The 64,706-nt window shown below is 35.3% G+C and overlaps 1 protein-coding gene across 1 annotated transcript; it reads right to left on the reverse strand.

Annotated features, from left to right (window-relative positions):
- Positions 1-31,115: 31,115 nt before the first annotated feature.
- LOC131148866 (potassium transporter 5) lies at positions 31,116-36,324 on the reverse strand. The gene is made up of 9 exons (XM_058098812.1): positions 36,118-36,324; positions 35,085-35,307; positions 33,793-34,041; positions 33,664-33,702; positions 33,304-33,564; positions 33,164-33,216; positions 32,886-33,000; positions 32,520-32,774; positions 31,116-32,298 (listed from the first exon to the last, which is right to left on the reverse strand). The coding sequence occupies exons 1-9, from the start codon at positions 36,310-36,312 to the stop codon at positions 31,265-31,267; spliced, it is 2,424 nt and encodes an 807-aa protein (XP_057954795.1). The 5' UTR covers positions 36,313-36,324; the 3' UTR covers positions 31,116-31,264.
- Positions 36,325-64,706: the final 28,382 nt, after the last annotated feature.

The following is a 64,706-nucleotide window of genomic DNA, read 5'->3' on the forward strand; positions in this document are numbered from 1 at the left end:
ATGAGGTCCCTATAACAGCAAGCAGCTTACATCAACAAATCAATCAAAATAATGTGCGGTATCAATACTGCAAGAAGTATAGTTATATGAAGAGAAAGTGCCGAAAATTGATGGGAAAGAATATGAATGCTCGCAGCATTCTAAACAATGATGGATGGGTTTTGGACTCTGCGAGTTCAGTTCATGTTTGTTTTAAGAAATATTTTTTTCATTCTTTCAAAGAAATTTGTGGTACAGTATCACTCGGTGATGGATCTTCATGCGATGTCAGAGGGATTGGATTTGTGAAGCTAAAGATGCCTTTTGGAGTGGTCTATATTTTGGATGGTGTAAAATTCATTCCAAAGATGCGAAGAAATTTGATCTTCCTTAGTCGGTTGCATTCTAAGGGTTGTCAAATCTCTACTGTAGGTGAGACTATGGAGGTGACTCGACGTGAGTTAATGGTTTTTACTGGGAAGGAGTCTCGTGGGCTGTATCAGTTGATGGGAATCATAGTGGTTGGGGGTTTGACGTCGGATGATGACAACTGCACGTCGCTAGGAAAGGAAAGATGAGTTCGATTTGCCGATGAAGAAGGCGGTGCTCTTTGCATGGTTCAGATGTTTGAACCAAGCTATGAAGATTTGCCTCGATCGAGTTCATATCAAGGTGGAGCTATGGACTTGGGAGTTGATACTTGCAAAGGTGGAGATTGTTAGGGTGTGGCTCTGTTGACCATATAGGTCACACTCGATTTTGATAATGACAAATACTTGTTGTATTTGATGGATGTTTGAGGATATGTTCAGATATACAATTGGAAAATCAAAATGATGGCACAAGAAGTAGAAGTTGAAGGCCCTGAAGATCTTACATATGTTGTATTTAAATTCATTATTCATTATGGGTCTGTAATAGTAAATAGGATATATGTTGTAATAATTATATGCATCACTTGCATTGCAGGGTATGATAGGTAAGCTCAAAACGAAAAAGACTTAGAATGATCCTAGGACACTCACACATGGACATATATACATATGATAATATGGAAAGGGTGATCACATAAGTAAATAAAACTTAAATGCACTTAAAATGCATGTTCGGTCGACCGTACTTCACAAGTATATATATGTCGATCAGCTAAACTGGTGATCGAGTCAATTGTTTGACCACTGCCTGGTCGACGAGCCATGCCTAGAATGATCTACCCATTTGACTGAACTTCCTCTAAGTCAACCATTTGACCATACGGTTGACCAAGCCCAAATTATAAGCCAACCACCTGGTCGATCGAGTTCCCACATATGTCTGGCCAACGGTCTGGTTGATCAAAATACCTAGTTCAAAACCTCATGGTCAACCGAACCACGTGGAAAAGAAAAATTGCCTTGCAACCCTGTTAACCGATCTACCGAACTTCTAGCTCAATTCTCACCCGGTCGACCGAACTTGCACACTCGATCAACCAAACCCTTCCTTCAGTTGACCGGTGCCCTCGGGTTGCCCTATTATTTTTACCGCGGTTAAAATATTTAAATAGTGTTAATTTGGTTAAAATTTTTAAAACCAATTATAATAATTCCTTATGTGTCATGGACGGCTTTAATCAAGGGGGTGTCTATATATACCCCCTCATTTGGAATGATTAGCATCAGATTAGCAAACTTGATTAGTGAAAATCCTCTGAATTTTAAAATCTTTCTTACTCACTTCCAAGCATCCCACACTCATACTTACCTTGACATATTGCCAAAAACTCATTTGTAAGTGTGAATTAAGTGTTCTTGTCTTATAGGTTTGTTCTCTCAAATTTGTGATTGATTGATATTATTTTTTTTGAGAGCAAGACCTCAAAATTTCTTAGGAGACTTTATTAATAAGACTTTCCTACGAAGACTTCACTTAAGCTTCTGATTATTGCACTATCATTGCAATATCTTAAGAAGTTCTCATTCGATTTTGGTTGCTAAAAATATTTTCAAATCATTTTCAAATATCTCGTATGTTTCATTTTGAGAAAAATTCTTGGAGAGATATTTGTTCATGTTCTAAAGATCTTTGTTGCAATATTCCTTAAGTAATATTATTTTTTGAACACAGAGATCAAATCCTTTTGCAAAAAATATATATACATCTCTTGAGGCTTATATGTTGAGAAAATTCATTTGTTGAGATATCTAAAGTGTGGAAGGTATCTTTGTTTGAGCATTGTGATAGAATATATTGTGTGATGCAAAGATCATATTATTTGCACTCTCACGCACTGATTGCAACGCTTGCATAAATATTTGAGAGTAAACATCTTAGACCACATTGAGCTTACTTTATTATATCATTTGGTGTTATATGTGATTGTTTATATTGGGTACATATATGTTTTACATGAAATCATAATCACTGTACCAATTTCATTATTGTGAACATAATGTTGTGTTTCCAGGCATGGCCTGAGGGGACGGTAATCCATTCCGGTAAGGATTGATTGTAAAGGTTGAGGTCAGCCCCATGCTAATTGACCTTTAGGTGTCACTCCACCCGTTTAAGTGAGTATTATAGTGGTAATCCTTGTACTTGTTAGCCAAGACAGGGACATAGGCAATTTTTTGAACCTCGATAACACTTCTATGTGTCACTTCTCTTTACTACTTTCTGGTGCATGCGTAGTTAATTAAATTGCGTTATTTAATTTCTGGTACATGTTATACTTGATTTACTTTACTTGCATTAGATTGACCATAGGGTTGTGAATATATTACTGTTAGGATACTTACCTAGGGGATTAATTTTAAAAGTAGTAATTCACCCCCCTCCATGGATCACGGTAAAGCTAAAAATTGGTATCAGAGCCACGTAGCATAGACTAGTAGTTATTTTGCAAAAGTTCTTATATGGCTCATAGTTCCGTGACCCCTTTCCCTAAGGGACCATCTTCCACACGACCTCTGGTTTTTAATGGTGTTAATTACACCTTCTAGAAATAAAGGATGCGCATCTATCTCCAAAATACTGATTAGAAGGTGTGAAGAATCATCTCTAAGGGAAATTATGTTCCTATGAAAAGAGAGGGTACAACTAGAGTTCCTAAAACTAAGGAAGAATATGATGATGAGGATATGAAAGCTGTTAGCTTGAATGCCGCTGCTATGAACATTCTGTATTGTAGTCTTGATGTAAATGAGTTTAATAGAATTATAGTATGTGCTATTGCAAAAGAAATCTGGGATAAGTTAGAAGTCACATATGAAGGTACTAGGGATGTGAAAGATAATAGGATAGATATGCTGACTAGTGAATATGAGGCCTTTAGGATGAATGTAGGTGAGTCCATTCAGAGCATGTACACTAGATTTACACACATCATAAATTCACTGCATGCATTAGGGAAGACCTATCCCACATATGAGATGATTAGGAAGATCCTTAGAGGCTTGCCTTATGTGTGGGAAGCCAAGGCTACGGCCATTTCCGAGGGTAAAGACCTTAAGGTCATGACTCTAGATAAATTGATAGGTTCCCTAATCACCTATGAATTAGTTATAAATGAGAGAGTTAATGAACACAATAGGGCGAAGAAAGTGATTGCATTGAAAACCTCCACTAACACATCTAGTGAATGCAGCGAACCTGACACTGATGATAATATAGTCATGCTAACTAAAAAATTTAGTAGATTCTTTAGGAAGAATAGAAAGTCGTACAAAAGATATAGGGAGTCTGCATCTGAGAAGGGAGAGTCTAGCAAAATAAAATAAAAATCAAATGCTCCCACATGTTACAATTGCAACAAAATTGGGCACATCAAGCCAGACTGCCCACTACCGAAAAAGGAGACTAAGAAAAAGAAGAAAGTCATGAAGGCAGGCACCTCATGGGATAAATTAAGCAGCAGTGACTCAGAATCAGACCACAGCGACTCAAAAATTGCTAATCTGTGCTTGATGGCACATTGTGATAAGGTATCGTCCTCTTGTTCATTATCTTCATATTATTCATTTGATGATTTTGATTTTGATTGCATGCCTACGTTTAGAGAACTACAATGTGAATATATTCATGTATCTAAATTGTTGAGTAAAATGACCAAAGAAAATGATGATTTGAAAAAGAAATGTAAAAATTGGTCAAAATTGTTTGGTATTGCAAAAACCTCTCATGGTTTGATTTTAAAAGAAAAAGATGTGACTATTGTTGAGTTTGAGAGGAAATTGGAGGATAACTCCAAAATTATTTTTAAATTCACCAAGGACAAACGTAATTTTGAAAAACTACTTGGTGCTCAAAGAAATTCTCTAAGTAAAAAGGGTCTAGGTTTTAATGGGGTTGAAAATGTTAGACGACCTAATCTTTACTTGGTACATTTTACATGTGAATCAAAATCTCAAGTCCCACCTAAAGATCCTAAGTGTAGAATGAAATGTTTTAAAAGCAAACAAATCAAACATATTCAATTTGATTGCCCACTTAGGAATAAGCATGTGAAAATTAGAAGAGTGTGGGTTGTTAAAGGTGATCCGGTTACTAACCCCTGTGGACCCAACAAAATTTGGGGACCGGCATCAATTACTTAGTCTATTTTGCATATATGTTTAAGATCGTCCTCCTCCGAGGACAGGTGGTACCTGAATAGCGGGTGCTCATGGCACATGACTGGCGACAAGGGAAAATTCGCGTCAATCATTCCCTAGGACGGAGGATATGTGACGTTTGGTGACAATGCAAAGGGGCGCATCATCGGTGTGGGTAAGGTTGGTAAGGATCCTTCCCTTGTTATTGATAATGTTTTATTAGTTGATGGGCTGAAGCATAATTTGTTGAGTATAAGTCAACTGTGTGATAAATGATATAAGGTATCATTTGAAAATGATAAACGCATAGTTGAAAATAAATCAGACCACAAAGTTCTTTTTACTGCAGATCATGAAAATGTTTACACTACCACTTTTGATCTTAGCTTCACAACAAGTAACTTGTTTTTCTGTAATAAATGAAACTAGTTGGTTATGGTATAGGTGCTTAGGACACGCTAGCATGGACTTATTGTCAAAACTAGTAAGAAAAGAATTAGTAAAAGGTTTGCCTAAAATGTCATTTGTGAAAGAAAAAATCTGTGATGCATGTCAAATGAGTAAGCAAGCAAAATCTAGCTTTAAGAAAAAGAAATTCATATCCACCACTAGACCACTTGAAATGCTTCACTTGGATTTGTTTGGTCCTAATTATGTACAAAGTCTTGGTGGTAAATCATATATTTTTTTCATTGTTGATGACTTTTCTAGATTCACATGGGTGCTATTTTTTTCACAAAAAAAATGAATCATGTGAACAGTTTACCAAGTTTGTAGAAGAATTCAAAATGAAAAAGGCTATAAGATAACTCATATAAGAAGTGATAGAGACACTGAATTTAAGAATGAATGCATAGAAAATTATTATGACCTAGAGGGCATATCACATAACTTCTTTGCACCTAGGATCCCTCAACAAAATGGTGTGGTAGAAAGAAAGAATAGGTCATTACAAGAAACGGGTACAACTATGCTGAATGAACATAACTTACCTAAATATTTTTGGGTCGAGATCATAAATACTGCTTGTTATGTCATGAATAGGATGCTGATTAGACCATCAATTAATAAAATCCCTTATGAACTGTGGAACAACCATAAGTCTAATATTTCATATTTTCATGTTTTTTGTTGTAAATGCTTTGTGTTTAGGGATAATGAACATCTAGGGAAATTTGACTCTAAATCTAATGAAGACATTTTCCTAGGCTATGCTCTTAATAGTAAAGCATATAGAGTTTTCAATAAAAAAAACATTGACTGTCATTGAATCTATCCATGTTGTGTTTGATGAATCTATTCCATTTTCTAAGAAAGATGATGAAGATGATATTGATATTAGAAAATGCTTAGATAAATTATCTATTGAAAACAACGCAAGTGAAAATTCAGAAGTAAATGATAAATCATCTGAAGATAATGAAAATGAAATTCTGGAGTTGCCTAGAGATTGGAAATTTATTAGGAACCATCTATAAATCAAATCATAGGTGAACCATCACGTGGTGTAGCCACAAGATCCTCCTTGAAGAACCTAGTGAGTCATTCTGCTTTCTTCTCCCAAGAACCTAAGAGTATTAAAGAAGCTATAAAAGATGAGTCTTGGGTGATGTCCATGCAAGAAGAACTTAATCAATTTGAAAGAAGCTGAGTGTGGACCCTAGTTCTAAGGCCTAATGATCATACAATTATTGGAACCAAATGGGTATATAGAAATAAGAAAGATGAGGCTACCATAGGGGCTGGAATAATAGTTTCAGTTCCAAGTGTCTTCAGTGGTTGATACTTACAACCTGCTTTCTCATTGGCTCAGCCTGCTTGCCTAATCTGCTGATTATTTTGATGTTTTATTTTCGTTGAGTTATGTTGATCTGAAATGCCTCTCCAAGCTACTATATCTCTGGGGTTGTGAAGAAGGATTCTTAAGATCTTAATCTCAAGATTAATACAATGTATCTGCTTGTCTGAATGTATTATCCTCTGTTGATGATTCTGTGTTGGGCTGCAGTCTTAATCTGGTTGTGCTGGAAGTTGTATCTGGTGTGTTTCATTTCTGGTGGATTAGGTTCAATCTGGAAGATCTGCTTTGAGCTGCTGGACTCTGGTGTGAGCAGTGAAGGTCAGATTGTTAGATGAAGTGCTGGGTTCTTATTCTATGTGAGGTGCTGCTATTGGATTCTTGGTTAAAGGGACTTGTTCTCTTCTAGATTGGCGTCTAATTTGCAGTTGGTTGTTAGCTCATATGGAGGTAACTTTGTTTTTATATATAAGAAAAAAAAAATGTGTGTTTCCTAATTTCCCCTTTCTATAATCCCATTTTCATTTCATTTCTTTTCTTTTTCTTTTTTATCTCTCATTGGGTTTTCGGAATATTCTGAGGAGGTTGGAGTTTCTTGATTTCTTGAAATATCCTATTGAAGTTCTCTCTGATGGCTTATCTTGGCTTTGATTGTTTTCTTATGGTACATCTACTGGAGATGGAATGATGCATCTTCATCTTGGGACTGGTCTTCTTTCTCATTGTGGATGGTGTACTGGCCAAGTTGATGATCCTCTTCAAGCTTGAGGGCTGCTCAAATATTTCGTGCCTCTCTTCGTCATATGGCTTTACTTGTTGGAGGGTGATGCACCTTGATTCCTCATGGATTGGATATCCATCATTTTTATGGCTTTCTGTCTGGTGATGATTTGAGTTCTAAGATATTTTATTATTGCATTTTTTATTTTTGGTTTTGGTTTATTTTTGGTTAGTTTTGATGGCTTTTTGCCCCTAGGAATACCCAGGTTTTGATGTAATAGTGTATATCTTGTCGATGGAAGTTTTGCTTCCTTCCTCTCGGGTATGCCAGAGTTTCTGTACATATCCATTTGATCAATATAATTTATCATTTACTGATCAAAAAAAAAAAAAGATGAGAATGGGGTAGTAACTAGAAATAAAGTTAGACTAGTTGCCCAAGGTTATAATCAGAAGGAGGGGATCGACTTTGATGAAACATATGCTCATGTTGCTAGGTTAGAAGCCATTCGTATGCTATTTGCTTATGTTGCTTTTAAAAATATTAAATTGTTTCAAATGGATATTAAAAGCGCTTTTCTAAATGGCTATATTAATAAGGAAGTATATGTAGAACAACCACTCAATTTTGAAAATCATAAATATCCAGATCATATTTACCGGTTGTCTAAGGCCTTGTATGGATTGAAACAAGCTCCTAGAGCTTGGTATGAGAGGCGTAGTGGTTTTTTGCTAGAAAATGGGTTTACCCGTGGCAAGATTGACACTACACTTTTCATCAAATCCAAAAATGATGATATGCTCCTTGTTCAAATTTATGTAGACAACATCATTTTTGGAGCCACTAATAATGAGTTGTGTAATGAGTTTGCCAAATGCATGCAAAGTGAATATGAAATGAGCATGATAGGTGAACTTAGTTTCTTCTTAGGGCTGCAAATTAAACAAGCTGAATATGGAATTTTCATATGCCAATCTAAATATGTGGGGGACTTGCTAAAGAAATTTAATATGGAAGATTGTAAAATTCTTGGTACCCCTATGAGTTCTTCCATTAAACTTGATAAAGATGAGCAAAGAATCCCTATTGATGTGAAATTGTATCGTGGCATGATTGGGAGTCTTCTATATCTCATTGCTAGAAGGCCTGAAATTATGTTGTGTGTGTGTGTGTGTGTGTGCGCGCGCGCTAGGTTTCAAGCTGCTTTTGAGGAATCTCATCTATTAGCTGTTAAACGAATCCTTAGGTATCTAAGTTTAACTATAGAGTTAGGCTTATGGTACTCTAAGCATACTACCTTTGAGATTGTGAGTTATACTGACGCTAACTTTTCCAGTAGTAAGGTTGATAGAAAGAGTACCAGCGGCACTTGTCACTATTTAGGACAATCTCTTGTTTCTTGGTTCTCCAAGAAACAAAACTCAGTTGCCTTGTCCACAGCTGAAACATAATATATTGCGGCTGGAAATTGTTGTGGTCAAACTCTTTACATGAAACAACAACTTATGAATTTTGCGTTGCACTATTATACAATACCGATTAAATGTGATAATACTAGTGCAATCAACATGTAACGCCCTGAACCCTTAAACTCGGGTCCGGCGCATTATATCTAATAAAATTCCTGATAATCCATAATTCATGATATACGTAGCGGAAAACATAAACATAATTTCCTTATAATATAAAAATCATAATCAATAATACCAGAGTTTACTACCCCCATATAACATCCTTATTGACCATCCAACACCTGCATTACCATAAATACATACATCTCCACATATTCCAGTATTTTCACAATCAATCCTTTCATAACTGACTTAAAACATAAAACATAAAATATTTACAGCACAAAATATAATCAAAATTATACCCTTTTTCTCAAAAATATTTACAGCTCTCTAAGCTCGATCTCGTGAAGGTCCTGAAAAAAATACATTATATATGGGTGAGACACATCCTAGTAAGGGAAAAAATAATATATTAAAACAGCGTGTGACTAACATGAGTTTATATAACAACATATTATTCATCATTTGAAAATCATTAACTTAATCTCTGAAATCATTTTTTTATCCTAATCAAACACATGCACGACAATTTACCCACGAGATTACCTAAGGATAGGGGTGATTACCCACCCAAACAAGTAGCATCCCTCTGCTCTGATACCTAGGCAACCCAAAGGTCACAGTTAAAGCATACCAGGGCACTCACCTTACTCAATAATTCCTCAAGTGATAAATTGATCTCATACTCACACAATTCATACAAAAGTTTACCGGCGAAGGCTCCCAAGAATAGGGAAATCTACCCGCATATACAAGTAGTTTCTCTCTGCCTTAGCACGCTATGTAGTCTACTGCTAAACCTGATACAACCAAGGCACTCGCCTTTCTTAGCAAGCCCTCAAGCGAAGAGTTTGCCTCACCCAAACATAACATGTTTTACTAGCATAAATACTGCTAATACCATAATACATTATTTTGTTTGCCATTATTCTGCATCTCTCAATTGTTCATGTTTTCATCTTTTATTTTTCATTTCATTTTACTTTATGTCACTCTTTCCCATTTTACATTGTTCACATTTTACATTTCATTTCTATGTCATTCATTTCCATTTTCATTTCATTTCATTTCATACCCAGCATCTTTCAGCTGTTTTACCTAACATCTTTCAGCTGTTTTATCCAGTATTTTTTAGCTGTCATATATTTACACAGTATCTTTCAGGTGTTTTATCGAGGATCTTTTAGTTGTTTTACCCAAAATCTTTTAACTGTTTTACCCTACATTTTTCGGTTGCCATACATTTACCCAGCATCTTTCAACTGTTTTACCCAGCATATTTCGGTTGTTTACATGGTTGCATTAACACACACAAGCAGCATAGTTCATAGGATATTTCATTCTCAATGCATTACTTAACCTGCATCTCATACATTTAACATATATTTGCACAAAACTTACATTTACTCATGCCACACAATTTAGCAATAAAATTCATACACTACCTGTAAATTAAGCCAACCAACATGTAATGTTTAAATACTGAAAATACCTTTCATTTCTTACATAATTATCCTGAAAATATTTTCCACTTTCATCAATTCATTTTCGCATATACATACCTAATAAACAGCCCTAAACTCGAAAAAATATAATTTAAATGGTTGGCTTTTTAAATCCATACCGAAACATATACATGTATATATAACACAATTTATTTTTCATTAAATTCATAAAAATTATGGTTTAATATATATTTTTCCCCTTACCTGATTTCTTGAATTACGCCAACAAGGAACCCGAAAAATACCTGCGGCGCTCACCCAGACCCTGAATCAAAAATTCTAATTTTATTAAATTAATCCTAAATAAAATACTATTTTAATTTTTTTTTTTTAGACCCTTAAATACCAAACAAACAGTTATACCCTCAAATATAATCAATTTTCCAAATTTCCTAAATCTCACTCTTACTTTGGAGTGGGGTTTAGAAAACCCCAATTAGAAATTTACTCCAGTTAAAATGACGACGATCACGACTAGGACCCCATGGTGGTGCCTGATCGTCAATTTAAGAAGATCTAAGGAGAAATTAAGAATTTAGAGGAAATATACCTTTCCTCAGGAGTGATGCCTATGTCACTCGCACGACAAATCTGCTCCAGTAAAAATGTTGGTGGCAAAACTAGGAGTCCAACGGTACATTCCGTTTTCCAATCGGCACTCATTAGGCTAACGAAATTGATGAGAGAGAGGAGGAGGATGAAGGAGTGACGAAGAGAGAAAAGGAACCTAAGAGAGGCGCAGGAGATGGCTAAGGATGAAGATGATGGATTGGATTTCAAGTTGAAATCCAATCCATCTTATTACATTTAATATATATTATTTTAATATTATATTATATATATATATATATATTTACTTTAACTTATATTATACAATAACCTTATATATATATATATATATATATATATTTATATTTATATATCTTTATTTCAATTTTTTTACTATTCCTTTTTATTTATTTATTTATTTATTTAATTCAATAATTAATTAATTAATAATTAGTTTTAATTTTTTTTTCATACTATTTATTTTTACTTGTTTATTTAATACATTAATTTAATAATGTTTAACTAATTAAATGATTAATAATTTTAATTAATTAATTTAAAAAAAAAAATCGATTCTTCCCTTCTTTAAAGAATTTCGTCCTCGAAATTTTTACTAATCCACCATCCATAGCCAAATTAAATCATTATTATCTTAATCATAAACCTATACATGTACCCCTGATATTATCTAACTCAATCGGGATCAACGAGTACTCATGCTAATCCACCTCTACCTAGAGGTACTTGCTGGTTTCCCCTGATACCATAACCTCATACCACACATTTTCATATACTCCAATTGAAATATCAAATACCCAAATTGACCACAAACCATTAAATCACATCACTTAAATTATTCTCCTTCAAAGATTTTCCTCTACAACTCAATCAACCTAACCTTCAAGTTCAAATTTCAAGTTCTTATTTCTCTACTTAGAAACATCACCATCGATGGATTTGCCATGATTTTCTAAAGTTAGCTATTTCTTCAGAAAAACACAGAATATCATCAAGAGACTTCTGCCTCCAAAATTAAGAAACACGACTCAGAATTCCTATTGGTATCTTAATCTACCCATTCCTATTCTTATCGCAACTCAATCCTATACTCTAGTATAAATAATTTCTAACCTAATATTCTAATTTTTTCATATCCAGATGATGTGAATCTAGTCACACTTTTGACTGGAAATTGCTCTAATACCATAATGTAACACCCTGAACCCTTAAACTCGGGTCCAGCGTGTTATACCTAATAAAATTTCTGATAATCCATAATCCATGATATACGTAGCGGAAAACATAAGTATAATCTCCTTATAATATAAAAATCATAATCAATAATACCAGAGTTTACTACCCCTATATAACATCCTTACTAGCCATCCAACACATGCATTACCATAAATACATACCTCTCCACACATTCTAGTATTTTCACATTTATTCCTTTCATAACTGACTTAAAACATAAAACATAAAATATTTACATCACAAAATATAATCAAAATTATACCCTTTTTTCTCAAAAATATTATAACAGCTCGAACTCTCTAAACTCGATCTCATGGAGGTCTTGAAAAAAAATACATTTATATTCGGGTGAGACACATCTCAGTAAAGGAAGAAACAATATATTAAAACAGTGTATGGCTAACATGAGTTTACATTTACTCATGCCACACAATTTAGAAATAAAATTCATACACTGCCCGTAAATTAAGCCAACCAACATTTAACGTTTATATACTGAAAATACCTTTCATTTCATACATAATTATCGTGAAAATATTTTCCACTTTCATCAATTCATTTTCGCATATACATACCTAATAAACAGCCCTAAACTCGGAAAAATATAATTTAAATGGTTGGCATTTTAAATCCATACCGAAACATATACACATATATATAACACAATTTATTTTTCATTAAATTTATTAAAATTATGGTTTAATATATATTTTTCCCCTTACCTGATTTCTTGAACTACGCCAACAGGAACCTCGAAAAATACCTGCGGCGCTCACCTGGACCCTAAATCAAAAATCCTAATTTCGTTAAATTAATCCTAAATAAAATACTATTTTAATATTTTCTAGGCCCTTATATACCAAATAAACAGTTATATCCTCAAATATAATCAATTCACCAAATTTCCCCTATCTCACTCTCGCTTTGGAGTAGGGCCTAGAAAACCCCAATTGGAAATTTACTCCAGCCAAAATGACGATGATTGCGACTAGGATCCCATGGTGGTGCCTGATCGTCGATTTGACTAAAAATCTAAGGAGAAATTAAGGATTTTGAGGAAATATATCTTTCCCCAGGAGGGATGCCTACGCCGCTCTCACGACAAATCTGCTCTTGTAGAAATATCAGTGGCGGAACTAGGAATCTAATGGTACCTTCTGTTTTCCGATCGGCGCTTGTTAGGCTGACGAAATTGAGGAGAGAGAGGAGGAGGATGAAGGATTGATAGAGAGAGAAAAGGAGCTTGAGAGAGGTGCGGGAGACGGCTGAGGATGAAGATGATGGATTGGATTTCAAATTGAAATTCAATTCATCTTATTACATTTAATATATATTATTTTAATATTATATATATATATATATATATAAATTCCATTCTTACGTTATCACGTATAAAAATGCATATCGAATTTTTACCTAGTTATTGTGTTGGGTTGGGCTCCTTTCCTAGTTGTGATTGATGACTAGAAAGTGGTTAGTTTCAGCAAAGCATCTCGAGAGAAGCAGTCGATTAGTGAGCATCACATCTCATAAGGAAAGCCTTAAGGCCCCAGCTTGGTTGTGGGCGAGAAGGACTAAGGATCAGTCTAATGGGACCTAGAGGAGAAAGAAGTTGTAGTTAGTGAGTTGCCTGCCCTCGAAATGAACTGCTGACTCTAGAAATGACTTATTAAGTTTATATATTTACTTTAACTTATATTATACAATAACCTTATATTTATATATATATATATATATATATATCTTTATTTCAATTTTTTACTATTCCTTTTTATTTATTTATTTATTTAATAATTAGTTTTAATTTTTTTTCATAGTATTTCTTTTTACATGTTTATTGAATACATTAATTTAATAATGTTTAACTAATTAATTGATTAATAATTTTAATTAATTAAATTTTTTTTAAAAATTTTGAGTTATTACACAACATCTCTAAAAATCCTATCTCACATTCACGAACTAAACACATTGAAATTAGACTTCACTTCCTTCGTAATCATGTGCGAAAAGGAGATATGGCTCTTGAGTTTGTATGCACTAATGAGCAGTGGACGGACATCTTCACTAAACCACTTCCTGAAGATGGGTTCATACAAATTAGACGTGAATTAGGGCTCATGCATAGTAGAGATGCTCCCTAGATATTTCATAGTTTGCATAAATTCAGGGGGAGCTTTCAAATAATTTTAAAAGTCTAACAACTAATATAGCTATTGATATTTTTATTAGTATAGACTTTGTGAAAATTGTTTATGGTTTGCGATGTATAATTCTCATATCTACCACATGATAATCATTGCACCTATGTATTATATCTTGTGCATACTGGAACTGTTTGAGTTGCATTGTTGTGGATAAATTGCTAGGTCTTATAAACTCAAAACAGGTCATTTTATATACAGGATTTTCTTTTTGGAATGTCCTAGTTACAAACGATATGCTCTTGAAATTTTTCATAATTTTCCAAACTTATTGTGTATAAAAATGATTTTTACCCATTACCTAAAGTTATAATTTTTATGGCCCATTTTGCAGTTGCAAAAAGGGGGAGATGAAGAGGCAAAAATTGGGTTGCATGTAAGAAAAATAATCTGCATTGACAAACTTACACATAATACATATTGTTAGGGGGAGCCATCTAAGGCTAAACCCATTTTTTGCATGATGTATTTGTCATCATCAAAAAGGGGGAGAATGTTGACCTTATAAGTCACACCCGATTTTAATAATGACAAATACTTGTTGTATTTGATGGATGTTTGAGGATATGTGCAGGTATACAATTGGCAAATCAAAATGATGGCACAAGAAATAAAAGTTGAAGGCCTTGAAGATCTTACTTATGTTGTATTTAAATTCATTATTCATTAGGGGTCTATAATAGTAAATAGGATCTGGGTTGTAATAATTATATGCATCACTTGCATGATATGATAGGTAAGCTCAAAACAAAAAAGACCTAGAATGACCCTAGGACACTCATACATGCACGCACGCGCGCGCGCGCACACACACACACACACACACACACACACATATATATATATAGGTTATATGGAAATGGTGATCACATAAGTAAATAGAACCGAAATGCACTTAAAATGCATATTCGGCCAACCGTACTTCACAAGTACATATATGTCGGTCGACCGAACCGGTTACCGGGTCAACTGCTTGACCATTACCCGGTCGACCGAGCCATGCCCAGTTCATTCTACCCGATCGATCGAACTTCCTCTGAGTCAACCATTTGACCATACGGTAGACCAAGCCCAAATCGTAAGCCAACCACTTGGTCGACTGAGTTCCACGTGTGTTTAGCCAACAGTTTGGTCGATCGAACTACCTAGTTCAAAACCGCACGGTCGACCGAACCACGCGGAAAAGAAAAATTGCATTGGAATCCTATTGACCAGTTGACCAAACTTCTAATTTAAATCTCACCCGGTCGACTGAATTTGTACACTCTGTCAACCGAACCTTGCCTTCGGTCGACCGATGCTCTTGGGTTGCCCTATTATTTTTACCGTGGTTAAAATATTTAAATAAGGTTAATTTGGTTAAAATGTTTTAAAAAATTATAATAATTCCTTATGTAGTAACCGGGAAAAATAAAATTTAAAAAAATAATAATAATAATTAAATAAATTAAATTAACAAGTAAAATGAATAGTATGATAAGGAAATATATATATATATATATATATGTGTGTGTGTGTGTGTGTGTGTGTGTGTGTGTGTATAAATAAGTTATTATGATATATATGTAACATATATAAGTTAAAGGTATATATATATATATATAAAGTTGTACAAGCTTTTCCAAGAAGCTTTGCTTTAATTAGTAGTTATTATGATATTAATATATATATATATATATATATATATATATATATATATATACATATAAAATTGTACAAGCATCTCCAAGAATTTTGCTTTAATTTTGGACAATCCAATTGGAATTGGATTTCCTGCGCCAATGCTCTCTCTCTCTCTCTCTCTCTCTCTCTCCTCTCTCTCTCTCTCTCTCTCTCTCTCTCTCTCTCTCTCTCTCTCTCTCTCTCTCTCTCTCTTCGATTCCGGGCCAGTTTTATGCCGGATTGACAAACTGAAGCCATCACGACGCTTCTGGCAAAGTTTTCTGCAAATCTACCGGAGCAAATCGTTGGAGAAAGCAATTTGGAAATCATCCCTAAGTTGAGGTAAGGCTTTTTAAGCCAAATTTGAAGTTGTGATAGTTGAAAAAAGTATTATACGCGTTGAAATATTAAAGTTTAATACTGGGAGTTTTTTGTTTCCAGGGTGTTGATTGGGAACGTTGGAAATCGTCCCTAAGTTGAGGTAAGGCTCTTTAAGCTAAATTTGACTTTGTGGCTATTATAGAAAATGTTGTACGTACGAAAATACTGAAGTTTAATACTCCAAATTTTTGGTTTCAGGGTATTGGTTAGGAAATCTTACGGGGGTTAGACTAGATTGTTTTGGGGACTTTCTCAGTAGTCAGGTAAGGGGATAAACTAAGCTAGTTTTGTTTTGAAAAAATACTTGTGTGTATATATATATACAAGTATTTTCTCAAAACAAAACTAGCTTAGTTTATCCCCTTACCTGACTACTGAGAAAGCCCCCCAAAACAATCTAGTCTAACGCCCATAAGATTTCCTAACCAATACCCTGAAACCAAAAATTTTCAGTATTAAATTTCAGTATTTTTGTATGCACAACATTTTCTATAACAACCACAAAGTCAAATTTGGCTTAAAAATTCTTACCTCAACTTAGGGATGATTTCCAACGTTCCCAATCAACACCCCTAGAAACGAAGACTTCTAGTATTAAACTTTAATATTTCAACACGGATAACACTTTTATCAATTGTCACAACTTCAAATTTGGCTTAAAAAGTGTTACCTCAACTTAGGGATGATTTCTAAATTACTTTCTTCAACGATCCGCTCCAGCAGATTTGCAAAGAACTTTGCTAGGAGCGTCATGGTGGCTTCGGTTTGTCAATCTGGCGTAAAACTGGCCCGAAATCGAAGAGAGAGAGAGAGAGAGAGAGAGAGAGAGAGAGAGAGAGAGAGAGAGAGAGCATTGGCGCAGGAAATCCAATTCAAATTGGATTGTCCAAAATTAAAGCAAGCTTCCTGGAGAAGCTTGTACAATTATATATATATATATATATATATATATATATATATTAATATCATAATAACTACTAATTAAAGCAAAGCTTCTTGGAGAAGCTTGTACAAATTTATATATATATATATATATATATATATATATATATATTTCCTTATCATACTATTCATTTTACTTGTTAATTTAACTAATTTATTTTATTTTATTATTTTATTATTTTATTATTATTATTATTATTATTTTAAAATTTTATTTTTCCCGGTTACTACATTCCTCCCCCCTTAAAAGAATTTCGTCCTCGAAATTTACTGTTTCCATAACTCGCCATCCTTTAACCAGGAGAAAGGGTCTACTCATTTTATTACCTACCCTTACTTATGGCGGAGGAATACCGTGGTTACATTTTGAGTCTTAGAAGATTGCATATACAAAAGAAAACCATTCTCCCAAAACTAAAATACTACACTAATTAAACCATTACATGTACCTGCAAAAGAAACTACCTAACTACTTGTATTTTATTCCATCAACTTTCTTGGAATAGATGCGGATATCTCTGTCTCATCTGCTCCTCGGATTCCCAAGAAGCTTCTTCTACCACATGATTCCTCCACAAAACCTTTACCTGAGAAATTTTCTTATTACGTAGCTCCTATACTTTGCTATCCAGAATCTGTTGGTACCTCCTCATATCCCAGTAAATCACTAAGCTCCAACTCATCATAACTGATGATATGAGAAGGATCTGGAACGTATTTCCTCAACATAGCCACATGAAATACGTCGTGGATACTCGACAACACCGGAGGTAAAGCTAGCCTATAAGCTACTGGTCCCACTTTATCTAGAATCTCAAATGGATCGATAAACCTAGGACTAAGTTTACTCTTCTTCCCAAAGCGTATAACCCCTTTCATCGTAACTATCTTCAAAAATATGTGATCACCCATATCAAACTCTAAATTCCTGCTGCGATGGTCAGCGTAACTTTTCTGTCGGCTCTGTGCTGCACTAATCCTGTCTCTGATAAGCCGAACCTTATCACGTGCTTACTGCACAAGTTCTGGCCCCACTACTCGCCGCTCACCCACTTCATCCCAAAATAAAGGAGAACGGCATCTCCTACCGTACAGAGCCTCAAATGGTGCCATGTCAATGCTAGACTGATAACTGTTATTATACGCGAACTCTACCAGCGGCATGAACTGAGTCCAACAATCCCCAAAGTCTAGTACACACGCTCTGAGCATGTCCTCTAATATCTGTATCGTCCTCTCAGTCTGCCCGTCTGACTAAGGATGGAATGTCGTACTAAACGATAACTGAGACCTCAGAGCCTCCTGCAAACTCCTCCAAAATCATGGTGTAAATCGCGGGTCTCTATCTGACACAATCGATACTGGCACCCCATGAGAACGTACTATCTCTTGAATGTAAATGTCTGCTAAACGGCTGAGGGAGTAGCTAATCGTGATAGGTATAAAGTGGGCAGTCTTAGTTAAACAGTCAACAATCACCCAGATGGCATTCTGGCCATGTAATGCCATCGGCAGTCCTAACACAAAGTCCATTGATATATGATCCCACTTCCACTCTAGGATAAATAATGGTTGCAACTGCCCTACCGACCTCTAGTGCTCAGCCTTTACCTGTTGGAACGTCAAACACTAGGCTACTAACCTCTGCTTCAGCTCTTGAAAACTCTGCTCACAGCAGTCGTCCCACTCAAATCTGACATTCTTCCTCGTCAGTCGTGTCAAGGGTCCTGACAAAGCTGAAAATTCCTTAACGAAACGACGGTAATATCCAGTTAGCCCCAAGAAACTCCTAATCTCCTGAACATTTCTCAGTCTAGCCCAATTCACTACTGCCTCAATCTTGCTAGGATCCATAGAAATACCGTATCTAGATATAACATGCCCCAAGAACACGACATTCTCAAGCCAAAATTCACATTTATTGAACTTGGCATACAACTTCTTTTCTCGAAGTATCTGCAAAACCTGCCTCAAGTGCGTCTCATGCTCCTCATAGTTCCTAGAATAGACCAGTATATCATCAATAAAAACAAAAACAAACTGGTCTAGGTATTGGTGGAAGACTCTGTTCATCAAGTCCATAAATACCGCTGGAACATTCGTCAATCCAAACGGCATAATGAGAAACTCGTAATGCCCGTACCGGGTCCTGAAGGCTGTCTTCAAAACATCTTCTGCTTTCACCTTTACTTGATGGTAGCCGGATTTGAGGTCAATCTTCGAATACACCCTTGTACCCTGGAGCTGGTCAAACAAATCGTCAATACGGGATAGAGGATACTTGTTCTTAATCGTTACTTTATTAATTTCACTGTAGTCTATACACATCCTCATAGTCCCATCTTTCTTCTTCACAAATAACACCGGAGCTCTCCACGGAGATACACTGGGTCGTATGAAGCCCTTATCAAGCAGATCTTGCAACTGATTTTTTAATTCTACCAACTCTACTGGCACCATTCAATAAGGTACTTTGGAAATAGGCGATGTACCTAGAAGTAGATCTATGGAAAAATCTACCTCTCGATCGGGTGGCAAGCCTATAGGACAAGAACACTTAATTCACACTTAATTAAATTGCTTTATTTAATTTATGGTACATGTTATACTTGATTTACTTTACTTGCACTAGATTGACCATAGGGTTGTGAATATATTGTTGTAGGATACTAACTTAGGGGATTAATCTTAAAAGTACTAATTCACCCCCTCTCTTGGGATCATGGTAAAGCTAACAGGCTCGTAATAAAGCAAGCAACCACACCACCCAATCGCAATCGTTGACATTGGGATTGGCGGCTGCCTACCCTGCCCACCTACATTGAAATTAAGCCACCTATTTTGCCTTCCACCCTCTGCAGTTATGCCTATATATGTGTGTGTAATATGTGCTATGAGGGCTGTTCAAAAACATTGTGAGTGCAGATGGAGTTGTGCACAGAACAGAGTGCATAGAGTGAGCAAAACTTGTGAGTATTGTCTGAGGCAGAGTGAATCTTTGTTGAGAGAGAGAGAGAGAGAGAGTGAGTGAGAGTTGATTTGAGGGTAGTAGTCTTCTTCTACTCCTTGTAATTCTCCCAGTATTTAGTGAAGTTGTGTGTGCTCCGTGGACGTAGGTCGATTTGGCCGAACCACGTAAATTCGGTGTTCCAATTTTTGGTTGTTTATTTTGCTCGAATGTGATTATTGCTCCGAGATCCATCCCAAAATACGCATGGTGGGCACCAACGCTTAACCCAAAAGTTTAAATCTATTAGATCTTGGGTCCAACCATGTATATAAACACTCATCTTCCACTCTATTTTTTTTCAATGTAGGACAAACTTACAAGTGAAATTCTCAATAGTTGTGATCAATATTACAGTAATCACAACAATTCCTATGCCAAAGACATTATGTTGACTCTATGAGTCCAATCCTATTTTGATGATGACAAATCACTTGGTATTTGACCTGTACAATTGAGTTTGTGAACAGGATCATGATTTAGAATGCACGAACAGTAAACTTAATATGGAAGTCACGGAGAACCTAAGGTACATATCACTTGACTCAATCCATAGAAATAGAGGAATAAAAGGATGAAGAAGCAAGCTTCAAGTTCAAGATCTTCAATGGGAATCGGTATTTAGAATTAAATGTTTTTACATATGTCATATGATATAATTCGAAACTCAAACATTCACTAGACTAACCTTAGGATTCATGCATTTCATGAAAGATTCATATACATTAGTTCTAGGTTGAAAGAATTATTAGAAGCAAATTTTAGAGGCCTTGTCGATGAACCCCATGGCCTCGTCGATGAATGCATGAAGGCCACCTGGCGATGAACAGTATTGTCTCATCGACAAAAAAATACTGATAGCCCAAATAGTTCATACAGTACTCTCATTGACGAACTCATAGCCTCGTCAATGAACGAGTGTTGTACACTCATCAACAAATGTACCCATTCGTCGATGAAGGTCACGACGCAAAACAATGTTCCAGCGCAAATACGGACAGATTAACGTTTAATCTCCATGATCTAATGGCCAGAAATTAATCTAACGGCAAGAACATTATTTAAACACTCTCAAAACCCTAAAAACACAAGAAGCAAGAGTTTTAGAGACATATTTTCACATCTTGTGCTAAATGTGCCTCCATTCCAAAGATTTTGCCAACACTCTACTACATTCATATTCTTTGGGCAAATCATCTCACCTTTTCAAAGGAATTTCATCTACACATCATGTAAGCAATGATTGGTGATTAAGGTTTGATAAATAAGTGATTTATTTTTGGATTCAATATATATATCAAAGGTTTTTCATCTCTCAAACTCTTATATCTAATATTTTTAGTGAGAAGAAAAATCCTTATTTTAGTACTTTAAAAGTTCATTTGAGAAAGACTTTTGCTCAAATTTGAATCTTTGAAGACATTCAAGTTTATATTTTATACAAAGACTTCATATTATGATATTATTGCAAAAACTTTTGATAAGCAAATCCTAAGGATTCTAAAATACATAGCCTTGAGAAATTTGGTTGAAAAATACTCACTTGTGTTCAGATCTTTGAAGATATTTTGTCATATACATATATATCTATATATATATATATATATATATATATATACAAAGATCATATATTTGTTGATGCACAAATATCATTGAAAACATCTTACACACTCATTGAGCTTCATGTACTCACTAACTTGTTTAAAAACATTTTGAGTTTTATAGAAATTGTAATCTTTATATTGTATTCACGGTTCGGGTTATGAACCGTGATTGAAGAGGAAGTTACGCCTCTTGTAAGCAGCAGATTATAAGGGAAGTTCCGTCCCATTTAAAGGAGCAATTTTTTAGTGGAATCCTTGAGTGGGTTACTCAAGGCAAGAACGTAAGCTGGGGTGGGTCGAACCTCGTAAAAATCAAGTTTGCATCTTTCTTCCCTTAAATCTTTTTAAATTTGTATTTGAATTATCGGCTTATTGTGTATATATTGAATATTTGGTACGTTTTTGAGTAATTGGGTAAAATTGTATGACATAAGTGAAGAGGTATATGTAAAACAACCTCTAGGCTTTGAAAACCATAAGTATCCAAAACATGTTTGTAGACTAACTAAAGCCTTGTACGGTTTAAAGCAAACTCCTAGAGCTTGGTATAAGAGACTAAGCAGCTTTGTACTAGACAATGGATTTATTAGAGGGAGGATAGACACAACTCCTTTCATAAAGTCTAAAAAAGATGACATGTAGATGATATCATATTTGGAGCTACAAATAAAGACTTGTGCAATGAGTTTGCAAACACTATGCAAAATGAATTTGAGATGAGCATGATGGGTGAACTAAATTTCTTCCTAGGACTTCAGATCAAACAAGCCAAACATGGCATTTTTATAAATCAATCGAAGTACATTAGAGATCTGCTCAAAAAGTTTAATATGGAAGATGAAAAAATACTAGGAACAGCTATGAGTTCTTCTTTGAAATCAGACAAAGATGAACAAGGTATACCAGTAGATGTCAATCTTTATCGTGGAATGATCGGTAGCTTACTATATCTAACTACCAGCAAACCTGACATAATGTTCAACATATGTTTGTGTGCAAGATTCAAGATTGCACCAAAAGAGTCGCATTTGTTAGCTGTCAAACAAATACTTAGATACTTGATAGGAACCATGGAACTTGGGCTATGGTATCCTAAGTATACATCTTTTGAGATTATTAGCTATTCAAATGCTGATTTTGTTGGTAGCAAAGTGGATAGGAAGAGCACAACTGGTACATGTCATTTCTTAGGGCATTCGTTAGTCTTTTGATTTTCCAAGAAGCAGAATTCAGTTGCTCTTTCCACAGCTAAGGCAGAATATATAACAACCCGGGTTCTTACATAGTGCCTCGTCGACGAACACAGAGGTTTCTTTGACGAGCGCATAGTCGACCTCATCGACGAAGCCACGCCTCGTCGATGAGAAAATACCGAGAAGGGTTTTTTGGATAGTCTGAAATTTGTCAATAAGGGAGGAAGTTCATCGACGAAATTATTGAAAGACCCGTCGATGAGGTAATGTGTCTTGTCAACGAATCCAACCCTACAAATAGCTGAAACTCAGATTTTTAACCAAAATTTCAGCGCAGAACCCTTCTCTCTCTCTCTCTCTCTCCTACGACTCCCTCCCCTTACCTCTTTGTTCCTGGCCCCATTTTTCGCTGGATTGAAGATCTGAGGCCATCACGACGCTCCTAGCGAAGTTCTCTGCAAGTCTGCCAGAGCAGATCGTGGGGAATGTTGATTTAAAATTCATCCCAAATCCAGGGTAAGCTATTTTATTCAGATTATGTCTTCCTTATAGTTATGAGAAATGTTGTAGGTAAGGAAATACTAATATTTTGTTCTGGGGGATATTGTTTTCAGGATGTTGAGTTAGGAACCCTGCAGGTATAGGGCCAAAATTTAATAGGGGCTTTTTAGAGTTAAGGTAATGGAAATATGCTATGCTAGCAATTTTTAATATGTATACATAATATTATGAATGAGTGTTTCAAGCATTTATATCAGATTATTTTCCAGAGAATTATGAATATTATCTTATAACAGAAAATTACAGAAATTGAGCATGAGACTTCGTTTATTCAAATGTGTGGCGTGAGTTTATTACAGTACCCTACATATATAGATTTTATAGTATTTTAGATATACATATATTCAGATGTTTCAAAACATTAGAAATGAATGAGACTTACAGCATTTTCAGAGAAAAACATGATTTCTAGACCATAACACTCAGACAGTCTATTCAGACAGATTATACAGTGATAGCATCAAGATGCTACAACAAATATACAGAGTATACAGATATTATATATAGAGCATACAGATATTATAAACGGAGCATTTAGATATCATATACAGAGTATACAAATATTATATACAGAGCACACAGATACTATATACAAAATATTCAGATATTATATACAGATATTTTATACAGATATTACAAATAGTTTAGACAGAAAACACAGATGTTACAGACAGATAATATATATATTTCAGTCAGATATCTCAGATAATATAGTTCAGAATTATAGTGTTATGATTTTTTTTGAAATCATGTTAAAAGCAGCAAGATGAGTATATATTTATATATATGTATACAGTATTATATGATATCAGATCCCTATGGAAATTATAGACAGATATAATTATAGCAGAGCACGTTACCGTTGCTAGTTTCAGATACGTTCAATCACATGACTCAGATAGCATGTGGATTCCGTCTAACTGTGTTAGGAGAGATTTGCAGTCTCCCCAGCATGCTGGGTTGAGGTAGTCGGTTAGACGATGACAGAGGTTTGAGATAGCCCAAAGTGATTGCAGTGGGTCGGGATCTACATTGATCATTACAGAGTGGTGGATGATAGAGATTGACTTACCACGAGGGCCGACCAGCGTAAGTCCAGCCTACGGACCGCACAACCCTATCATGAGAGGATATATCATGATATATAGATTCTAGGGTATAGCAAAAGTTCCTATGTACAGATATATCACATAGCAACAATTTATATTACTATACTAGAAGTACCTTCAGATAGTAAACTCAGATACACAGCCATATTTTAAAGATTTCATGATAGATAAATATATTCTGTACAGTTTATCAGTTTTCTTATATTACAATATTATTTCAGTATTTTAATTATTTAACTCAGCCACCACACACTAGTAATAGCATATTTCCACTTACTGAGTGTTGTCTCATCCTAATGACTTACCATTTTTCAGGAGATCTAGCTAGGCGAGCAGATCAGGCTCGCAAGTAGAAATTGACTGGAGCTGCCCTTATGGGAAGGGTAGGTATTTTTGAGATGATAGTATTTTTGGGATAGTCTTCAGATTGTAGTGACGTCATTGGGTATTTTGTATTGTGAATATGTTGCAGAGCAGTATAGTTTTCTGGTATATTATATTATATTGTGTTGTATAAAGCAATTCCCAGTTTTGTGTACTGCTATTTAGATATGTATGACAGACAAAGTTTCCTCAGTGCTCTTTGAGCTTGGGATGTTATTTTCAGTATTTCTGAGAGATGACATTTAATATATTCAAAAAAAAATGTTGAATAAATACCCGGTCGTCACAGAATACGTAGTAGCAGGAAGTTGTTGTGCTCAAATACTATACATGAAGCAACAACTGATGGATTTTGGATTAAACTATGACACAATTCCTATAAGATGCGACAATACGAGTGCAATAAACATCTCAAAGAATCCTATATTACATTCACGAACTAAACATATAAAAATAAGACATCATTTACTTTGTGATCATGGTACAAAAAGGGGATGTGACACTTGAGTTTGTGTGCACAGATGAACAATGGGCAGACATGTTCATGAAACCACTTGCGAAGGATAGGTTTATCCAAATTAGGCGTGAATTAGGCCTAATGCATAGTCGATAGGTTGCCTAAAATTATATTAGATGACATAATTCAGAACGTCACTTAATATTCACAATTGGTTAAAAATTTCAAATTCGGCTTACTTGTTCCCATTTGGTATCACATTTGTTCACATTTGGTATTAAACTCATATCATGATGAGAGCATGTTAACTTACACATAATCTTTGAACTTTAGTGACTGTGTTTGCTTATCAATGTCTATGAAATTTGCCACACTATGTATGTTCACATTGCAATTTAATTCAATAACATAGTTTTCTGCATTAGCAAGAGGGAGAAATAAATTGAATAACACAGGGAGACATATTTCACAGTACCATTTTTAAAATCTGACGGTGGAATAAGTTTAAAACTTTAAGATTTAAAGGGGGAGAAGAATATAAAGTTATGTCCGCTCATGTTTTATTATACACCTGTTTATTGATACCAAAAGAAGGAGAATAATATCAGGTTATAGCAAAAATAGTTGGCAAAACTAATTGTGTATGAGCATATTGCATTTGCTGAATATTTGATGCTGCATATTTGATTGTACATTATTTGCGGGGAGCCTTATTAGGCGTAACCCATTTTATATTTTTACTCGTATATTTGTCATCATCAAAAATGGGGAGATTGTTAACTCTATGAGTCCAATCCTGTTTTGATAATAATAAATCACTTGGTATTTGATATATGCATTGAGATTATGAATAAGAACAATATTTAGCATGCACAAAAGGCTAGAAAGTCATGGAAGTCATGAAAATTAAAGTATATACATCTTAGCACAATCCATGGAACTAAAAGAGTATAAGAATGAAGATGCAAGCGGCAAGTTTAAGATCGTCATAGGAATGAGTATTTAGAACTGAATGTATTTACATATTTCATATGATTTAATTCGAAACTCAAAATATATCCTAGACTGACCTTAGGGCTCATGCATCTCATGAAAATCTTTAGGGGATATTTATGGACTTAAAAAATTTTTTAAAACCCTAGAAAATATTTTATAAAAGAGCAAAGAAAGAGAACAACAAAAAAAAAAACCAGAAAGTGTTCTATTCAGAACACCGAAGTCCCTACCCAAAAGTCTAAAATGTCAACTTCAGAAGACTGAAGTTTACGCTCAGTCGTCTAAAGATTCAACTTTAGAAAACTGAAGTTTAAGCTCAGTCGTTTGAAGAATTTCTTCAGAAGACCGAAGATTAAGTTCAGTCGTCTGAAGATTTATTGAAGAAACATAGAAACAGACAGAAGCACATCAGAAGACTGAACCTTGACTTCAGTCGTCTGAACCCACAACTTTAGAAGTCTGAACCCCAACTTCATATGTCTTACCCTATGTCCAGTTTAATTTTTCGAAGTTTTAAAGAACTTCAGTCGTCTGAACCCTACTCCTCAATCGTCCAAACCTGCGGGGAGATTAAAAATTTAATCTTTAGTGAAAGAACACGCGAGCTATTTTTTTAATCAAGTTGATCCAATGGTTAGGACTTGTCGTAAGACCAAGTTTACTTATATAATCAACCTCTAAACCCTAGTGCCCCAACCTTTGGCATAAGATTGAGTGAATTGAATGTTTAGCACAACTAGGGAGAACATTGAACACACTGCTAAATTCTTGCTTGGGATTTCAAAACTTTTACATCAAATCTAAGTTAAGGCTACACTAATCTTTAAAATACATTCTAATGATTGTTGTGCATTTAACTTGGTAATGAGGTTTGGTAAATCAATCTATTTGTTACTACTTATTCTCAACGAGTTTTTCATCTCAAAATCTATTATTGAATATTATTTGAGAGATTGATCTTGAGTGTACTTATATACATATAGATTGTTTTGACAAGATCACTACTTGAGAAAAGTTTTGTCAATGGTTAAATACTTTTTATTCAAGTGTGTATTCATTTAAAGACTTGATATTTTCGATATTACAAAACCACTTGATTAAATATCCTTATAGCTCATAACTATATATATTATTGAGGGATATTTTTTGAAAAATATTATATATGGAACACATATCATATATATATATATATATATATATACTTATACATATACAAAGATCATATTGTGTTTTGGATATTTGGAATAAAACTTATCGATATAGATTGTTGGAGAAAAACTGAATTACATATTTGTATTGAGCTCATTTGGTTGGCTTCAATATTTGAAGCGGTATAGTCATATTCTTTTAAACCAAAGACTATTTAAAACCCTAACTTCTCCATAGAACTTACTTATATAATTATTTTGGGAGATTTGATCAAAGGGAAATTTTGTGAAGCATATCATTTATATAACGATTACATCGTTACATACATACTGAGCTTCAAGTTTTATCATATGGATATGTATTAGGTTTTCTATTGTACTCACTAGCTTTGTTAGAAGCAATATTAAGTTGTTTTGCATATTTGAAATTCTATATTGTAATCACCGTTCGGGTTGTGAACCGGGTGAGGAGGAATTTGTGCCTCTTGTAAGTAGCGGATGTAAGGGAAGTTTCGTCCTGGTTAAAGGAGTAGGGATTTAGTAGAATCCTTGAATGAGTTGTTCAAGGTGAGGTCGTAGGCCAGGTTGGCTGAACCTTGTAAAAATTATGTTTGCCTTCTCTCTTCCCTTAGTCTTTTTAATTTCCTCTTGCATTTCATTATCAGCTTTTGCATGATTGTATGTTGATCTATATTATACTCACTTGATAATTTATTGGGTAAAATAGAATTTATTAAGATAATAATTTGAATTAATTTCAAGTCCATGCAATTAATTTGTTAAATATAGAAATAGGGATTAAGTGGTAAATAATCTTAAAGGTTTTTAAAAATACTCAACTCACCTCCCCTCTTGGGATTACACCTGAATTAACAGTCCAAAAATCGCTTCTCATGAAATTTGCCTTCAGACTGCTCACTTCTAACAATCTATGGTTAGGTTTTTTTCAGGTCTAAATATTGCAGAAATGATAATTTATTAATAAGGAAAGGGAGGCCAAATGATTCTCGGTTTTGGAAATCAATGATGGTCATCATTACAGAAGTTATGGATAATGTTAAAGTTTTAGTGAGAGGTGAGAACTCTTCTTTTTGGTTCAATAGGTGGCTTACATCAGGCCCGTTAGCGGTGCGCACTGAAGATATTTCAAACAAGAAGCTGTGTATTAAGGACTGCTAGCTGAATAACAACTGGAACTCTGATTTATTAATCGAATTGGTTGGGGCCGACGGAACAAGAGAAATCTTGCATAATGTGTTAGCTGGTAAAAGTGGTCAGGATATATTCATCTGGAAGCCCGCCCCTAACAACAATTTCTTTACAAAAACAATATGGTAGACAATGAGGAGCAAAAGTGATAATTTTTAGTGGAATGACTGGTTTTAGCATTCCCTATTGCCTAGAAGAATCTCAATGTGTTTATGAAAAGTCTGGTTTAGATGTTTGGCAATAGATGATAGAATTCAGGCCAAAAAGAATATTGATGGCTTCGGCTTGTGATTACTGCGTGAAGGGAAACTAGGAAAACATTGATCACATTCTTTCTTTGTGCGAGGTGGCTTCAAAGGTTTGGTGTCAGGCTAGTGTGGTGTTGGGGATTCCTTTCCAACGGTTCCTTTTCTGGAAAAATAGAATTGTAAACTGGTTCACTATGCTCGAAAATCATCTATTAAAGGCATTTCAATCGGTCTAATTCCATCTTTGATTATGTGGTGCCTCTGGAATCAAAGATACAAAACGAGAATGGAAGGAGTTTATGAAAGTTCATATCAGAGGTGGAGAAGTGTTTGATACTGAGTTAGTTCTTTAGCTGATAGCTTTAATTCTTTTCGAAAATTGAAGATATCGGACATTACGATTTTGAAAGTGTTTCAAATTCAGCATCAGGGAGTTTGCGCTAGGCCTGGAAAAATTATTTCGTGGGTTAAACCTCCAGCAGGGTGGATAAAACTTAATTGTGATGGAAGCTGTAAGGGCAATCCGAGTACTTCAGGAGGTGGAGGTTTTATTCGGGACTATCATGGCATGGTGAAAGCTGCTCTTTCAAGCTATTTTGACAATGGTACGAACAAAAATGCGGAATTAAAAGCACTCCTAGAAGGAATTCGTTTACGCAAACGACTTCATTATTTTAATGTGATTATTGAAAGTAATTTGCGAGTTGTTGTTGATTGGCTTCGGAAAGGTAGATGTACCTTATGGTATCTTTGAGATTTTTAGGAGGACCTTGTGGCAGAATTAGAAGAGGAGAACTTCATGGTGATCTATCAATATAGGGAAGGCAATAGTGCAACTGATTTTCTCGCTAAAGAATGAGAAATGGAAAACAATGTCATCTACGAAAAACATATTTTACCTCGTTCTCTGAAAGATATCCTTTGGATGGATAGGTTGGGTCTCACTTCCTTTCATCATTAGTTCATCCTCTTGATTTTTATTTGGTTGGTTTAGATTTTTTTTATTTTAATTTTTTTCATTATTTTTATTTTTGATAGGTCTATTTAGATTTATTTCTTATTTAGCCGTGTTTGGATTTATAGTCCTATTTTGGTTGGTTGTTGGTGTTGTTTTTGGAAGGCTTTTAATTTTTTTATCTGTAATCTCCTAATGCTTATCTTGTAACTACGGTATTCCTCCACTAAAAGTGAGGGTATATCAATAAATAATTAGGAGGTGCCGCCCTTCTTTAGTTAAAAAAAAAATTATTTATATAAAATTATATGCATTCATATTTCCAAAACTTTAGTTTGTTTCACTATTTTGAATCTGAAGCGGAAAAAAGGAAATGGCAAAAACGAAGGCCAATTGACAAGATTAAAGAAAGATAATTTATCACTTTATAGGACATAAAACTAAAGCAATGGTTAGATTGATTAATTACTTCTTTCAAATTTGATCAAAATAAAAATGTTACAAATTTTAAAAAAAAAAATATTAAAAAAATGTTTCGAAAGCTTTAAAATTTGAATTTATCCTGAATTTGAATAAAATACAATACAAAATTATATTAAAATTTATTTAAATCCAAATCCAAATCTAAGGTCCAAAATCTATGCCCCAAGCACAACATAAGTGAAAGTAGAAGAAAGATTTTTTATATCATCAAGTGAAACATATTTTTTTTGAAATAAGAAAATCAAAATCAAAAAGGAAGAAGAAGAATAATAATAATAATTATTATTATTATTATTAACCTCATTGCCCAAGCAAATTTTGAATCAAACCGACAAAACCCCTCTTCCTGTAACAAATAAAACCCCCAACTCATTGGTTGAATTATGATAAATAATTGTTTCTGCCTCATGCAAATACAATCTTTTTAACTGCCGAGGACCATCATTTTTCATTCTCAAACCTTTTGAAAATTACAAAAATGTCACCTCATATTCCCCTTGGAAAACTTGAAAAATTCACATATATAAACTCTAAAATTTTAAAGACAAAAATGATTTTTTTTTTTTTTTAATCTTTAAAAGAGATGAAAATAGAGAATAAATTTACTATCCACAAGCATGTAAACAAACCAATACTCTTGTATAATCCACATAGAACATACACATATTTATGATTTATGCTTATCACATTTGTTTAATTTACATTTGTCAAACTAGTTAGTAAGTGAAGACACACTTACCTTATATATGGTTTTAGAAACAAGTGCCATCTCATATCTCATAAGTCATTCCAACCCTGAGAAGCTTGCTCTGGGGAATGGACATTACTTTCTCCCCCTGCCTGAAGTTTCTCCTTAAGAAACTGTAAACATGATTGACAACCATCTTCTTGACCAAGGATGACTTCTGTTCTGCCACAACTTCGGCTTCTCCCAGCAAGTAGACCACACCCTTCTCCATGGTTTTCTGCACAAACTGCATCTCCTCTTCAGCTCCCAGGATGGGTCCAGAATTTATCAACTTCGGAATACTAATAGATTGAATGGATCCCGACGAAACGTTAGGTCGGTCAGAGGGTTGTCGTGATTCCTCAGATTGAATTGTTGATGAGCTTGATCTTCTTACTTGTACAGTTGAATGTTCAACGCTCACCGGCTCAATTGTTTGTTCAGTTGGCCCTCCTTCAAGAATGTAGCGTTCATGGCGGATGAATTCTTTCAAGTGTTCCACTAATTGGTGCTCAAACACCCCCGATTCCTCAACCTTATCATTGTATCCATACCGCACAATGCAGCGGAACATTTGGGAGTCTCGTGGCTCTATCTGTCGAAATAGAAACCGCTCCTCCAATGCCACTTTGCTTATAGGAATGGACTTGATGGAGACAAAAACCAAAACTGAATGGATTGATGGTACATTGCTGATGAAGTGAGCAAATATAGGAGGAATGCCCTGAACAAGCTCAGAGTAGAGCAATCCCATTCCTGGAACCCGGTTCACACTCGGGTTCTTGGCTAGTTCTCTTATGTACTCACTAGAAACCTTGTTCCTAAGCTCGAACATGTATTTTTGTTTGTGAACATAATGCCAGATCCCCATGACCGTCATTAGGACGGCAGAAAATGCCATTGGAAGGAACCCACCATGAGTGAATTTGTATAGAACAGATGAGAAGTATGCCACCTCTATGAATCCAAATACCACAAAGAACAAAGAAATCCACCATATGCTTGTTTTCCATATGACAAGCATTATGAGAGCAACCATACTTGTTGTGATAAGCATCACAGCTACGACAGCAATCCCTGCACCAAAAGAAACTAGTTATGATTTTTCCTATTCTGTTCACTTGCAAGATCTAATGCAGGACCTATGGTTTCAGAATTCCAGTGTAGAACTGATCTCTGATGGGATGAAATTCTGCCATTGTTTAAAAAGGCAATTCCAAATTCTTTTTGGACGGAGGAACAGCCACTATGTCCAGGGTCAAAAGATTCTAGCAGTTTATAAATCTTTTTGAGCTTACCGTATGCATTACCAATCTTGTCTGTGGTCTTGAAGACCAAAGTGACTATAACACAAGCAATCATAAGCATGTAGTTGACCTCCGGTATGTAAACCTGACCCTCATGCTTGGTTGAAGTACGAACAACCTTAACCCTAGGAAAACAGCCCATGCTTAGAGATTGGGAAATTATTGCAAATGCTCCAGATATCATTGCTTGGCTGGCTATAATGGCGGCAGCAACAGCCACAACAAATGTTGGCCAGTACAACCGATCTGCACATACAAGTAAATATGATTACTTATTCTGATTATGTGAGTTTTTAATGACAATAAACTATTTTAAATGGGGATATTCTCGTCAATAATGCCTGTTAGAGGTCTTACGTGGGATCGACTTGTAAAAAGTATCTCGCACATCATCAGGGAATTTGGTGAGGTATGCTGCCTGCCCAATATATGCAGCTAGTATTGCAGGAAGCACAATGCCAGAAAAACTAATCTGCAATGTGCAGTAAAATAAGCAAAAAATTCAGAGAAAACCATGCTCATTCAAATGCTCTTAAGAACAAAGTTTAATAGACTTGTTTATGAGTGAGGTTATTTTATGCATCCGGCCTGCTAAGTCTGAGAAAATTGATAAGAAATATGAATATTCTCCTTACCTGTACTGCACGGACACTGAAGTGACCAAGATCAGCAAACATGGCCTCAGTCCCTGTTCCATGCAGTCATACAGTTAGCAGAATAGCCACAAGTGCAAAAGATTAAAATGAACCAAACTACTCTAGCTAGCAAAATTCACCTGTAATGCACAAGACAACTCCACCAAGGGATACCCATCCTTGTTTACCATTTCTTTGGAAGTAATCTATGATGTAATATGGATTGAAAGCACGCAAAACACCCACACCATGCTCGAATAAATTGTAAAGGCCAATGCTACTAATGAACAAAAACCACAAGCATACAATCGGAGCGAATGAGAACCCCACTTTATCAGTTCCGAATCGCTGAACAGAGAAAAGAATGATCAAGATTGCCACTGAAATCCCAACAACAGCATCTGTAGAATCAATCAGGCAAAACATTATAAACACATAGCCAATGCCTTTCTTTTGCTGCCTAGTAATTTAATAAAGAAAAATTCAAAAAACATCAGTACCTTTGCCTAGGGAATTGATGCCACTCACTGCAGAAAGAACTGCAAAACAGGACCACCTCAGTTAGAATTCATTTGTTTAAATTTAAAAATTATTCAAAAATAATAATTAAAAAAATTAAAAAAACTAGCCTGAAATGCAAGGAGTTAGTACTCCATCTCCAATAACCATGGAAGTCCCGAGAATGGTGACAAGAAAAAGCACTACTTGCGCAGTTCTGCTGTTCTCCAGCTTTTCTTTAATCTTTTCAGCCCGTCTCAGCTGGTTTGAAGGTATTTCTAGGCTGTAGTTGGACAGCTCCCTGTCCTCTGGCTCCTGATTTGGAATTAAGCTCACCTTCGCGTATCGGCATAATAAGGAATACAGTGCAAATGTTCCACCTATACAAACACATGAATAACTCCACTTGTGAATCATCAAAGGAGAATTGTTTCCATGGTCATAAGGAAAATGGGATCCCTCCTTTTTTGGAGGAAAAAATAATTACCCTTTTTAAAACACTAACCAAGACTGCATGCCCAAAAATAAGAAATGCTTTCCAGTGAATAAAATAATTACGCTTTTTAAAACACTAACCGAGACTGCAGGCCCAAAAATAAGAAATGCTTTCCAGTGAATGTGTGTGTAGAATTTTATTAGCAAAAGCTTAATGGAAAAAAGTTTTGCTTGGTCAAAGGGAAAATGGGTTTCTTCCCTTTCTAATGGGAAAAATGAAACACTGGAAAAGCAGTCTCTAAATTAAAGAACAGAAAGGCACTGGAAATAAAAGGTCAGACTGGAAACAGGCAATCGTAAGAAAATGCTACCCCAGGGTGTGGTTCAGGTGATAGTGCGGGTTGTAAGAGTGTTTTTTACGAAGTTAGGTGTTCAAACTCTCTTGGACTCGTTTCTGCTCCTGGATTCCTAAATTTACCCTCCCTTTAGAGTTGCAAGGTCAACATCAAGGGCGTAAGATTAGTCACGTGGACCATAAAACAGACGTATGATACCCGATGCGTAATCCAAAAAAAAAGTAAGAAAATGCTGTCTCTAATTTGAAAAAGCGGCTTCTAAATTGAAAAAAGTAAAAAACATCGGAAATCGAAAGGTTAAATGGGAAGCTGACCATCGCTTCAAAAGTAAAGAAAAATTTAGAAGTAAAAGCAACGGAAATGAAAAGGTTAAATGGGAAACTAAGCATCGGAAATGAAAAGGTAAAATGGGAAACTGACCATCGGTTCAAAAATAAGAATAAATGTTTTCTCTAATTTGAGAACAGCTTCTGAATTGAAGAAAGTAAAAGCATCGGGAATCAAAAGCTTAAATGGGAAACTGACTATCGCTTCAAAAATTAGGAAAAAATGCTTTCTCTAATCTGAAGAACAGCTTCTGAATTGAAGAAAGTAAAAACATCGGAAATCAAAAGGTGAAATGAGAAACTGACCATCGCCATTATCATTTGCCCGAAGGACGATGAACACATATTTGAGGAGTGGGAGGAGAACAATAGTGTAGATAATGAGGGAGAGCACCCCAATAATGTCGTCTTTGTGGCCGATCCCGTTGCTGAAAGTGCTAGCATACACGTAGAGTGGAGAGGTCCCTATGTCCCCGTATATCACTCCCACGCACTGAAAAGCTAAGCTCACCGTCGCCTTCCAATCCACCTGTTTGTTTGGAAGGAATTAAAGAGAAAGGGACGGGAAATATGGCGAGAAAAATTGTTCACTTTTCACCGTTAGCCTTGCTTCAGTATGTTTGCCACACCTTTAATTGTCCTCGTGTCAAATCTTCTTCTCAATTTTGTGCCATAAAATAAATATTTTATATTATTATTTAATTATAAAAATTTACAATATTTCACTGAAATATTTCTTAAATTGAAGGATTAGTTTCTCATCAAATAATCAATTCAAATGATAAATTTAAAAATAAGATGAATACAAGAAGAAAAACATTACATACTTCAAACTTTGATTACAAATTTGTAACATAATATGTTTTTATTAACAATAAACAAAAATGGTGAATAAGAACATTCAAACAAACTACAGAACTTTAGACAATCATTTATGATTTAAAGAAACGGTTGAAATTATTGAAATATACGTGATTCACGATATAAAACATAATAAAAATATACACATGTATTGTCTATTTCATATTTGAAGTTCATAGATAATTCACAAATTTAATTTATTTTCAAAATGAAGTGTCAAATCGTTCTAACAAACTAAATTTAGCGAAAACAATAAAGATCAATGAAACAGATGTTCACGAAAAATAAAATCCAACTCGTTGAGTTGTACTTGAAAATATAAACTTCAAAATTCTACATTCCATGTAAAATCATGCAAATACAATCAAGTTCGAGTTTCAAAATCTCAAATATAAATTATATATCGTAATGTCTCTTCATTTGAAACAAATTAAGAATGAGAACTTATTTAAATCTGTGAAAGTAAGCAATGGAGGACCTTGGAGGGGTGGGAGGAAGAAATTGCAGAGACTCTGCCGGCCTCCAGGTTGAGGGAGTCCACACGATGTAGTTTTCCCCACGATATCTGTCGCTCCTTCAACTTCTTCTCCGCAGCAGCTTCTTCCGCAGTCATCTCCATCTCTTCTTCCCCTGCTACCTCACGCCGACCTCCATGGCCGCCGTATTCCGCCATTGCTGATTTGCGCGTTTGTTGCTCAGTTGCTCTGTTTCGGCCTACTCCCCAATTCCAACTGATTATTATATAGGCGCGCAGCGCGTCAAAAGTCGGTATAAAAATAGTAAAATAGTGCCTACCAACCAAGGAAAAATAGAAAAACTGAAGCAAATGGTAAAATCAATTTCAGTTGCATTTTTTTTTAGCAAATCAAAACTTTAGTCCGATTAACGGGTAATAATTTAATTAATTGATGCCGTCATCATTTGCCCCATCACTTTAGTATTTATTGTGTTTTTAGTATTATATATATTAATTTTGACGGATTTGAATTTGTATATTAGTCACCCGTTAATAAATGGGCCAATTCGAATTTGAATCCGTTTAACCTTACCTGTTTACGACTGGCCCGAGCCCGGCCAGCTATCCCTTTTTGACCCCCTATGTCCATGTGTCTTGTTTATTTACTTTTTAGTTATGAAAAATTTGAAGTTAGATATATCTCTACTATTGGAAAGGACCTCAAAATATCGTTATAATTATTTTTAAAATTTTCAAAAAAAAATCCATATTACTCTCCATATGTATTTTAAAGATATTCCTAAAACTACCCATAAATATTTTTAAAAAAATGTTCTTGATTCATAAAAATTTCAAAAAAGTTCTTATAACTACCCACCTATATTTTAAAAATATTTTTATAATTACCTTAAACATTCAAAAATACCCCAAATTACTCATAACTTTCCTAAAATAATTTTTTTAAGATATATTTATTTATTATTTTTTAAATAATTAACTTATTATAATTATTGCTCAAAAATTGTGGAGCACAAGCATCGCGTGTGCCGGCAACTAGTAATTATAAAAAAAAAATTATAACAAAAAAAAAAAAACACTTGACATTTAGGCTGTATTTGAAATTCTAAAAATATTAGGAAAAGAAAAATAAAATATCAAGAAATTCAAATTTTCATGTTTGGGTATCAAGCATAGCGAAAAAGAAAATAAAAAATATGCCAAATTTATGAAAATAATAATAATAATTTTATACATCATTAATATTTAGTTTTTCTTAATTTTTAGTAATATTTTTTTTTCTTTTTTTTTTTACTAAAATAGGGCGACACCTTCATTTATTTATTAATATACCCTTACTTTTGGCGAAGGAATACCGTGGTTACAAGTTAAAACAAACCAACCAAATTAAGACAAACAAAACTAAACATAACTAACAAATGAGATAAAAATATAAAAACAACCAAAATCAAAACGAAATACATCAAACGAAACTTCTAAAGTTGAACTAATGACGAACCAAAACGAGACCCCACCTATCCATCCGAAGGATACCTTTCAGATAATGTGATAGAAGGAGTTATTCTTCATAGATTATATTGTTTCCCTTTTCTCCTTCTTTAGTAAGAAAATCAGTCGCACTATTGTCTTCCCTATATTATGCATCACCATGACATTCACTCCTTCTAACTCTGCCACGAACTCCTTCCAAAATTTCCAAAAATACCACAAAGTACATCTACCTTTCCAAAGCCAATCAACTACAATTCGCAAGTCACTTTCAATAATCACACTAACATAATTCAAACGTTTGCACAAACGAATTCCTTCCCTAATTGTTTTTAATTCCGCACTATTATTCGTACAATTGCCAAAATAACTTGAAAAAACCGCTTTTACCATATTATGGCAATCCCAAATAATTCCCCTACCTCCTAAAGTAGCCAGATTGCCCCTACAACTCTCATCATAATTAAGTTTTATCCACCCTACTGGAGGTTTAACCCACGAAATAATTTTTTCAGGCCTGTTGCAAACTCCCTGATGCTTAATTTAAAACTCATTCAATATCTTAATGTCCGACTTCTTCAATTTTTGAAAAGAATTAGTGCTCTCAGCAATAAAACTAACTCAGAATCGAACACTTCTCCAAATCTGATCTGCACTTTGATAAACTCCTTCCATTCTCGCTTTACATCTTTGATTCTAGAGGCATCACGTAATCAAACATGGAATCAACCCGATTTAATAGACGATTTTTTAGCATAGTGGAACCAATTTGTCATTTTGTTTTCCCAGTGAAGAGATCGTTGGAAAGGAATCCCCAACGCCACACTAACCCGACACCAAACCTCTGAAGCCACCTCACCTAAAGAAAGAATATGATCAATGTTTTCCTGACTTCTCTGAACGCAGCAATCATAAGCCGAAGTCATCGATATTCCTTTGGCCTGAATTCTATCATCTACAGCCAAACATCTAAACCAGACTCTCCATAAACACATTAATATTTAATTTGTTTGATTCCAACAAATGATAAGGGTGATTTGTGACTTTGGTGACTCCAAGGTCATGGGTTCGATTCCCCCTTGAGGCATTATGCCTGTGAATTACTAAGATGTTGACCTTTTGAGTCTGATCCCTGTTTTGATACTAACAAAACACAAGTTACTTATGTGTGTATTCAGTGCTTGAAGCAGGCTTAATACTTAGCGCACACATAAGGAAGAGATGGAAATCGGGAGGAACATAAAGATTATATCATCTAACGTATTCCATGACAAATCCGAGGACCAAAAGAAGAAGAAGAAGAAGAAGAAGAAGAATAAGATATTTGTATTTTATCGTAAATGCATCATTGCTTTTAATTGGGACTATAATAATGCATGGCATGCATGATATGAATGAGCTTAAAGGTCATAGTCTGACTATAGGGAAATCAATATACCATAAGCAGACTTTGGTCGACCGACATTGGATTTTTTAGGTTTAATTAAAAAGTCTATGACATATAATGACAATAAGAACCATAAATAGCATTTAGTGTTCATCCTAAATCCTTCATACTCGCTGGTCAACATATCAATCCTACTATCTTTTATATCTCTAGTACCCTCATATGTGACACTTATCTCATATCTCCTTAGCAGATGAACATGTCATAATTCTATTAAATTCATTAACATCAAGACCATAATACAAATTATTCATGGCAGTAACATTTAAACTAACATCTTTCATATCATCATCAATATATTCATCTTCAATCTTAGGAACTCTAGTTGTACCTTCAGTTTTCATAGGAACATAGTTTTCCTTAGAGATAACTCTCCACACCTTGTAGTAAATATTCTGAAGATAGATGCGCATCCTCTATTTCCAGAAGGTGTACACCACTGAAAATCAGAGGGCATGTGGAAGAGGGTCTCTCAAGGAAAGGGGTTACAGTACTATGAGTCATCTAGATCTTTTGCAAAATAACTGTTAATTCTAAACTACTAGGCTCCGATACTAGTTGTTAGCTTTGCTGTAATCCCAAAAGAGGGGTGAAATGGTATTTTAAAAAATTAATCCCCTAGATCAATCAATCAGCAGCAGTATTAATCTAGTGCGGATAAAATAAATCAATATATATATTCAGCGAAAATTAAACTGTACAAGTGATTTAATTAAGTATGCATGATAAAGCAGTAAATAGAGACGACACCTGAAATGTTATCGAAGTTTGACAAACTGCCTACGTCCCCGCCTTGACTCACAAGCATAAGGATTACACTATAAGCTCACTTAACGGGTGGAGCGACACCTAAATACAACCAAGTCAATTAGCACAAGGCTGACCTCAACCTTTACAACCAATCCTTCCGGGCTGGATTACCGCCCCCTTAGGCCACGCCTAAAATAACCCAATATTTCAATACAAGATGTGTATAAATAAAATTTTTCTAAATCAAGCAGATTTTTATCAGTAATAATCAGAACACACCAATCATGTAAGAACAATAAGCTCAATGGTGTCTATGTGCAATCAATACTCGAAAAAGTGATTACCTCAAATCAAGCACAAGAGTGTATCTACAAAACAAGTCTTTGAAACTTAGTAATGGCAAAATCTCAATCTCAATTTAGGGTTTCAAAGATTTAAGCCAATGGAAATTTAGAATATCACAAAAATAGTTTTCTCAATATCAAGCACAAGGAGATATTCAAATATAAGTTTGCAAAAATATTTTTCCACACAAAAATACAAGCCCTAATGAGTCTTGCAATAATAGTGCAAAGACCTACAAGACTATCAAATTTTTTTTCTCAACCAAAGATTTACTATATAAAATCAAGGGAAAAAAATATTTGCTTGACCCTCAAATAAAAATCAAATACGTAAGAACATGTGAGGGTTTCTAACAATAATACTCGATGAATAAAACACTCACAATGCTAGATATCTCAAAGGAATAGAAGTATTTGAATGTATGGGCTTAGTATGAGAAAATAGGATTTGGAAATTTTTTAGAAATTTTTTTTTCTAATCAGTTTGCTAATTATTTTCTAATCCAAGTAAATGAACCCCTATATATAGAGAATGGCTAAATTTTGACCGATGGGGACATAGGGATAATTATTAAAATTATTTTTAAACGGTTTAAGAAAATTAACTCCATTTAACCTTTCTTAATCGCGGTAAAAATTAAAACAATCTGAGAGTTTCGGGCGCCTGATCACGGTTCAGTCGCCCGAACAGACACAATGGAAAAAGCTGATTTTTGAAGTTCGGTTGCCTCATGTGAGTTTGATTTGCTAACCGAAGGTGATTTCCATTCTGTTCAAGGTTCGGTGGCCTAGTTCAAACTTCGGTAGCCCGAGACATTTTTGAACGTGAAGTTTGGGCTGCCAAGTTGGTAGGAAAAGTCATAATCATGGTTCGATTGACCAATAGGGTCAACACCATTATTTAATAATTTATTCAATCATAATAAGAATTACTCTCAACTCTAATATTTAAAGATTTTACTTTAGGTCCTATTTAAAATTTACAAAATATTACAAAAAGAAAATAAAAATATCAAAATTTTCTTGCTGACTGGTCAATGGTTTGGTCGCCGAGGTGTTTTGAACACCATAATTCGGTTTCCCAAAACCCCACTAATTTTACCCTATAAGTCCTGTTTTACTTCAATAAATTTTCCTGATAATATATGTAACTTTGGGCACTATTTTATGTGTATGTGTAAGGACCTAAGGTCTTTCTAAGGTCTTTTGAACTTATTGCATATACATGCATGATATGCAGTGATTATTACAGATCTTTTCCTAACTTACTATTATAGACCTGAATGAGCATAAAGTAAATTACAACAAGAATAAATCTTCTGGATCATTTAGTTTTTAAGTCTTCTTATGTCATCAAGTGATCTTACAAATATGAACCTACACACAAATTTGATAAACATTAAATGCCTAATTATTTGTCATAATCAAAATCGAGTATGACCAATAGGGGTCAACACCATTATTTAATAGTTTATTTAATTATAATAAGAATTACTCTCAACTCTAATATTTAAAGATTTTACTTTAGGTCATATTTAATATTTAGAAAATATTACAAAAAAGAAAATAAAAATATCAAGGAATTTTCATTTTCTTGTTTGGTTATCAAGAAAAATGATAAATAAATAATATATCAAATTTATAAACAAATTTTTTATTTTACACATCACTAATGTTTAGTTTTTCATAGTTTTTAATCATATTAAAATAAATTTTCATTTTTTATAATATTTAATAAAGAAAAAAATTAAGAAAAAATGAGTTTTCTCTTTATTTTTCTTTCCTTTCCTTTTCTTTTTTGCATAGAATTCTTGATTCAAACAGACCTTTAATGTTGAATGTTTCAAGTTTTAATTTTGAGATGAATCACTTTTTATTTAATACGAAAAGATATCCAATGGGAAAAGAAATTAGGTCCGAAGGATGACCACTTTTTATTTTTATTTTTTGGTTCAAAAATTAAAAATCAATATTCTTTATTATGTTGAACTTGAGATCCATTTAAAACCATTTAAACAAAAATATTATTTTAAGGCATTAAAATACTTAATAATAAATAAAATAAATAAAATAATTAAGGTGTCGAAATTTTTCTTTTTGTCTTTAACTCATTTTTATTTCTATTTCATCTTCTAGAAAATCCATGACGCATTAGAAAAGAAAAACAAACCAACATCTTTGAAAATCCGAAGGATATCAATGATGAACTCATAATAAAAGATTTTTAAATTTTTGTTTTTTTAAAAAAAGAGACAAAGTCAAAGACAAGTTGCAACTAAATAAAATAAAATAAGCGTAAACTATCAAAAATTAAAATAACTTACCTTTCATAATAGAATATTAATGTTCTTTTCCTCATATTATACATTTGAAGGACGACCAAACATCCCGATTTATTAACATTCACACATGTGCATGCGTGTGTGTGTGTGTGTGTGTATATATATATAGAAAATGACACCCAAAGATAAAAACCTTGTAATAATGTTCCTTAGATAACTTAGTCCAAGATACAATATTTGAAGAAGTCAAAAGCTCTAATTAGCTTATAATACACTAGCTTCTTATAATTAAAACACTCTTAGCAACCCTTAAAAAATTATTTGCGGCACTTATTACCTACTCTAACTTGGCACTTTCAAAAGAAGTGCTTACATAATGTATTTGAAAAAAAAAGGGCTTCAAATGGATTTCTAAAAATGACGGAGATGCTTAGACAGTTCGACAATTCCAACTACTATTTTTAGGCAGTGGAAAAATTGTAATTTTAACAAACTTGTAATTTAATAATTACTTGATATTTTTTGTAATTTATAGGTTATATAATTGAAATTTATACATATTTTTTATTACGTCTTCGGATAAATAATTTTTAAATAATTTGTATATTTTGTAGGATAATTATATTGATCCATATATAATTAGAATATAAATTGTTTTGAATAAAATATATGTTGAGGCGCAGCGATTTTAATCTTCCAATCAACAAAATAAAGAGCACAAAGAACATTCACAAGAAAAATGTAGACGAGAGATTTTACGCGGTTCGGTAAGATTGCCTACGTCCACGAAGCGTGTACTTGGAGAAAAATCAACTATGAAATGATGATAGTACAAGATCTGATCAGACTCTCCTCGATCCCAGATCCCCTGTACACCCTTTCACTTGTCAAACCAGTAAAGAAAAAATCTTCCTAGAGAGAAAGCCCCCTCTAGCTCTCATTGCACAAAATGACAAGCAATTCACTCTTTTTCACATGACTTACAAACATATATATGACACCACACAACCATTAGATTTAGAGACGATCCAACAATTGTGATAAAAGCCACAATAAATAAATAAATAACATATTTTTTAACAATCTCCACCTTGACTTTTAATCACAGCCAAACACAACATTACATATCCACACTTTAAGATGCTCTGTCAACAATCAACAAGAGACTACATTAACTAAGTCCAAACAACGCTTGAACTTAGTTAATGTAACAGGTTTCATGAACATAATTGCAGCATTTCCATCTGTGTGGATCTTCAATAACTAGAACTTACCACTTTCAACCCAATCTCTAACTGCATAGTACCGCACGTCAATATGCTTCATGCAAGAGTGGTAGACCTGATTCCTTGCCAAGTGGATTGCACTCTGACAATCACAGAATACATGTAAGCTATTTAGCGTAACACCAAGTTCCTGAATCAGTCCAGTTAACCACAAAGCCTCCTTACCTGCCTCTGCCAAAGCTATATATTCAACTTTTGTAGTAGACAAAGCTGTAATAGGTTGCAACATAGCCTTCCAACTAATGGAACCACTAGCCATGGAAAAAATGAAGCCAGAAGTAGACTTCCTCTTATCCAAATCACCTGCATAATCAGACTCCACACAACCCTGAACATTACAATCATCAGTTCTTTCAAACAAGATACCATAATCAAAAGTGCAACGCAAATATTTGAAAATCCATTTCACTGCATTTCAATGCATTTTACTTGGATTAGCCATATATTTGCTTACCAAACTAACTGCATATGACAAGTCCGGTCTACTACACACCATAGCATACATCAAACTCCCTACTGCACTGGCATAAGGTACACTAGTCATATCCAACTTATCCTCATCAGTAGAAGGACACAGTTTAGCAAACAACTAAAAATAAGCAGCTAGAGGTGTACTTACCGGTTTAACCTTATCCATATATATTTCCAACACCTTCTCAATATACTTACCCTGTGACAACCACAGTTTTTTCTGTTGTATGTCCCTCCTGATTTCAATGCCAAGGATCCTTTTAACTGCACTAAGATCCTTCATCTCAAACTCATCTTGTAACCTAACTTTCAACACATTCAACTCATCAGTACTATTAGAGGCAATCAACATGTCATCCACATATAGCATAAGGATCATTTATACACCACTGTTAAGCAATCTGAAGTAAACACAACTGTCATAACTGCTTCTAACATACCCAATCCTCAACATATAAAAATCAAACCTCTTATACCATTGCCTAGGGGATTGCTTTAAACCATAAAGAGACCTGTTCAACTTACATACCAGGTGTTCTTTATCTTGTCCCACAAACCCCTTCAGTTGCTCCATAAAGATATCTTCCTCCAACTCACCATAAAGGAAAGCTATCTTTACATCCATCTGTTCTAGATCTAAATCATGCATGGTAACCAACGCTAACAAGGATTTAATGGAAGCATGCTTAACAACAGGAGAAAAGATTTTTATTATAATCTATACATTCTTCTTGTTTGTATCCTTTTGCTACTAACATGGCCTTATATATTATTCCTTCTGATTCTAAAGTAGGTTCATTCTTTCTGAAAACCCACTTACAACCAATCAGCTTCCTGTCCTTGGACTTCTGAACCAACACCCAAGTGTTATTCTTATGAAGAGACTCCATCTCCTCAACCATGGCTCCAAGGCAACTATCTCGTTCAGAACTCTAAACTGCTTTCTGAAAATTAGAAGGATCTCCACTACTAGTAATCAGAGCAAATGCAACAAAGTCCTTAAACACATACCTGACTAGAGGCTTAACATTCCTCCTTTCTCTACCGGTGGTTAGCCCTGTAAGCTCATGTCTATCACCTGTCTAAGAAATTTCCTAAGGAACTGTAGCCTATCTCACTGTATCTTGTGCAATAGAATCAACAACAGTAGTTTGAGTATTACCCATACCTGAATTCTAAATACTATCCAGCTCCACCTGAATAGGTGCTCCCGCTGAATCAGACTCCACCTTCTTATCAGCATTCTCCTTCAACATGGTTTCCTTATCGAAGACCACATCCCTGCTAATGACCACCTTCCGTGCCATAGGGTCCCACAACTGGTATCCCTTCACTCCTTCTTGGAAACCAAGAAATACGCACGGTTTGGACTTAGAGTCCAACTTTGATCCTTCCTGTTCCTGCACATACACATACGATGGACAACCAAATATTCTCAACATAGTGTAATCTACTGGCTTACCTGTCCATACCTCCTCAGGAATCTTTGCATCAATAGCTGCAGAAGGAGACCTGTTTACCAGGTAGCATGCCATACTCATTACTTTTGTCCAGAATGACTTAGGAAGATTAGCCTCAATCCTCATACATCTTGCCCTCTCTAGTAATGTTCTGTTCATCCTTTCAGCCACCCTATTTTGCTGTAGCCCATGTGGAACTGTATAGTGCCTAGTGATCCCCTCTTCCTTACAGAAGTCAATTAACTGGTTCTTTTTGTACTCCAGTCCATTGTCAGATCTCAGAAACTTCACATGTTTCCATCTTTGTTTCTCTACCTGAGTTTTATTCCCTGTACTTATTGAATACCTCACTCATGTGCTTCATAAAATACACCCAGACTTTTCTAGAAAAGTCATCAATAAATGAGACAAAATAAATAGCGCCACTGTGAGACTATACCTGTACTGGACCTCATACATCTAAATGAATGTACTCCAGCACCTCTTTGCTTGTGTGCTTTCCTGTTTTGAAACTCACCCTGCGTTGTTTACCAAACAAACAGTATTTACAGAACTTAAGCTTAGAACAAGTATTACCCCTTAGTAAGTTCTGCCTGTGCAGCTCCTGCAAACCATGCTCACTCATGTGACCCAGCCTCATATGCCACAGAGTAGTATCATTCATATTTGTATCTGAAGAGGTACTAGCTGCAGCTCCACCTGTCACTGTGCTACCCACCAAAGTATACAAATTGTTCCTCAAATGACCCTTCATTACTACCAGTGAACCTCTAGCCACTTTCAGCACACCATCCGTAGCTGAAAAAGAGAAACCATTATTGTCCAAAGAGCCCAAGGAAATCAGATTCTTTTTTAGATTTGGAACATGCCGTACATCCCTGATGGTTCTAACCACACCATCAAACATCTTGATTCTAACCGTTCCAATACCAAGAATACCATAGGAAATATCATTACCCATCAACATCGTCCCTCCAGAGATTGGTTCATAGGACTCAAAACAATCCCTGTATGGACACATATGATATGAGCACACCGAATCCAAAGTCCAGGTATCGGCTAAGTACTGGATCCTATAGTAACAGCCAAAAGTTCCTCATAAAAAACTAATGAACTGCTTTCCACTACGGTAGCTTGCTCAGTCTTCTTCCTGTTTTTTTCCTCTAAATTTCTTTTCCTCTTTAGACAGTCCTTCTTCATATGTCCTTCTTTCTCACAATAAAAACCACCACTCATCTAGTTCCCATTCTTATCCCTGGAACTTGGATCGAGATTTCCCTCGATTCCAATTGCCTCTGCTAGAACTCCTGCCCCGCTGTTGGCTAGACTCACCCCTAGCCACCAACTCTTCTCCATATCCTGGATAATCTAGTTTGTGAAAATTATCACTCTCTAGAATGACAGTAGTCACCTTATCAACTGTAAGAGTCTCCTTACCTAGCAATAGTGTGGTTTTCAAAGTATCAAGTGAACTGGGAAGTGAATACAACATCAATTTTTACCTCAATACTTAGCAACTATGATTATTTTATTGAAATAATTAATGTGGTCCCTGACTTCTGTGCCCTCAGTCATCCTCAACTGATACAACCGTTTCTTCAAATACAGTCTATTAACTAAGGACTTGGACATATAAATATTCTCCAATTTTTTTCAAAAGCTCAGCTGGTGATGTTTCATTCAACACACTATATTTAATTTCTGGAGCTAACTTAAGCGAATGGTACTTACCGCTTTCATTTCCAGCTCCTCCCACTGATCATCTGACATGATCTCTGGCTTCTTGTCTTTCTTATACAATGCTTTAATAAGTCCCTGTTGGACCAACACATTCTTCACAATGCTCTGCAACAAAATGAAATTATTTTTTCCATTAAAAGGCTCCACCTCAAACTTGGTCGTCGAAGTACTCGCCATTTAAAAATAAAAAATAAAAATTTCTTTCTCCCTTTTTTTCCCTCTCCTCTGATGTCAGCACCTATCAAGATGATGTCAGCATGACATCAGTGCTCCATGGGGAGGATCCGCGCCTCGATTCGGTTGTTGGGTCCAACCCATTCCGCTCGATCCGGATCTCTGATACCACTTGTTGATACGCAGCGATTTTAATCTTCCGATCAACAAAATAAATAGCACAAAGAACATTCACAAGAAAAATGTAGACGAGAGATTTTACGTAGTTCGGCAAGATTGCCTACGTCCACGAAGCATGCACCTAGAGAAAAATCCACTATGAAACGATGGCAGTACAAGATCTGATTAGACTCTCCCCGATTCCAAATCCCCTGTACTGCCCTTCACCTGTCAAACTAGTGAAGAAAAAATCTTCCTAGAGAGAACCCCTTTTAGCTCTCATTGCACAAAATGACAAGCAATTCACTCTTTTTCTCATGACGTACAAACATATATATGACACCACACAACCGTTGGATTTAGAGACCATCCAATGACTATGATAAAAGTCACAATAAATAAATAAACATATTTTTTAACAATACCTATATGTAAATTTTAGTGTATTAATATATAACGTTATATGATTTTGGAAAATTGATTGAAAGAATTAGCAAACCACCTAATATGAAGTTGTGAAAGGTGCAAAAATCACAAGGAAGGCAAGTTGCAGAAGGGAAAGATGCAGAAATGGAACAAGATCTTGGAAATTCAATCAAGGATATGAGCAATTTTGTTGGAATCAATTTTCGAGAGATAAAGAAATCACAGGAAAGGAAAGATTCATAGGACCAATGTAAATGTAAAGTGTTCTTATAAAGTAGCTTATTTGTTGTGCAAATGAATGCACAGTGGAAACAAATAATCTTACAATGCAACAACCAATAATATTGAAATATATAGAAAATCACAATCACACAAATTATATGAAAGCAATAAAATAATGACACAAAGAATTACATGGTTCGGTAATGCTTACATCCACAGGAGCAAGCAACAATGATTTTTCACTATCTTTTGTCAAAAGATAAGAAGTTACAACATACAATGTAACACCCCGACCCCGAGGGGCCTGGGATATTAACTCTTTACTACTGATTTACAGCGGAAGCAAATAAACTCGATTCTTATTAAACCAGAGCGCTAATTATTCATGTTACAATCACTTATTTCAAAAGAAGAAAATTACACAAACGTAAATATCTGAAATCATACTATATTTCTAATTAATCTTTATTTTTCTAATCCCCACCCGCATGCTTGCTAAGCCTGATTTCCGACATGTCCTTCAGAGTTATCTGAAATAAAATATGATTGGGGTGAGACGACGCTCAGTAAGTAAATAAGATTATTATTAGTGTGTGGCTAAAATGAGCTTTTAAAGAATTTCGTAAAACAATATTTAATAATATAACTTCAAGACTGCTTTTAGAATAAATATAAATTTAAAAATTTCTGCATAAAACTTTTGTCATCAATTTCAACAGTAAATTTTTATAATCATATATTATAACTGCTAAATTAAACTTTTAACTTTAAAACTGTAAAAACATTTAATGATAAACATACATATACTTTTCCTTATACGTTTTCCTTAGATCGTCATTTAAGCACCAGAATGATCCTTTTCACGTAAACTTATACTTTTCCTTCAAATCATCAGTAACTTGTATACGTAATTAAATATGTATAAACATATATTATAAAAACCACCCTTAGGCCTTTTTGCCATAAGTCATGTTTACCCCCATGACTGGGTTGTGCGGTCCGAAGACTGGACTTAGCTGGCTGGCCGACCAAACTAAATCAACGTACGTAAACTTTAAGTGAGATTTTCCTTATTAAGTCCTGGACTTAAACCAGGTGTGCACTCAGGAGAAATCCACTAACATAAATAACCACTCTGTAAACAGTGTGGGTGCACTCTGATCCGTATAAACTTTAAGCTGCGGTACCGAGCATCTGTAACTTTGAACTTTCGTTGCCATAAGGGGTTTGAAAATCATCTTATTATCATTTATGCAATTTAAAATAATATCGTGAAAATCTCATCTTTACTCATATTTACATAAAAAAATGTAACGTAGAAATAAACTCATGCCACACAATTTTTGTGTTAAAAATATATATATAATTTTATTTTTGAATAGAAAGAAATGCTAAAAATTTACCCGAGGGGATTGGAACATTTCTTAACCCAAAAATAGATGCAAGTATATTAAAGATAGAACTGGTATAATTAAATATGCGTGAAAATAAACTCATGAAAATTTTGTGGAACTAATTTACATAATTAAAATTTACGTACAAAATAAACTCGGGTATGAATTTAAAATAAAAAGAAACTAACATAATCAAAATTTACTTACAAATAAACTCGGGTATAAATTTTGAATAAAAATACTAACATAATCAAATTTACTTACAAATAAACTCGGGTATAAATGTTGAATAAAAATACTAACATAATCAAATTTACTTACCTTCTTCTTTTACTGTGTGCTACGAACACAATAATTATCTTTAAGAAATGAGATCGGAAAAAGTGGGTGATTAAGAATTTATTCAAAAATTCTCTCTCCACCACAAATTCTTTCACTCACTAATCCTTCTCTTCCTTGGAAAATTGTTGTGAAAAATGAAGGTTGAGAGCTCCCTATTTATAGGAAAATTTTGGGGAAGAAATAGAATTTATAAAAGTGTGGGGAGATGGGTGAAATTAAAATTTTAAAAATTAAAGAATGGGCAAGGGATGGGTTGAGTGGAGGCTATTTGGGAGTGCTTGCCACCATTCCCACTAAATAAATTTTTAATTAATTACTTACCTAATTAATTAATCCATTACCTAACTAATTATTTTATTATTTTATTATTTTTCTTAATCATTATTATCATTATTATTATCATTGTTATTAATTTTAAACTTGAGTGGAGGCCATTTGGGAGTGCTTGCCACCATTCTCACTAAATAAATTTTTAATTAATTACTTACCTTATAATTAATCCATTACCTAACTAATTATTTTATTATTTTTCTTAATCATTATTATTATCATTGTTATTAATTTTAAACTATATTTAGTATTTATTTTATTTTATTTTATTTTTGAACAAGAATTAAATTTAAATTTTAAAAACTCATGTGGGCCCCACATGGTCTTGTGGGCCCCATGTAGTCTTGTGGGCCCCACACAATTTCGAGACCCAAATGGATCGTACGTAATTCCAATAACTCTTATACGATTTTATGCATCCTGCATAGTTTTGAGACTTGTGAAAACCTTCATACGGTTTCGGGACTCATGTGGGCCCCACACAGTCTTGTGGGCCCCGCATAGGATACCTATATTATTATTATTTTATCATATATTTCTTCAAATTATATCAGTTAAAACATTGTTTTATGTACTCATTTACGTATATAAACAGTGTCTTGTGGCTCCGGGACTCATGTGGACCCCACATAGTCTTGTGGGCCCCACATATGATACCTATGTTATTATCATCTTATTATGTATTTCTACAAATTATGTCTGTCAAAACACTATTTTATGTATATATACTTATTTACGTATACAAATAGTGTCTATCCTGTTTATCCTATGAAATTCCATTTTGACCAGGCCGACCTCCAGGGAGCGACTGAGCCGCAATGGTCTCTGAGCACTCGCTAAGACAAGGTCTTTCTTAGGCATCAAACATGGAATCAAGGATCCTACAGAAAAACACTTCTGTATTGATATTAACTTAATGACTATTTTTATTATTTTATTATTATTGTACTTTAATCATATATATATATTTTTGGGTCATCACATACAACATGTATATATAACCCTCCTAGAGGTTTAACCCCTAAAATTCAACATTTAAAACTTCCCAATTCAAAATTCAAAAACCAGCACTGTGTTATCGAGCCAAATCATCGACAGTTTTAGACATACCATCGACGGTTTAATGTCGAGACCAAGCAGTCGATAAAGTAGTTAACTATTTTCTTCTGAATATGAAACCATCGAGCAAAACCGTCAGTGGTTTCACATAAATCGTTGATGGTTTAATCCTAAGAGCAAATTGATGATGCAACTCTCTAAAACCGTCGATTGTTTCTTGTACACCAACTTCTATGTTTTACACCATGTTTTCTTTGTACATGCGTTCCACTCAACATATGAGCCACATATTACAACAATCTCCACCTTGACGAATATACACCCCTTAGGATAAAATTGAAAACATGACCTATTACTCCACCTAGGACAATAGGTTGGGACCGCCTCCCATCTAGCAACTGAAGACATTAAGTAAATCCAAGCAATGTTTGAACTTATTCATGGAAACAGGTTTTTTCTGTTGCATTCTCAAAAGTGTGAACTTTCTCAAGCACAAGTTCACCTGAAGAAACCAATTCCCAAATCCTGTGAAACCTCGCATCTATGTGTTTGATTCTCACATGAAAGATGTAGAAATGGAACATGATCTTGGAAATTCAATTGAGGATATGAGCAATTGTGTTGGAATCAATCTATGGGAGATAAAGAAATCACAATAAAGGAAATATTGAGAGGACAAAGGTAAATCTAAAGTATTCTTACGGAGTAGCTTATTTGAAAAATCAAGGGACAATGAGCTTCTATACAATAAATGTGTCAATTCTAATAGGAGAATTAAAGTTTGTACTTCGGAAGAAATCTTCAAAATAGGAACTGAAAAATGGAGTGAAGCTTTGATTGGCATATTTATTGGCAAACCCTCTCCTTATTCTTATGTCAAGAATATTGTTGAGAAAATATGGGAAAACAAAAAGTAGGTGCGGTTGTAGAGACCTGAACCCGTAAAAGAAGGAAATTAAATAGAGAAAAGGGTAAAAAGGGAATTACAGCAAGGTTCATCGACGAAGGCAGTATATTCATCGACAAAATCCCTTCAACTCTTCGTCACCTAAATTCAAAGCATCGTCGATGAAGAGATACAGAGCGAAACCAAAGAAAATATCTGGATGGGGTTCGTTGACGAGGGTAGAGCTTCGTCCACGAACTACTTGACGAGTTCGTCAACGAGGGTGCCGCTTCGTTGATGAAGTTGACTCGGTCAAAGGCCCTATAAATATCATTTTTGGTTGCTTAACGGTGAAGAAAACCCAAAAGTTCTCTCTCTCTCTCTCTCTCTCTCTCTCTCTCTCTCTCTCTCTCTACGATCCTTCGCCATTCGTCGCCTATTTCAATGATTGAAGGTTTCTGCGTGGATAAGGGGAGGAAACTTTACAATTATAGCGGATCAGATCAACATTTTGAAAATTTTCAGGCTTGTCCTTAAAATCGAGGTAAGGATCTAAATTCATTTTCTTTCTAGTAGATCTGTAGTAGATCAAATAATATTGAAGTATTGTTCTTTGGTTTTTAGGTTTTGGGAACCCGGCTCGTTGTTTTGGAGCCGTATAGTTCGTATTTCAGGTTTGGGATAAAGGTAAGGGGATTTTTTCACATCAGTATTTTTAGAAAACTGAACCGCTCGAAAGATGGCTTATGCCTTTATGCACATTTTGACTGCTTATCTGCAAAGTTTTACCAGGTATAAATGTTGTTTCTTACGATTTTACGATTTTACAATTTTTGGCAAAAATAGGGGTTTTGGTTTATGAACTCCAAACTTCCAAAACCACTTAAATTGTTTTTAAACTAAGGTAAGAACTGCTTGATACCCCTGTTTGCGGTCCAAATGGTATTTCTTGAATTATATATATTGTTTATAGCAATGTTTGACAAAACGAGCATGACATGTGATGTGAACTGGAACATACTAAATTGTTATACTTGTGAATGAACTGTGAGAACTGGAATCCATTATGTTATCTGAAAGTGTGAAAAATAGGTGTTGGTTAATCACTGAGCTCTATATGTAAGAAGGGTTGAATTGAGAGCGTTTGTGCCAGTTAACACCATTGATTGGCAGAAAAGAAAAATGCATGAAATATTGCATGATTACGATTCAGAAATTATTAGAATTACACAAATTGTTATGTTTTATTGTAAATTATATATATGATTGATTGGGACCACAACTTGTGACTAAAGAAGTTGAAAGACATTCCGAAGGAGTTGAAAGACACTCCGAAGGAGTTGAAAGACACTCCAAAGGAGTTGAAAGACACTCTAGGTTATATAAAGCTTTAAATAGCTTGAGGCGCAGTTCCGTTGCTAACTGAGGTACAATGCAACCACAAATGTGAATCAGTGTGGGTATCAAGATAATCAGCTTGCAGGATTGTATGGGGCCACTGGTGAAATAATGGACCAGGTGAGGTAGTCGGACTATATCTGTGATACTTGACAGTGTTTGCACGAACAGAGCTCTGTCAGAGTTATCAGTGCACAACCCGTGCAACAGGGTAATTAGGCATATTCTGAAAGTTCCAAAGCTGGTCATTGTCCTAAATTTTCATATGCATGATTTAAAAAACTGAAATAGGCTAAGTCACAGGGTTGAGTACCGTGTGGAGGGAACCGTACAGTGTATGGGTCTGTACCCTACCCTAACCTCAAGGACTCTCGCCTGTAATGATGTTGTATTATGTTTACATACCTCTTATATTACTGTACTGTGAATGTGATAATGTACAACTGTTTTTAATTGGAACAAACTCATGTAGTCATGTGCTGATGTAATATCTTCCACCTTACTGAGAAGTGTCTCACCTCAATCTTACAACCTTTGTTTTTAGGTCCTACAGGACGTCGGTCCTACTTCTCCTAGAGGGACTTTGGAGCGTAGAGTCTTGTTAGCTAACGTAAGTTTTTGTATCACTACTAGGTTGTTAGCCTGGTTGAATAAGGGGATGTAATATAGTTTATGTTTTAAGCATGGATCTTATGCACTGAAAAATATAGATAGAATTCTGGTATATGTTTAATAGAACCCCGTAAGAATGTTTATGTTTTCCTCTATACATGAATACAGATATGTATGAGATACACCTGTTTGTCCCTGTTTAGGGCAGGTTGTTATGTATGATTATTAGATACAGATATAACGTGTGTGTAGTAGCACTCTGGGTTCGTTTAAAGGACTAGGGCATTACAGTATGGTATCAGAGCCCTTAACTAGTCGGAAGTGTGATGTGATTCATACTGCCTGTTTAGGGGTATACTCAGAGCTTAGGTTACTAGGTTATGTATTCTAGGATATACTAGAGTATAGGAAGAGGATAAGACCTTGTGTTTTGCTTATTATACCTGGAGACATAAATACATTGACAAACTTTTGTGCTTTTCTGGATTATTCGAAAGGTTCAGAAAATCACAGCAATCTATTGGTGGTTTTGTTTCTAAGTAGAAGGGCAGAACTCGAGTCAGAAGGAGCATGTGAGTCATTAGGGTACGTCAGTACTAGGAATGTTATTATAGGAAGTGAGTTTATAGTGTTGCAGTATTAGTTGGTTAAGTTTCTAATTGGTTTTCTCAATTGCTTTTCAAGATGGAATCCAGGGATAATACTGCCAATGTTGGAGGCAGTAGCAGTGAGGGAGCTGCCCTGAGGCGGGCAGCAATTCCACGAATGTTCTACGAGACTTCGCTCAACAGTTGATGGTTGAGGTGGTTCGGACGAATAGGGGGCAGGATCGTCCTGCGGCTGAGTTGGGTTGTTCTATCGACCAATTCACCTGACTGAAGCCTCCTATTTTCATAAGAAGTGCAGACCCAATTCGAGCTAAGAATTGGATCAGGGAGATTAATAAGATTCTGGACATCCTGATCTGCACCAAGAAGCAGAAAGAAGCCTTCGCAACGTTCAAGTTGTCGGGCGAAGTGAAGAGATGGTGGAAGTCAGTTAAGACGCTTGAAGAGCATCGATTCATTCCAGTGGCGTTATCGTAGGCCCGTTTCAAAGAGTTATTCTTTGAACGGTATTTTCCATTCATGGTTAGGAATGCAAAGATGGAGGAGTTTATAAGTCTGGAGCAGGGGCAGCTGATAGTTTAGCAATACGCTGCCAGTTTTCAAGAGCTATCCCGATTTGCTCCATTCATGGTTCCGAATGAGGCAATAAAGGCCTTGAAATTTCAGAGGGGTCTAAGGAAGGAGATTCGTAGGCAGACGACTATCTAGCATATGCAACACTTTGTTACTCTGGTTGACAAAGCCACCATAGTAGAGGAGAATCTGCAGGAGGATGTCAGGGTTCAAATCTCGAAGAAGAGACCTGCGCCTTCCAATTCTTATGGAGGGGCAAACCAGGGCAACTAGAAGAAGAAGAACCGTAATGGTGCTTCTCAGAGAACCACGTCCACTTCTGTTTGTTCTACGTGTGGGAAACCTCACACAGGGTAGTGTTAGAGGGCTATGGGGGCTTGTTTACGATGTGGCAAGATGGGGCATCAGGTGAGGGATTGTAATCTGCCGAGGTACGGTGAAACTCCATAGCAGCCTTTCAGAGGTGGTGCGCAGGCTCCACGAGATGGACAGCAAGGGGGTACTGCCCAGGCTAGGGTGTACTCTTTGACTCTAAGTGATGCAGAAAATGCTGGAGATGTGGTAACAGGTAATATTTACATGCTTTCCAATAAAGTTGTTATATTATTTGACTCGGGAGCAACGTATTCCTTTATCTCCTGGGGATTTGTTAAATTGTGTGGATTAGAGATGCAACAGTTGGGTTATGAACTAGTAGTGGCTACGCCATCGGGGTCGACAATTGTATGCAGTAAAGTAATCCGTGATTTTCCAATAGTGATCTAAGGAAGGGTACAACCAGTTAGCCTTATAGTATTTGACATGTATGGCTTTGATATCATCCTAGGGATGGACGAGTTGTCTTCCAGTTATGCCAGTATCGACTACCATAGGAAAGAAGTGATGTTTAGACCTCTAGAGGAGCAAGAATTCAAGTTTATAGGGTCGTGTGTGCATTCTGCACCATGGATCCTTTCAGCTTTGCAGGCTGGTAGATTGCTCAGGGAGGGATGCCAAGGGTATCTAGCGTTTGTGAAAGACACATTGGCAAAAGAACGTAAGCTAGAGGCGATTCTTGTAGTACACGAGTTCCCTAACGTGTTTCCAAAGGACTTGTCAAGATTACCTCCAGACCGTGAAGTGGAATTCGTTATAGAGTTAGCTCCTGGTACGGCGCCAATGTCAAAAGCTCCGTATCGTATGGCTCCAGTTGAATTAAGAGAGTTGAAAGAACAGTTCCAGGAACTGCTAGATAAGGGGTGCATTCGACTGAATTTTTCTCCTTAGGGAGCACCTGTACTATTTGTGAAGAAGAAGGATAGGTCGATGAGGATGTGCATCGACTACAGAGAACTTAACAAGGTAACGATAAAGAACAAATACACATTACCCAAGATCGATGATATGTTTGATTAGCTACAGGGTACACAGATTTTCTCTGAGATCAATCTACGATCTGGGTATCAATGTTGAAGGTGAAAACGGAGGATGTTCTAAAAACAGCTTTTTGAACTCAATACGGTCATTACAAATTTATGGTTATGTCATTCGGCTTGACTAATGCGCCTGCATCATTTATGGATTTGATGAACTAGGTCTTTGAAGAATACTTAACCAGTTCATCGTGGTATTTATAGAAGACATCTTAGTGTATTCTAGGAGTGCTGCAGAACATGAAGTTTATCTAATATTGGTACTGCAAATGCTTAGGGAGAAGAAGTTATTTTCTAAACTTAAGAAATGCGAGTTTTAGCTGGAACAGATTGCATTTCTAAGGCACGTAGTGTCCAAAGAAGGAGTATCAGTGGATCCGAGTAAGATAGAGGCAGTAGTAGACTAGGTGAGACTGAAGAATGTTTAAGAGGTCAGAAGTTTTCTGGGTCTTACAGGTTACTACCGACGATTCGTAAAAGGGTTCTCCAGTTTAGCAGGCTATTTGACGCGACTCACGAGGAGGAAGAACGTGAGGTACAATTGGACTTATGAGTGTGAGCTGAGTTTCCAGGAGCTGAAACGGCGAGTAGTTACTACTCCAGTTCTAACCATTCCATCTGGGGATGGTGGATTGTTATCTACAGTGACACCTCTAAGAAGGGTCTTGGTTGTGTTCTAATGCAGCAAGGCAGGGTGATTGCTTATGTTTTTCGTCAACTCAAAGAGTAGGAGAAGAACTAGCCAACACATGATATTGAATTGGCAGTTGTAGTGTTTGCATTGAAAATCTGGAGGTATTACCTATATGGTGAAAGGTGTGAGATTTTTACTTATCACAAAAGTTTGAAATACATTTTCACCCAAAAGGAGCTAAACATGAGACAGCGTAGATGGCTTTAATTAATAAAGGACTACGATTGTATCATTAGCTATCACCCTGGAAAAACAAATGTGGTAGTTGATGCTCTGAGTTGGAAGTCCGTTGATGCATTGGTCTCAGTAGTGGGAGTTCAGCATTAGATCTGTATGGACCTAGAAATGTTGGGCTTGGAGGTACTGCAAGGAAATCATCAGGCTATTCTTACTAGCATGGTGGTACAGCCGACCTTATAGGAAAGGATCCGAGCAATGCAGAAGGAGGATCCAGAGATTTTTGAGGTTATGGAAGGAATCTAGACTTGTTTAAAATTGGATTTCAGTATCTCTAGTGATGGGATTTTGAGATTCCATAACACGGTATGCGTACCAGATGACACTGGAATTAAACGGGTCATTCGAGAGGAGGCATATCATTCGCTCTACACCGTACATCCTGATAGTACGAAGATGTACCAGAATCTGAAGGAATCTTTCTGGTGGTCCGACATGAAAAGAGAGATCACTCGATTCATAGAGCAGTGCCTGACATGTCAGTAGGACAAGGTAGAGCACTAGAGGCTAGCAAAACCACTTCAGCCACTTGACATCCCCAAGTGCAAGTGGGAACACATTTCAATGAATTTTGTGATGGGATTACTTGTAGTGGTGCATGGGCAGAATGTGATATTGGTTGTAGTTGATCGACTGACAAAGACTACACATTTCATTCCTATCAGAGTTAGTTATTCCTTAAATAGGCTGGCAGAGTTGTACGTGTAGGAGATAGTACGACTCCATGGTATCCCTTTTTCTATTGTTTTAGATCGAGATTCACGTTTTATGTCTAATTTCTGGAAGAGTCTAAATGATGCATTGGGATCGCAGCTCACATTTAGTACATCTTTCCACCCGCAAACGGATAGGTAATCTGAGAGGACTATACAAACGCTGGAGGATATGTTGCGGGCTTGTGTACTGGATTTTGGTGATAGTTGGATATGGTATCTACGGCTTGTTGAGTTTGCATATAACAACAATTACCAGGCTAGCATAGAGATGGCACCTTACGAGGCATTGTATGTCATCGGTGTCAATCTCCACTGTACTAGGATCAGGTAGGCGAGCGGCAGATACTAGGTCCAGAACTGATTCAGTAGGCCTCTGTAAAGATTGAGTTGATCAGGGAGAGAATCAAGACAACTCAGAGTTGGCAGAAGAGTTATGCTGATACTCGCCGACGAGAGCTGGAGTTTGAGGTAGAAGATATGGTGTTTCTGAAGATCGCTCTGACGAAAGGAGTGATGAGGTTCCGAAAGAAAGGGAAGTTAATTCCTCGATATATCGGGTCTTTCGAGACCTTGGAAAGGATAGGTTCGGTAGCTTATCGGGTGGCTTTACCCCCCAACACTATCTAGAGTCCATGACGTGTTCCATGTGTCAATGTTGAGGAAGTACGTGTCAGATCCATCACACGTGGTGAGTTACGAACCTCTAGAGATCAGCGACGCTTTATCGTATGAGAAGGTACCAATACAGATATTAAATCGGAAAGTTCAGCAGTTACGAACTAAGGAAACACCGCTAGTGAAGGTATTGTGGCGAAACCATGTAGTGGAAGAAGCTTCATGGGAGTTAAAAACTGAGATATGTCAGAAGTATCCTCAATTGTTCAGAGATAGTTAAGTTAGTTAGGTAAGTGAACGTGTGTATGTTAGTATGTTTAGTAAGTAGATAGGATCTTCAAGAGAGTTTGGTATGTATATTGTAAGCTCCCAAAACTTTACATTGTAACCACGGTATTCCTCCGCCATAAGTGAGGGTAGATAATAAACTTAGGTCAGAGCTGCTATGTGGATGGCTGCCGACTCTTCGGTAGAACTAAATTGTAAGTATGGAATATGTGTAGTATCGATTAGCAAATTTCGAGGACGAAATTCTTATAATGAGGGGAGACTATAGCGACTCGAACCCATAAAATAAGGAAATTAAATAGAGAAAAGGATAAAAAGGGAATTACAGCAGAGTTCGTCGACGAAGGCAGTATGTTCATCGATGAAGTCTCTTCAGCTGTTCGTCGCCGAAATTCAGAGCGTCATCGATGAAGAGATACCGAGCGAAACCAAAGAATATATCCGGATGGGGTTCGTCGACGAGAGTAGAGCTTCATCCATGAACTGCCTGGTAGGTTTATCGACGAGGGCGCCGCTTCGTCGATGAAGTTGACTTGGTTAAAGGCCCTATAAATATCATTTTTGGTTGCTTAAGGGTGAAGAAAACCCAAAAGTTCTCTCTCTCTCTCTCTCTCTAGAACCGGCGAGTTCTCTCTCTCTCTCTCTCTCTACAATCCTTCGTCGTTCGTCATCTATTTCGACGATCAAAGGTTTCTGTGTGGATTCAGGGAGGAAACTCTACAGTTATAGCAGATCAAATAATCGTTTTGAGGATTTTCGGGATTGTCCCTAAAATTGAGGTAAGGATCTAAATTCGTTTTCTTTTCGGTAGATCTGTAGTAGAACGAATAATATTGAAGTATTGTTCTTTGGTTTTTAGGTTTTGGGAACCCGGTTCGTTGTTTTGGAGTTGTATAGTTCGTATTTCAGGTTTGGGATAAAGGTAAGGGGATTTTTTTACATCAGTATTTTTAGAAAAATGAACCGCTAGAAAGATGGCTTATGCCTTTATGCACATTTTGACTGCTTATCTACAAAGTTTTACTGGGTATAAATGTTGTTTCTTACAATTTTACGGTTTTACAATTTTTGGCAAAAATAGGGGTTTTGGTTTATGAACTCCAAACATTCCAAAACCACTTAAATTGTTTTTAAACTAAGGTAAGAACTGCTTGATACCCCTATTTGCGGTCCAAATGGTATTTCTCGAATTATATATATTGTTTATAGTGGTTTTTGACGAAACGAGCGTGACATATGATATGAATTGGAACATACTAAATTGTTATATTTGTGAATGAACTGTGAGAACTGGAATCCATTCTATTATTTGAAAGTTTGAAAAACAGATGCCTGTTAATCACTGAGCTCTATATGTAAGAAGGGTTGAACCGAGAGCGTTTGTGCCAATTAACACCACTGACTGGCAGAAAAGAAAAATGCATGAAATATTGCATGATTACAATTAAGAAATTATTGGAATTGCACAAATTGTTATGTTTTATTGTAAATTATATATATGATTGATTGGGACCACAACTTGTTACTAAAGGAGTTGAAAGACACTCCTGGTTATCTGAAACTTTAAATAGCTTGAGGCGTGGTTCCGTTGCTAACTAAGGTACAATGCAACCACAAATGTGAATTAATGTGGGTATCGAGATAGTCAACTTGCAGGAGTGTATGGGGTCACTGGTGAAATAATGGACCAGGTGAGGCAGTCGGACTATATCTGTGATACTTGACAGTGCCTACACGAACAGGGCTCTGTCAGAGTTATCAGTGCACAACCCGTGCAACAGGGTAATTAGGCATATTATGAAAGTTCCAAAGCTGGTCATTGTCCTAAATTTTCATATACATGATTTAAAAAATTGAAATAGGCTAAGTCACAGGGGTTGAATACCGTGTGGAGGGAACCGTACAGTGTATAGGTCTATACCCTACCCTAACCTCAAGGACTCTCGCCTGTAATGATGTTGTATTATGTTTAGATACCTCTTATATTACTGTACTATGAATGTGATAATGTACAATTGTTTTTAATTGGAATAAACTCATATAGTCACGTGCTGATGTAATATCTTCCACCTTATTGAGAAGTGTCTCACCTTAATCTTACAACCTTTTTTTTTAAGTCCTACAGGACGTCGGTCCTAGTTCTCCTAGAGGGACTTTGGAGCGTAGAATCTTGTTAGTAGACGTATGTTTTTGTATCAGTACTGGGTTGTTAGCCTGGTTGAATAAAGGGATGTAATACAGTTTATGTTTTAAGCATAGATCTTATGTACTGAAAAATATAGATAGAACTCTGGTATATGTCTAATAGAACCCCGTAAGAATGTTTATGTTTTCCACTATGCATGAATACATATATGTATAAGATACACCTGTTTGTCCCTGTTTAGGGTAGGTTGTTATGTATGCTTATCAGATACAGGTATAATGTACGTGTAGTAGCACTCTGGGAACGTTTAAAGGATCGGGGCGTTACAGCGGTTGATATCTTTTCACTTGCAAATGGAGTTTTTTTGTTCAAATTCAAGAAGGCCTCTGATAAGGAATGATTCTTTAGAGGCATTCTTGATAATGGCCCATCATTTATAGGTAATACACCAATGTCTTTGGAAAACTGGTCTTCAATGGCAGAAAATGAGAAAATAGCCAAAGACAAAATGCTTATATGGGTAAATTTCTTCAATATTCCATCAATATATTGGACCCTTCCTGTATTTAGCTATGTAGCTAGTTCTGTAGGAGATCCTTTATTTTTTTATTCGTATACAAAAAAAATGCGCAATCTAAGTTGTGCAAGAATATGCATTGAGGTTAAAGTTGACAAACATTTAAATGATTTTTTTGAATTGTTAACAGTAGAAGGAGACATGGAGATTATTGATATTGAATACAGTTGGAAGCCTAAAATGTGCACCAAGTGTTCTGCATTTGGTCGCAGTGAATTTCAATGCAAAAACAATGTATGGATCAGGAAAGGTAAAATCAAACAAATTATTCATTTCTCCAACTCTTTTGCTGCACTAATGGATGAAACTGGGGATAATTTAAAGGATGAATAGGCAGTTGTTGTTGTTTTATCAATTGATATTGAGCATGTTTCCCATCTCTTCTTGAGAAACAAGTGGGCTATTTCTTTAGAAAATTGTGTTCAATTTCATATGTGGCAATTTTGCCAAGATCTCTTCATTAGTTGAGGGAAGAATCCGTAGATTATTTTAAAGGCTGCCATAAAAATAATCAATCTCTTGGAGTGGTAGGTATAGTTGTTCTAATGAGTAGTAATTAGGGAAACTAACCACACCTAGGAAAATAACAAGTTAGTGACGACTCTATTGAACCATCAATATTATTATCCCTCGCCATTCCGAACTCCTTCTCCGGAATGTGGCGACAATGCTAAAGCCCGGCTCAACTTCATCTTTTGCAACCCTAAGCTTAAGTCCATCATCATTAGCAAGGGCTGACAGAGACATCAATGCAAGAGGAAGATAGAGGCATCAGACATGCTCAAACTTATTTATTATGTAAATGAACAAGCTCGAGCGCTTAATGAGCAGAAACACAAAGATGCTCATTAACAATTCACTTCTTTTGAAACCTCTCATTTTAAGAAAAAAAAAAATTTTTTTTTTTTAAATATGAAAATTGACTCTCATTCACTACCTCAAAGTTTAGGCAAAACAAGTCAAATCCATTTATATTTAAGCTCAACTCATTTATTAAACAAATGACAAATTGGACTTGAAAATCATTTGATTATTTAATAAACAAGTTTAAACAAGCTCTTATTAAACAGGCTTCCCAATCCTAACCATAGGTCAATGGCCAAAAGGTGTAGCCCACATTGAGGAACAAAGGAAGACAAAAATAAGAGCGGCTAAGAGTGAATGAGAGGGAAAGAAGAGAGAAAATTACATTCACACTTCCTTTGGAAAAATCTTAAATTTGAATTTGTATAAAGAGGTATTACAAAAAAATGTATCTAAAATCACGCAAATCTAAATATAAGATTTTAAATTCACTAAGGCCTCAAACCAAGAAATTTGTAGTTGGGCCTCAGCCTATTGGTTTTGTGTGTATATATATATATATATGTACACGCATGCCTATATTAGGATGTTGACTATTAGGATGTTCACCAACCCCGCTGCGTCTCATCACACAACATACTTGGAAAAGGGGCACTAAAGTCCAAATTGATGATCACTAAGTTTAGCGGTTATGGAAGTCGTGGGATTTTAGATTTTGACAATTGAAAACAGATACCCACTTGTTTAATCAACAATTTTTAATTGCAAATTATTGTCCTGATTATGAAATAAGCCAAATAATTTTTTTAAAAAAAAATCAAAATGCGCATGCTACTAAACAACAGAGTTGCATCTTCAACCGTTGACCTCCTGCTATTCTATATATATATCCGATTGGTTTGAAAAACTTTGATGGCAACAGTTTAACACTCTCTAATATCGGATTGTTAATATGGGATCATATAAAATCTTGGTTTTAGTCACTGAAGTATGTCCTGGGTCTTCAAATTTTTTCTATTTTTACTATTTCCTTTTCAGGAAATCAAGATTAGAAATGGGTTCAGCGGCAACAAAATAAAAAAAAAACAGGGAATTTGCGACCACACTAGCATAGATCACACTAGCGTTCGCAGACTGGCTTCGATTGTATAATTATTATGCATGGGACATGCCCCTGCAGTATTCACTTGTTGATAAATACCATATCTGAAATGAGAAGATTACTTTCTTTAATATTTGATTTTCAAAATGACTTTTTGTCATTTTCTCCTTGATGCAAATAAATTTGGCTTAACAATATCTAGAAATCCTTGATGCTATGTTTAGAATTTCAGACTTGAATTTGAGTTTAGATGAATTTGAACAAATTTTAATATAATTTTATATTACATTTCATTTAAATCTAATACAAATTCAAATATAATGGCTATCCAATATAGGGGCTAAGTAATTTTTTAAAAATCCAAATCTAATTTTTTGCATATTTGGAAGAAATTCATTCCAATAAACAAAATAGTCATTTTCTTCAAGTGTACTAAGTTACTTAACAGAAAATATTGATGAATAGTGTGTAATTTTTTAATTGAGAAACTTTTATTAATTGGGCATCAAAGGTGCCACCCGGTGGTACAAAATATCAGCCACCCTGTAGT

Source organism: Malania oleifera, chromosome 2 (genome assembly GCF_029873635.1).
Source record: "Malania oleifera isolate guangnan ecotype guangnan chromosome 2, ASM2987363v1, whole genome shotgun sequence".
NCBI classification, from domain to species: domain Eukaryota; kingdom Viridiplantae; phylum Streptophyta; class Magnoliopsida; order Santalales; family Ximeniaceae; genus Malania; species Malania oleifera.

Coding starts and splice junctions, on each gene's coding strand:
- LOC131148866 (XM_058098812.1), bottom strand. CDS start 36,312: ATGGCGGAATACGGCGGCCATGGAGGTCGGCGTGAGGTAGCAGGGGAA. Junction 33,703..33,792: donor ACTAACTCCTTGCATTTCAG/GCTAGTTTTTTT, acceptor CCTGTTTTGCAG/TTCTTTCTGCAGTGAGTGGC. Junction 32,775..32,885: donor TTTTTACAAGTCGATCCCAC/GTAAGACCTCTA, acceptor TTGTATGTGCAG/ATCGGTTGTACTGGCCAACA.